General features: G+C 35.4%; 2 protein-coding genes and 1 non-coding gene across 3 annotated transcripts; all 3 read left to right on the forward strand.

Moving 5' to 3' along the window:
• Positions 1-9,474: 9,474 nt before the first annotated feature.
• Positions 9,475-9,612, forward strand: LOC126007978 (small nucleolar RNA SNORA51). The gene has a single exon (XR_007495437.1). It is a non-coding gene; the product is annotated as a small nucleolar RNA SNORA51 (small nucleolar RNA).
• Positions 9,613-15,897: 6,285 nt separating this feature from the next.
• On the forward strand, positions 15,898-21,373 carry FABP7 (fatty acid binding protein 7). The gene is made up of 4 exons (XM_049771154.1): positions 15,898-16,027; positions 16,669-16,841; positions 17,435-17,536; positions 21,228-21,373. Exons 1-4 carry the CDS (start codon positions 15,955-15,957, stop codon positions 21,276-21,278), a joined length of 399 nt encoding a protein of 132 aa, XP_049627111.1. The 5' UTR covers positions 15,898-15,954; the 3' UTR covers positions 21,279-21,373.
• Positions 21,374-28,036: 6,663 nt separating this feature from the next.
• On the forward strand, positions 28,037-49,956 carry SMPDL3A (sphingomyelin phosphodiesterase acid like 3A). The gene is made up of 8 exons (XM_049771162.1): positions 28,037-28,272; positions 35,154-35,367; positions 36,245-36,389; positions 41,287-41,383; positions 42,301-42,470; positions 43,100-43,280; positions 47,515-47,639; positions 49,583-49,956. Exons 1-8 carry the CDS (start codon positions 28,182-28,184, stop codon positions 49,898-49,900), a joined length of 1,341 nt encoding a protein of 446 aa, XP_049627119.1. The 5' UTR covers positions 28,037-28,181; the 3' UTR covers positions 49,901-49,956.
• Positions 49,957-72,089: the final 22,133 nt, after the last annotated feature.

A 72,089-nucleotide genomic window follows, 5' to 3' on the forward strand; every position in this document is an offset into this window, starting at 1 on the left:
GTCCCTGGAGCCTATCAGGAGCAATTTCTGAGTGCAGAGCTAGAAGTATCCCTGAGTGCCACTGGTGTGTCACAGAAAACCAAACAAACATACAAAATAAATAAAAAGGTCTTAGAGTCTGACTGATATACAGCAGGTAAGACACTTGCATTACAAGCAGCTGACCCAGGTTTACCTCATGGCACTACATATTATCTGTGCCATTAATAGGAATTTCTATATTTCTATGGGGAAGATGCACAGAAAGCCCTCTAGAGTGTCAAGTTCTTAGTGCTGATGGCTGTTTTGAATACTCCCAAGGATATTTCACCAAAAGTCCTGGTCGGAAGCTCCACCCTGTGTGGATAATTGGTAAATTCCTTAGAAATATTTTTGAGATTTGTGTTATTTTACTGACATCATACTTCCTTCCAACTAATATCCAATTGGCCTTTCTCCCTTCTGCTCTGCATATTACAGGTAGATATAGCCTTGATTAAATTTCCTCTACCTGTATAATTTCAGCACCAAATAAAGACACTTAGAAATGATTTTTTTCTCTGTGTCAGCTCAGAATTTATATCGCAAAGGCTTGGTCATGATGTAGCATTGGGCTGTCTAAAATTCTTACTAGGTATAAAATTTGCATTTCTTTCACCTACTCCTTAATCACAAAACGTCTTCCTGCAGAAATAAAGAGTAAATCTGTCAGGGAAACTTGATACCTTGATACCCCTCAAATATTTACATCTGAAACCAACTGGGAATTATCTACTTTGAGATGTTAAAATTAACCTTCTTTATAACTCAGGTGTCTTATTGCTCATACCCCTAGCCAAGTAAATTGTTATGTATATTGAACAGGGCTTCTGTTAATATCTCTGTATATCAGAAACTATGTTTTTTTCTTTTTATTTTTTGGTCAATATGAACATCCTTCTCATATCTGTTACTGGCAATCACCCCTTTAAAACTCCTAGTTTGGATATTAAATTTAGAATGGTGTTTCTCCCATAGATTCATTGTGCAGCCTCATTTTCTTCATATTTTGCAGCTCATGCATAAGCTCTCCTTGAGGAAACTCAAAGAAGTTCTTTAACTCTACCAGACCTAACAGCTTGTCCATGGCAGCCTATTGTTCTCCAATTCCTGCCCGAAGTGATCCGTGAGCACAGACCCAGAATCAAGCACTAAGCATCACTAGACATGACCAAATAAATAAAAAATGAGTCTTCACTGAGCTAATTTTCTTTTATGTTCAATGGATTATTTTGTTAGCTATAATATTTGAAATAAAATTGTGAGCTGATCATATGTCATTATAACACAGTTAAATATCTTGCCATTTCATAAATAATATATATTTCTTTATTAATTACTCATATTTTTAATAACACATTGAAGTTAAATTTATTAGATTCTCAGGTTAAATTTAGTTTTATTTACCCCAAAAGTAAAATATTATCATTTATTTTCTTCTCTTTCTCTCAAATAGATTCCACAAAACTATTTAAAATGTTTCTTTATACTAAAATAATACTGTTTTAAAATTGTTTTGCTTGCCTTGACTTGGAATTCTGAGTGTTTTGGGGGTAATTGCATCATAAAGCACATGGTCTAAGGCTGCCAAAAGAACTGTCAACAGACATAGGGCAAAGTTCTTTTAGCATTTCTCACAGGGTTTCTGTGAAAATAAATCAACATAATGTCAAAAAAACCTAAAGAGTTTTATGACATCAAAAAGAAAAGACAACCTTATTGGTAATCAATTTAGAATAGCAGTCACATTTTTAAACTATGGTTTAAGTATTAAGAAAAGGGATTAGGTGACTTGGCTAAGAATAAATACAAAGACAGCAATAGAAAAGGCCTGTTTTGAACCAGGCCTATAACCTTTTACTTTGGAGTGGGCAGGATACTGTGTAGTGTTCAGGGCATACTACTATCTCTCTACTCAGGGATCACTCCTGGTCATGCTCAGGGGATCATCTGGGGGTGCTAAGACTCAAATCCTAGTCAGCAGCAAGAAAGGCAAACTCTTTACTCCCTATACTATAGCTTTAGTCTCAGGCTTGTAGTCATTTAGAGTAAAAATGAACATCTTAGTATAATGTTTTAATATGAACAAAGCTAGGTGCAACAATTTATCTAAATACAGTACTTATAAACATTTTACATCAAAATAGACTGTCCTCTTAAAAAATATTTGTGCTTGCAGTACAGGTCTATCCTAAAAAGTAAAAGGATTGAGAACATATTTATACATTGTTATTGAAGTTAGCATCATTTTTGAATATGTGGAAATGTAATTTTAAAATCCCTATTCTGAAGTAGTATGTACTAATAGTTCATACTTTAGGAAAGAAGAAATTTTATTTTGGTTTTGTTTTGGGGTTGCACCTAGCAATATTAAGAGACTATTCTTGGGTCTGTATTCATTTCAGGGAATCAATATGATGCCAAGTATGCCAAGTGTTCTATCCAGAGTAGTTATTGCCAAATGAAAGGCAAGGTCTGGGGCCGGGCGGTGGCGCTAAAGGTAAGGTGCCTGCCTTACCTGCGCTAGCCTAGGACGGACCGCGGTTCGATCCCCCGGCGTCCCATATGGTCCCCCAAGCCAGGAGCGACTTCTGAGCGCATAGCCAGGAGTAACCCCTGAGCGTCACTGGGTGTGGCCCAAAAACCAAAAACCAAAAAAAAAAAAAAAAAAAAAAAAAAAGAAAGGCAAGGTCTTTGTTTTGTTTTACTTTTTGGGTCACACCCAACAGTGCTCAGGGGTTACTTCTGGCTCTGCACTCAGGAATCACTCTTTGTGGTGTTCAAGGCACTATAAGTAGTTCCAGAGATTGAGGATGACTGCATGTCAGGCAAGTGCCTTAAATGTTATACTATCACTCTGGCACCAAAGCAAGTTTTTTTTTAAAACTCCTGTAGCATCTTTTAGCCTAAGAGAATGATACTTTTAAAACCCAATTTAAAGTCTGTTAAAATTGAGTAAGGAAGTTCAGAGAGTTAGCCTCTTACAAGGAATTATTATTAAATCTTGAACAGAGATATATTTTCTTTTTTTTTTTTTGGTTTTTGGGCCACACCTGGTGACGCTCAGGGGTTACTCCTGGCTATGTGCTCAGAAGTCGCTCCTGGCTTGGGAGACCATACGGGATGCCGGGGGATCGAACCGCGGTCCGTCCTAGGCTAGAGCAGGCAAGGCAGGCACCTTACCTCTAGCGCCACCGCCCAGCCCCAGAGATATATTTTCAATCTCTTAGTGCTTCATCTTGTCTTTAATTATACCTATACTTTCTCATATTCCTCATATTCATTATTTTTTCACTATGTATTGCATACAGACACATACACACACTGTTTTTCCAATAATATTAAACCCATTGCCTTAAAATGATTTCACCAGAATTTAGCCTTAATCCTGAGGATTTTGAATCATGATTTGACAACAAACCTTTATAGTTTTCAGAGGTTGATGCAGTTCAATTAGGTTTTGAAGACTAATCTGTACAATGAAATTGTACATCAACACACAGAGAAATATAATTGTGTTGTAAACTGGATTCTCAAGTTCATTGCCTAATATATAGGTTCCCCACAAAGAAATAACATGAAAGCAATATGAGAATGCTGGTTGATTCTCAGAAAAAATCTGAGATAATATCTTTTTACATCCAATACAATAACCAAGTTATATCAAATAATAACATTTCTTTGAATTCACTGATATTTAAATTCTTCTATGAAAAAAGTTATTTAGTTAAAATTCTTAGGAATTTTGGGGCAGGAGTAATAGCATAGCAGGTAGGCCATTTGCCTTGCATGCAGCCAAACAGGGTTCAATCACCAGCATCTCATATGGTCCTCCAAGTCCCAAGAATTGCAAGAAGTGACCCCTGAGTGCAGAGCCAGAAGTAATTTCTGAGCACTGATAGGTGTGGCCCCCAAACAAAACAAACCCGAAGCAAACAACTCATTTGGGGGGGGGGGTTTAAGGGTTACTCCTGGCAGATTTGAGGGGACCATATGGGATGCTGGAGATCAAACCCAGGCCTGTCGTGGGTCAGCAAGGCAAATGGTTTCCTACGGTGCTATCACTCAAACCACCAAACAAACAATACTTAAGACATTTTAATCTGGGGCCCGCGTGGTGGCGCTAGAGGTAAGGTGCCTGCCTTACCAGCACTAGCCTTGGACAGACCGCGGTTCGATCCCCCGGCATCCCATATGGTCCCCCAAGCCAGGAGCGACTTCTGAGCGCATAGTCAGGAGCGTTACTGGGTGGCCCAAAACCAAAAAAAAAAAAAAAAAGAAAAAGAGTTGGGGCCTGTGAGTTGGTGCTAGAGGTAAGGTGTCTGCCTTGCAAGCGCTAGACCGCTGCTCGATCCCCTGCATCCCATATGGTCCCCCCAAGCCAGGGGCGATTTCTGAGCGCTTGGCCAGAAGTAACCCCTGAGCATGAAACAGGTGTGGCCCAAAAAACCAAAAAAAAAAATAAAAATACATTTTAATCTATCATTTTCTGTGGCTGTTTATAAAATTTTTACTTAATTTAATTAGTTTTAAATAATGAAGGTTATTATTTTATATAAGTAATTATGAATTATATCCTTTGATATAAACTGGGCTAACACTACTATAAACTATTGGGCTGTTGCTTAGCGGCAAGTGGCTATGTGTTTTTTTTTTATGCCTAACTTTTATTTGTACTATATTTAATGCTACTTTGTGGTAAAAAAAAAACTCTTAAAACAATATGCGTGTATTAATATCATCTTAGTTAAATTCATTTCTTCAATTTAGTTATAAATTTCAATTTTTCTTTTTTTTTTCTTTATTTTTTTGGTTTTTGGGCCACACCCGGTGATGCTCAGTGGTTATTCCTGGTCATTTGGTCAGAATTTGCTCCTGGTTTGGGAGACCATATGGGACACCAGGGGATCAAACCACAGTCTGTCCTAGGCTAATGCATGCAAGGCAGACACTTACTGCTTGCGCCACTGCTCCAGCCCCATATTTAGTTATTAATTTCTTATGATTTATGGAACTATGTGTTCCTTGTGTTTTTTCAGTCAACCTGGATCATTGTCGGAGGATATAATACTGCTATAATAGTGGATTACCTGGGCTACCCAGGCATTGCTCTTAGATCTCTAGGGCCATATTTGGTGGTACCTGAGAACCTTCAGTGCTACCCACCATGAAAAATCAAGAAGTGCCATGTATTAGATTGTATAAGTAAGGCACGCAACTTATTCTGTCCTATATCTCTGGCTTGGCCTTTAATTGAGTTGCTTAATATTAATAAAGCTTTTACATTTTAAGCACGTTTTTTGTTTTGTTTTGTTTTGTTTTGGGTCCACACCTGGTGATGCTCAGGTGTTACTCCTGGCTATGCACTCAGAAATCACTCTGGCTTGGGGAATCATATGAGATGCTGGGGATCAAACTGCGGTCCATCCTATGCTAGAGCGGGCAAGACAGACGCCTTACCACTAGCTCCACCATTCCAGCCCACTTTTTCTTTTTAGTTGGCTAATTGAAAAAATTAAATCTCTTGGGACTGGAGCAATAGTGCAGTGGTAGGGTATTTGCCTTGCATGTGGCCTATCCAGGATGGAACTGTGTTCAATTCCTGGCATCCCATATAGTCTCCCAAATCAGGAGTGATTTCTGAGCACATAGCCAGGAGTAATCCCTGAGCTTACGGGGTGTGGCCTAAAAAACAAAAAAAAAAATAATATCTTTTTTATCTTAATGCTCTTTCTTATGATTTATAGAAACCATTTGAATATATTGATAACAGATAGTTTTTGCTTTATTGTTTTGTTTTGATGAAATACTTTTTTGTAATATATTTTGATTCTTTATCTTCAGAACAATATTTTATGTTTTTATATAGATATACCAACAGATATACTTTATTAAAAATCAAATATAAAATTATAAGAGGCCTAAATATTGTATAGCAGGTTGGGTAATTGTCTTGCATACAATAAACACACGTGGAGAACATGCAGTAAACACATGTAGAGAACAATGTGTCCCCTGCACCACACGTACAGTCTGTTAAGCACTGTCAAGAGTGATACTTAAAAGCAACCAGGTGTAGTCTAATATTCCACAAAAGAAAATAATACAAGATGTACAAAAGAAAAGAAATACTATATCCTAGTTTGATAGTTTAATTTGACCTTTAGTTGTGTTCTTAGTAAATATTATAAGACAATTAAGCTAGAGGATAGATTTAAAATGCCACTAATTTTATGATATGATCATTTACATAGTCAAGTAATATATAAATCAATAAAATTATTAGGACAGCATAGCAAACAGGCAAGGAATTAGAAGCTTTCCAAAGTCAGATATATTTCACTATGGCAGTAGAAAAGTACTAGAAAATAAAATTGAGGTGAGAAATCTATTTTAAACAATCTCAAGAAGACTGAGTTATATAAAAATAGATCTATAAAATATGTATATTTCCTAGAGGGAAAATGATAAAACCCAATTAAAAATCAATATTAAAGACTATACATCTAAAGAGATCACTTTTTGAACAGGTAGAGAATACTATGAAGAAATACAATTTTTCATATATCTTATCTATGTTATCTATATAATAGCTGTCAATTATATGTATTTACATTTCATAATTTTAATTTCATTCATTTTATTATATACATATCATATGATAGAGAAAAACACATTTCACAAATATATAGTAAATATATCTGAAGTTCAGAACATAATAACTTACCATGATTTATTCAAAGAATTATTCATTTATGACTAAAATTGTATTTAATATATTCAAATGGGTATAAAATTAATATGGGAGACATAAAATTAAAAAATTAAGTCATGTTCCTAAAAATAACAAATGGAGAACACTCTACCAAATTCATGAGTACTAATTCTTGTACAATTACTTTTTCATGGTTATAGAAAACAAAAATCATATAATTATGATTTTAACTATTTTCTTAGTTTGAAAAGTGACTTTGAAATAAAAACTGTTAATTCCTTTTAATTTTATTCTGATTTTATATCATACAATAAAATATAGATTTAAGCTAGTGAGTAAAATAATATAAATATTAATGGGCAAATTATAAAAAGTTAGAGCTATAGTCACAGTATATAATACAGAGACAAAGTACAATGATTCAGGTTTGATAGAAGCACCTCATCTGGTGCCCAAAGTCTACCAGGAGTGATCCCTGAATGCAGAGCTGGGTGTGGCTTCCAAACTAACAAAAATTAAAAGTTGCTTATAAAAATTGTCTTGACAATTTTTTTTTAAATGCTTACATATGCATACATTCTGGGCACTATTTCCTTTGAGGTGCAGAAGCTTCTCAGCTTAATATAGTCCCATTTATTTATTTCTGCTTTCACTTGTTTGGAGAGTACCGTTTCTTCTTTAAAGATACCTTTAGTCTCAATGGCATGCAGTGTTTGACCTACATGTTGTTCTATATACTTTATGGTTTCAGGTCTAATATTTAGATCTTTAATCCATTTGGATTTTACCTTTGTGCATGATGTTAACTGGAGGTCTAAATTTGCTGTTTTACAAATGGCTAGCCAGTTGTGCCAACACCAATTGTTGAAGAAGCCTTCCCTGTTCCATTTAGGATTTCTTGCACCTTTATAAAAAATTAGGTGATGGTATATCTGGGGAACATTCTCTGAGTACTCAAGCCTGTTCCACTGATCTGAGGGTCTGTCTTTATTCCAATACCATGCTGTTTTAATAACTACTGCTTTGTAATACAGTTTAAAGTTAGGGTAAGTAATACCTTCCATATTCCTTTTCCCAAGTATTGCTTTAGCTATTCATGATTGTTTATTGTTTCAAATGTATTTCAAAAGTGTTTGATCCACTTCTTTGAAAAATGCCATGGGTGGGGCCGGGCGGTGGCGCTCGAGGTAAGGTGCCTGCCTTACCTGCGCTAGCCTAGGAGACGGACCGCGGTTCGATCCCCCGGCGCCCCATATGGTCCCCCAAGCCAGGAGCGACTTCTGAGCGCATAGCCAGGAGTAACCCCTGAGCGTCACCGGGTGTGGCCCAAAAACCAAAAAAAAAAAAAAAAAAAAAAAAAAAAAAAAAAAAAAAAAGAAAAATGCCATGGGTATCTTTAGAGGAATCACATTAAATCTGTACAAAGCTTTGGGGAGTATTGTCATTTTAATGACATTAATCCTGCCAATCCAAGAGCAGGGTGTGGATTTTCATTTCCGTGTGTCTTTTTGATTTCTTGTAACAGGGTTTTATAGTTTTCTTTGTATAGGTCTTTCACATCTTTAGTCAAGTAGACTCCAAGGTATTTGAGTTTATGTGAGACTAATGTGAATGGGGTTGTTTTCTTAATATCCATTTCTTCCCTATCATTATTCGTGTATTGACCCAGAATACAAGAGCAAGCCAACTGAGTGGGAGAAACTATTCACCCAATACTCATCAGATAAGGGGATAATATCCAAAATATACAAGGCACTGACAGAACTTTACAAGAAAAAAAAACATCTAACCCCGTCAAAAAGTAGGGAGAAGAAATGAACAGAAACTTTGACAAAAAAGAAATACAAATGGCTAAAAGGCACATGAAAAAAATGCTCCATATCACTAATCATCAGGGAGATGCAAATCAAAACAACTATGAGGTACCTTCTCACGCCACAGAGATTGGCACACATCAGAAAGAATGAGAACAAGCAGTGCTGGCGGGGATGTGGAAAGAAAGGAACTCTTATTCACTGCTGGTGGGAATGCCGTCTGGAAAGTGATATGGAGATTTCTCCAAAAGCTGGAAGTTGAGCTCCCATATGATCCAACTACACTACTCCTAGGGATATATCCTAGAAACACAAAAATACAATGCAAAAATCCCTTTCTCACACCTATTTTCATAGCAGCATTATTTACAATAACCAGACTCTGGAAACAGCTAGATGCCCCTCAATAGATGAATGGTTTAAGAAACATGGTACATATAAACAATAGTATATTATGCAGCCATCAGAAGAGATGAAGTCATGAAATTTTCCTATACATGGATGTATATAGAATCTATTATGCTGAGTGAAATGAGTCAGAGGGAGAGAGATAAACATAGAATGGTCTCCCTCATCTATGGGTTTTGAGAAAAATAAAAAACATTTGTGCAATGATTCTCAGAGACAAAATAGAGGAGGACTGGAGGGTCCAGCTCCCGACATGAAGCTCACCACAGGGATAGTCTAGTGCAGTCACAGAAATAATTACACTGAGAACTATCATAACAAAATGTGACTGAATTAGGGAAGTAGAAAGCCTGTCTAGAGTACAGGCAGTGTGGGGTGGGGAGGAAGGACACTTGGGATATTGGTCATGGGAAAGTTGCACTGGTGAAGGGTTTTGTATTTATATATATATATATTTATATATGTATATGTATATATGTATATATATTAAAATATCAAAAAGAAAAAAAGTAAAGATAAGGCCTCCCAATTCTTAAAGAACACAGGCTGTGTTCTTTACAATGACTGTATAGAAAAGAGGAGGTACAGTAAATGCAACCCATTTAAACCTCAACCCAGGACCTTTGCCTGGTCTGTATTGTGAATTGGGGGACAAAAAAGAATGAATACATGCACTTTTAAGAATTCTGCTTCTTCTATAACATGTCTTATATATTTCTTATTTTTTGAAGGTGCAGGTAGATTAGATTCTCTATTTGAACTAGACTTCCTCATATCCCCAGAAATGTCTCCATATAAATTAAAAGCTAATTAAAATTTATGAATCCCCAAAAGTTATGGTATTACTGAGAATAAAAAAAGTTGTTTATATTTCAGAGTTGTTTTCGCATATTTGATTGTTAGGATAGCTAGGTCATATTTCTTCTTTGCTGAGAGTGTTATATAATACATTACTTTTAACTTGGAGTTGTTCTTGATATAAGTCACATATCATTTCTGCAATGGTAATATAAAGAAAGCAGTATAATCACTGGTCTCTTAGTCTCACTTTGTATTTAGCTATAAAGAAATATTAGAATCTTAACTTATAAAAATGATTGCAAAAGATTAGAACATAATATTCTATGAATCATGTGTTCGTTGCATTATTTTATCAGCATACATAGGGATTCAACGTAATCTGCTGCTTTTTGGTATGTTTATTCTTACTCCACACTATCTATATGAAAATCTCTCTGGATAATATTGGATGTTTTCCCATTATTATCCCTCAGAGTGGTTCTAATAGTAATTAAGTTTTAGAAGGTAATTTGTTTTTTGTTTGTTTGTTTTTTAGGAGGTAATTTGTTGCCTCTTCCCAAAGCCAAATGCTAATCTTACCTGGATGGTCAGCACCTCCCACAGCTGGGAGGGGTCTGTGGTTGGTAATTAGAGTGGCCTGGGGGAGGGATGAGAGTGAAGCTCAGCGAGGAAGATGCAGCAGGTAGAGAGGAGATACAGGAGAGAAGCATGAATGTAGAGGAGCAAGAAAGAGGCTGGTTAGTTCAGAGGCCATGAGAGATATGCAATTGGCAGTTAGGGCCTTGTAAATAAAGTTGGATGTCCCCTAAACTTCATTTGACTGCTGTGGATCATTTCCTCACTGTTACCCCAGTACCTACAGAGCAGCCAGGCTGTAGGGGCTGCAGGCACAGGACTGGGCCAAGAAAGGCCTCTCCATCCATCCATCTATCCATCCACCACACTAGGACCATATAACTATTAATTAATACAAAATATTGGCGCCTGGTCATGGACTTTAACTCTAGGCCCTTGCAAGCAGCCAATCCAGGACCTAGGGTGGTTTTGTTCGAATCCCGGAGTCCCATGTGGTCAGGGACTATTTCTGAGCAGATAGCCAGAAGTATCCCCGGAGCACCGCTGGGTGTGACCCCAAAGCCAAAACAAAAGAAAACAAAAACCTTGATGATGGCGAGATTCCTGGTCTTGTGGTTAATCGTGGCTCTTTTCAGCTAGAGGGAGAGTGGAGAGCCCAAAAGATTGGATCATGTGGCTCCTGATCTAAACATGTCAGAGCATGCAGTTTTGAAAAGGGGATAGCTGAAAGCTTGGTGTAGCTTCCCAAAGGCCCAGGCACCAGACTTTTCTTCTCTAAAAAGTGCTTTTTCCGAAGACCTCAGCCTCCCAATTTTCAGAAACTTATATAGGTCACTGATTGGAAAAAGGCGAGAAAAAAGACTTTATTGATGGTGGACTGACATCTGGATGACGACCTATAGCCCCAAACACGATTTGGCTTTGGAACTAACGGATTTTCAGGCTAAGGCTATCTTAACTACTTTAAATTCACAGATAGCAAATAGCAAATAGCAAAGCAGTGAGAAGTGGCTGGAGAAGTGACTGACCGCTTCCTCCGAAAGCTACAACTGGAATGCTCCCTCCCTGTGGGCAAGCAAGTTGGAATCCTGTACCCTTAGGGCTCCGGGATCCATGGAGCGAAGCCATGGTTGAGCCCACACACCCTGGGGAGTAGCCATAGATTATCCGTGTCTGGACAACTTGGTGATGGTGATGGAAAAAAAGAAGAAAAAGGAGAAAAAGAACAGAAGCCAGACTAAAAGCTAATTTTTAAAAACTCCTGCATTTGAACTGTTTTAGATTATCTCTTCATTTTAGTTGTGCCATTGTCTTATTGGTTTAAATGTGTTTTATAATTAATATTTCCAATCGCATAGTGTTTTATTGGGTATCTTAATGTAGTAGCCTGTTTTCAAACTGTATTTTTTTGCAGAAATGTTCTTGTAATTTTGTTTAGGGAAATATGGAAAGGAACTAAGGATGTTCCAGTATAAAAATGCTTGGTTAAATCGCATTAAGAATTTTAAACTACAGATGTATTTTGAATAAAAGTTCTTTTTATGGAGAAGGCTTATATTTTAATTATACACTTTAAACATGGGAATTTAGGGTTCCTCCCTTTGATCAAATGTGGATGTCAGGAAAACAAAAACTAACCTTTCCTCTTTAAAAAAAAAAAAAAAAAAAAAAAAAAAAAACAAGAAATGGGGAGAAGTTACCCCTTCCCAAAGCCAAATGCTAATCTTACCTGGATGGTCAGAACCTCCCACAGCTGGGAGGGGTCTGTGATTGGTAATTAGAGTGGCCTGGGGAAGGGTTGAGAGAGAAACTCAGCAAGGAAGATGCAGCAAATAGAGAGGAGACGCAGGAGAGAGAGAGGCTGGATGCAGAGGAGCAAGAAAGAGGCAGGTTAGCTTAGAGGCCATGTGAGATATGCACATGGTCCTTAGGGCCTTGTAAATAATACTGGATGTCTCCTGAAACTTCATCTGACTTCTGTTGGTCATTTCCTCGTCCTTACCCTGATACCTACAGACCCGCCATGCCATAGGGGCTGCAGGCACTAGGCTGGGCCTAGAAAGGCCTCACTGTCTTCCATCCATCCATCCATCCTTCACCACTAGGACTTCATAATTAATAATTAATACAACAGTAATTTTTAAACATTACCAGAAAAAAGAATACAAATATCCATTTTTATTTTTTCTGAACAAATGCCTTGCAATATTTGAGTAGTGGTTGGGTATGCTAAGTTAAATTACCTGACTTCTACTCTTTCTGTTATCCTCTCCCCTTCACCAAGGCTGCAGAGAATAAAACATTTCCTGAACTACCATATACCTTCTCTTGATTCATTCCCTGCAGTCAGAATGTTTTTATCTCTAAAATAAAAATATATGAATTGTGAGATTACTCCACACACTGTATTTCTAAACACCACATGGACAGGTCTGAAGAAACAGGGTAGAAACAAAAAAATAATATACCAAGCCAGTCAGGAAAGGATGATCAAGGTGTCTGTGGCCTTTTGCCTCAGACTCTTTGCCTGAGCCAACCAGCCAGAACTCCTTTTTTTTTTTTTTTTTTTTTATTAAAAGAAATTCCTAATCCCAGGAGGGGAAAGCTCCAGAGAGTCAAAAATACATATCCAGTGGGCTTTTACATATTAAAGAAAATAGTTTAGGGAAGGAAGTTAGGGGGACACCTTTTTTGAGGTTGATAGCTGGGTGTCATCTTATCCTTATCTAAGACTTTAATTTAGAAAAGTCAGTTAAGAGACTGGAGCAATAGCACAGTGATAGTGTGTTTGCCTTGCACACGGCTAACCCAGAATGGATCTAGGTTCAATCCTTAGCATCCCACATGGTCCCCAAGCCAGGAATGATTTCTGACCAGGAGTAACCCCTGAGCATCACCGGATGTGTCCCAAAAACCAAACAGAAAAAAAATTCAGTTAAGTAGTGAGAGAGAATGTACTCAATACCATCATCTCTACTGATCTTTAGTTTATTTGGCATGTCTACAATTAATATTTCTGGGTGATTCTTTCCCATTCTTGAATGAGATTTGTAGTTTTCTAATCATAACCAAAAATGACTGATTTCATTAACAGTACAATTTTTGTGGTATTTTTCTGGAAGTAATTTTGGAGATTCAACTTGGCTTTAAACCTACTTTTTCACCTTTTCTAAGATGTCTTAAAATTAATGGAGTCCCTATAATTATTTTTCCTTGTTCCTATTAAAAATAGTTGAGTACATTTTTTAATTTTAAATTCCTCCCAGGCTAATGTCATTTTTTATAGTTGCCTGATAATTATTCAAAGTTTGACATTTCATGTACAAAGTAAATAAGGATCATACTAACACACACCTTTGGAAATAAAATTTAAAAAATTACAACTTATAATAATTTATAATAAGCAGGTCAGTGGATTCACTGGAAAACAATTTCAAAGTGTATGTTTGGCAAAGGGTTCTTATGGCACCATACAAAATTCTGTTATATTTACCTTTAAGAATACATTACACATTTATATGAAATGTACGAGAAAATACATATCATCAAAAAAGGCCTGGAGATAGCACAGTGGTAAGGCAAAGTAAGTTTGATTCTTAGCGCATGTTTTTGGGAGCATCACTGAGGGCGGCATTGGAAGCCCTCAGTACCAGTTGTTAGTTGGTTGACCAGATGTTCCTTTGCATTGCTAGAGTCTAAGCAACAATATGAGATATGGATCTTTTCATTATAAACAGCACTTAAGGGGGCCGGAGCAATAGTAGAGTGGGTAGGGCATTTGCCTTGCATTCATCAAAACTGGTTTGATCCCTGGCATCCCTTACTCTCCCCCAAGCCTGCCAGGAGTGATTTCGTAGTGCAGAGCCAGGAGTAACCCCTGAGTGCTACTTTGAATGGTCCAAATATGAGAGAGAGAGAGGCAGAGAGAGAGACAGACAGAGAGAGAGAGAGAGAGAGACAGAGACAGAGACAGAGACAGAGACAGAGAGACAGAGAAAGGAGAGAGAGAGGAGAAAGAGAGAGAGAGCTGAGCTTGACAGGATCTTGAGAATAAAGGGTTAGAAGTGATTATGCTTTCTCATTTTTGCAGCTGGATTTATGTTGACATCATTGCAAACTGAAAGCAAACTAGGTATGGAGAAGGATTGTATTTTTGTTCTATGGGCATCTTTATGTTAAATCAGCACTAAGCAGAATTTTGGATCTGGCAGTTGGAGTAACAATATGTTCTAAGCGCCCCCCCCCCTTAAAAAACAAAAATTTAAATACAATGGGAGGAAAGAGAGAAAAGAATTGTAATTGCTAAATTTGAGTCCCCTTGTTCTGTTGCCAGCAAAGGGAAGGAATTTACTTTTCATTGAATGTCTGTTCTAGTAAAGTAGGAAGAAACTCTGTGAAGTTGAGAGTCCTCTTTTGTTTCTAAATACTCAATCCTTGACACGTTTTGCCTTTCTTGAATTACTTCAGACCAGAACAAACAGAACAACAGTTTTTTTATTCACACTGTCTTTCCACTTCCTGCCTCTGCTACCAGAGGCTACCAATTTGTATATAGACTGTATTTATGTAATATATTTTTAGGAAACCAATGGTCATTTAAAATAATTTAATATCTTACTAAATGATCTTACTAGAAGATTTTAATTACAGATTACTTAAAATCTTACTAAACGCTTTTTTTAATATAATTATTTTGAACATAGTGGCTTACATAGCTAAACGTTTTATGTTTAGTTTTTTTTAACATGGATTCTATAATCCGTTGAAGGAAGAAAAAGAAAAGGGCATTCTTTACTTTTGTAACTCATTAGTAAATCCAAGCAATACTCCTCCTTATGTCCCTATTCCATCTCTGTTGAGTTCTCACGTTCTTAGAGAAAAGCAATGGGATTTATAGATTCACTGGTTTGTGCTGGGTTGAGTCCAAAATGAGTTATTTTTCCATTGATACTCTGCTGGTGTAGCCTTCACAGTACAATCTAGGAAAGGCAATTACACCATTTCCCCTCCTCCTTTCCTAGTTTGGGATATTCATGTCTTTGGCTCTCCCCAGTAACTATGCGAGGAAATAAAAAGACACTATTCATCCTCCTTTGTTTTTAAAGTCTGGTCTTTCAGGAGTTTTCTTTGAGGGGGGTCCTCATTTATAACCTGCTTTGGTTTAACGGAAATCCATCTCAATGTCCAATTATGCACCTTTTTTTCTTTCTTCACAGTCTGCCTTTGCCTTTGCCAACTTTTCAAACTGAACTTGAAAGACCCTCTCTCATTTCCGGTTCCCTGCCTCTAGCCCCATTGAATCCTTGCAATAGTTTTCTCAGGCAGTGTGAAGGCTGCAATGTGGGGGTGCAGCCCGGCCTGCTCTGCTAACCCAGTGGCCTGAGTCAATCGCAGAGAGGATTGGAACCTCATTCACCCCACGCCCCCATCTCCTCTAGCAACATTCTCCTGGAAAGAGGAACATTGGAGGGGTGTGTTTGCTATTCAAATCCTTGGCTCTGTGCCTACCTCTTTTCCAAATAAGAAGGCTGGAGCTGCTGTACGGTGTAAAGAGGTTCTCAGCACTGAAGATACTTACTCTTCACTCTTCTGTTTTTCAAGATAACAGGGTAGAGAGCAAAGATGGTCGAGGCTTTCTGTGCTACCTGGAAGCTGACAGATAGTAAGAATTTTGACGAGTATATGAAAGCCCTAGGTAAGAAAAGATAAAATACGCTGTTCTCTTCTTAACCTGTAGGTTCAGATACTTTCTGCCCATCAGATTAGCAAGAGACAAAACCAGATCATATTGTCATAATTGGATAATAGGCTGTGCATTTCCCACAGATTGGATTTTGAAGGAGACATAAGTCTGCTGTCTGCTTTTCTTGCTCAGGGCTAAGTACTGGCAAATTTCGTAGTTGTGCAAGGTGTGAAGCAAGGTGCGTTTTCATTTTCTCTTTAGCATTAGCTATTTCTGCATTCAAGTAACCATCTATTTATTGTTACAATGGAGTGGAGTTGTTATATTAAGCAATATTTTTGGGGGGGGCCACACCCAGCGTTGCTCAGGGGTTACTCCTGGCTGTCTGCTCAGAAATAGCTCCTGGCAGGCACGGGGGACCATATGGGACACCGGGATTCGAACCAACCACCTTTGGTCCTGGATCAGCTGCTTGCAAGGCAAACGCCGCTGTGCTATCTCTCCGGGCCCCATAAGCAATATTTTTATGTTAAGCATGCTCTGATAAAATTTATACTTAGGGTTATAGATATAGTCTAGGAAAGCAAGATTTCTGCTTTGTAAGCTATTCTTGAAGTTGCAGCTGACTATATTTTTTCCCTTTGCTATATTAGGAGTTGGTTTTGCCACTAGGCAGGTGGGCAATGTAACCAAACCAACAGTGATCATCAGTCAGGAGGGGGACAACGTGGTGATCAAAACTCAAAGCACTTTTAAAAACACAGAGATTAGTTTCCACCTGGGAGAAGAATTTGATGAAACCACTGCAGATGACAGAAATTGTAAGGTAAGACAGACGTTTTTTTTTGTTTTTTGTTTTTTCTGGTGGAAGTAGGGAGAAAAAGCGTATAAGAAAGAGATTCCTAATTCTCTCTTTTAAGATGGTGGAAATAAAGAATATTATCAGTAGTTCAATACAAAACAAAGGACACTAGAGTTAATCTTTCTGTTTTCATTGCATGTTATTAATATTATGTTCATTGCTGCTTGTTATATATAGCTCAAAGCGCCAATCTGTTTGACTCTTACCACATATTTTTCACAGTATACATGAAATCTGAATTTCAGAAAGTGTATAATAGTGTTGGTTTGAAGGAAAGATTGCATCTTATGGGATGTCTCTGGTAGTTTCAGATTGACAGATTGCTTCATTCTAAACACTTTAAAACATGTTTCTTAGTCAAAGTAATTTTTAGGGTACTATAGATGAAGAAATTTCAAATATTAGAAATTTCTGACTCTATATATTTATGCTAGATCAAATTATAAATGATTAAAGTTCACAAAACAACTCTAAAGCAACAGAGGATGTCACTTTTTTAACTCCTATATAAAAATTCTGACTTTATTGCTATGATCTGTGTTTTGTTTTTACCTCAGTCAGTTGTTAGCCTGGATGGAGACAAACTCATTCATGTACAAAAATGGGATGGCAAAGAAACAAACTTCATAAGAGAAATTAAAGATGGCAAAATGGTTATGGTAAGTAATGTCAAGTCTATAACTTCCTTGCTTTATACTCCCTATGCTCTATTTCCTTTCCTCTTTCGTCTGTCAAATCCCTTCCTCAGTTTTATATTCTTCCTGCTTCTCTCCCTCTTCTTTTTCCTTCTTTCTTTCTCCTCTTCCTTTCAACTTTCTCAATAACAGTAAGTCCGTAGCAAGGCTCTTTAGCCATGTGAAAAGCAGGAGGAAGAAACTATTTTAGTTAATGTTTTTCTCCACAGTTAAATTTAGTAAAACAATAAAATTCTATTCAGTGTAGTTTTAAATGGCTTTTATTGATTTAGCTAAAACTCTGTCAAAAGAAAATAATTTGTATAAGGATTTTGTACACTTAATCTTCATGGCAGATATAAAACCACTAAGCATAAAATGCATACATTGTTGACTACCATAAGAATATCAAGCTTCTGGCCTTCTAAAAACTACTTTATGGTCTTTCAATAAATAAGAGATCATTAAACATTTTAGATATTATTTTGTTTGCTTTGGGACCACAGCCAGTAGTTAGTTGCTCAGGGCTTACTCCTGGCTCTGTGCTCAGGAATCTGTGCCAGAAACCACTCCTGGCAGCTCAAGAGACCAATTGGGGTCAATAGGATTCAAATTGGATCATTTTCATGCAAGGCAAACACCCTACCTACTGTACTATGGCTGTGGCCCCACCATTTTATATTTTAATTGTGTATATATTAAATATATTAATATTATTAAATGTATAAAATATATATTTAATTTGTTTATATAATCTATATAAACTTACTACAGATAATTCTGACTATATCAGAAAAAATATAGCAAACTTATAAAGAGCTTCTCTAATTTCTGCTTAAGGCAACAGTTTAATATTGTATTCTTTTTTTTTTTTTTTGGTTTTTGGGCCACACCCGGCGGTGCTCAGGGGTTGCTCCTGGCTTTCTGCTCAGAAATAGCTCCTGGCAGGCACGGGGGACCATATGGGACACCGGGATTCGAACCAACCACCTTTGGTCCTGGATCTGCTGCTTGCAAGGCAAACACCATTGTGCTATCTCTCCGGGCCCTAATATTGTATTCTTTTGGTGTTTCCTTCTATATGTAAAATGAATTTTAAGTATATCTGTTTAAAATTGGGCAGTTATGAGCAGGGGCTGGAGTGGTGGCGCTAGAGGTAAGGTGTCTGCCTTGCAAGCTCTAGTGATGGATCCCCCAGCGACCCATATGATCCCCCAAGCCAGGAGCGACTTCTGAGCGCATAGTCAGGAGTAACCCCTGAGCATCAAACGGGTGTGGCCCATAAACCAAAAATGAATCAAAACGAAAACAAAACAAAAAAAAATAAAATAAAACTGGGAAATTATGAGCAAAATTATAAAGTATCATTTTAAAATGATTTTTTCTATTGTTGGCATAGCATTATAAACTAGAAAAAATATTATGCCTTAATCCAGTATCCCAGATATTTTTCAGTGCATGAGTAGTAGTATTTTAATGATAGTGACAAAATTAATGTGTCAATTAAACTGAGGGGAAGGTAGGTGAAAAACTGTTTTTCTATCCATCTATCTATCCTCTATCGATATATTTTCTATGCTAATAACAAAAATTTATTTCTTTTCAAAGAAATAGCAGATTTTTTTTTTTTAATTTTTAGGTCACACCCAGTGACACTCAGGGGTTAGTCCTGGCTATGCACTCAGAAATCGCTCCTGGTTTGGGGGACCATATAGCACGCTGGGAGATCAAACTGTGGTCTGTGGTCCTGGGTCAGCCACTTGCAAGGCAAACGCTCTACCAATGCACTATTGCTCTAGCCCAGAAATAGCAGATGTTTAAAGAATTAACTTGCTTCTTTCTCTGGCCTAAAATGAAAGCTGTTCTAGATAGAGGTTGACATTTTCATGTCACTACTTTTTACTTTTTGTAGATGAAAATGGAGAGTGAGTAGCAGAGGAAGGTCTTCCTTTTATATAAAAGGCTATTTCATGTGTTCTGTGATCATCATCAAAAAAAAAAAGGATTTTTAAAAGATTCCATCTGAAGTTCTGAACTGCTTCTTTTTTCCTTTAAGACAGAAAAAGTAGATTGCTCACCTATTTCAATATATGACTGTCAAGATTTTTAAAAAGAAGTGTAGAGGCAGATGGGAAGGGGAGGAAACGTGGAGGAAACTGGAGACATTGGGGCAGGAAATGTGTATTGTACTGTAAATCAGAGTCTTTTAAAGGGGAAAATAGGAATATAGAGAAGGAGAAAAAAAGAGAGTAATAAAGAGAAGAAAAATGTATGTCCAGAGACAGGAAGAGGAGAGGGTTAGAGGGAAGCTGGGGACACTGGTGGCAATAAATGTACACTAGTGAAGGTTGTTGTACATTGTATGATATAAATTATGAATAACTTTATATATGAAAAAATACCTGTATTATGAACAACATTGTAAGCACAAAATAAGAAAAAAATAGTATGGTAAAAAAATAAAAGGAAGCTGATGTAAAGGATGACAAGGGCAAAGCATACCAATGGAAATTAAACCAACATTTGAAAATAGTAAGCAATGAAAAAATAAGCATTGTTTTACATTTTAGAAAGTATCTTTACCTCCTTCCTTCCCTTGTGGTGTTATCCAAGGCATGCACATGGGCTTAATCTGCTCACACTTGTGTGTGCTATGTGTGGGACTCCTGGAGTGATGGTACCTGCACATACTCTGGCTCACTGGGTGTCACACTTTTAACCATCGTGTTCGTTCATCCTTACTTAACAATTTTGCTAGGATCAAATACTTTAGTTTTATTGCTCACATCACACACAACTTCAGCTATTATGAACAGAAAAGACATCTGACTGTATCCATTGCATGTTATCAGCACCTGAGACTAAACTCTTGACCACATGCTTGCTACTAAGATATTCTTGGGGCCTTTTTGTTTTGTTTTGTTTTGTTTGTTTTTTTTGGGTCACACCCGGCGGTGCTCAGGGGTTACTCCTGGCTGTCTTGTCTTCTCAGAAACAGCTCCTGGCAGGCACGGGGGACCATATGGGGCACCAGGATTCGAACCAACCACCTTTGGTCCTGGATCGGCTGCTTGCAAGGCAAACGCCGCTGTGCTATCTCTCCGGGCCCTCTCTGGGCCTTTTAAAGTGGCTTCAGAGCAACTCCTCAGTTGAATTTGACATGAATATACTTTACATATTATACTTAATTCCAAGGGTTCACTTAAAATATAGCTAAAGTCAAGAGAATATTTATAATGCTGGCCCTTTCTTGCTGATTTTGGAACAAGTCAGTCCAAATTCTATTTGCCCAAATGATGTCCTTTGTAAAACTCTGCTGAAATATTTTTAAGCCACAAATTGAAACTATTAAAGACACTTATTACACATTTTTAGCTTCAAAGCAAAGTGCTAATTTATGTCAATTACTCTGATAGTTTAAGGCAAAGGAATTATTTTGATATGAATCCAGATAGCTTATCTCAGTTTTCACATTATTTTCCTTTTGGACATATAAATTTATGTCTACTTGTTTTTACTTAATTTTTTTAAGAAATGGAGAGTTTACATATATTATTTAATGTCTACAAATGCCATCATTAATTTTTATAGCTCAATCATATATGTGATGATTTATAACAATTCAGTTTCTGTTAACTTCTATGTAAAAAAACTTGATTATTTTTTAATCTTACAGACTCTTACTTTTGGTGACGTGGTTGCTATTCGCCACTATGAAAAGGCATAGGAAGATACCTCATCTGCAGTTGAATATGGGATCTAATTTTTCTATTTACTCAAGTTGCAGTGCTATACTGTTATTCCAGTAGGCAACTGATCACCAGTTAGGCCATTTGCGTTTGCTGTGGAAATGGGAAAAGAAGACTAAAAATTTATTTCAATATGTGTTACTCCAAATAATTATCCAGTTTTGATGTGCTAAGGTATCATGTTTTATAAATTACATCAAGTTTTCAGAACCATTTTTAAATTATGTAAAATTACATAAAATTACATTATGGTATGTAATTTTAAGAATGTAAACTAAATTGGAATAAAGATTTTGTACCCATGAGTAATTTTGTTATTGTTTTTAAGATTACTAAATTTCTGGGAATTGAATATTAAAGAGGTTTTTAAATATAATGGGTTCTTATTGCTTCACATAAAACTGGAAAATTTTAAGGAACTAATTGAAAAAATAAGCAGAATCCTAGGGAAGTAGACAAAATGTCTCAATTTTTCTTAAAAATTTTTAGAGAATAGTGATAATTAACTTTATTTGTCCTGAATCTAAGTAATTCTTGTTATAGTAGAATGGTTGGACTATACACAAATGTATTCTTATTATTAGAAACTGATTCGTCTGAACAAAGAATATAAATACCTTTTTTGGTATGTAAGGGCATACCATGCTATGCTCAGGACTTATTCAGTACTCAGCATCATTCTTGGCTTCTTGGAAAGCTGCTCACAAAGCAAGTACCTTACTCACTGCTCTATTTCTCTAGCTTTAAAATAATAAAATTAAACTATTACATATAATTAAACTAGCATACAAATAAAATTTTCTCAATTTAAAATTTTAATTTTGGGGAGAGGACACACCCAGTGGTTCTCAGGGGTTACTCCTAGCTATGTGCAAAGAAAATACTCCTGGTGGGATAAGAGGACTATGTGGGATATGGGGGATTGAACCTGGGTCCGCTGAATGCAAGGCAAATATCCTACCAGCTGTGCTATCACTCGGGCCCCAAATTCAAAATTTTCTATTGAAATGTTAGTAAGGAATGTATATATTACTCAAGATAACAAAATATTATTTCCTAAATGTTAATGCTAAAATAAGTATGCATAGAATATGCGGTAAGGCCTCAAAATGTATGTGTTTGTATGTGTGTATGTGTTGGAACTGTGAACATAAATAGGCATTACTGGCTAGCTTTTATATTTATAGAGTACAAAATAGTATAAATAAATATTGTATTTTAATTGTTTATAAACTGTCTTTTGTAAACTTTCTAAATTTTACAATGTGAAAAAAACAATTTAAAAACAACAGATATTATTTTTACTTACCAATACAGAAATTGAAGATTAGATTAAAATTGTTTTTCTTTTCTTTCAAAACATATCAACTAAGTTTTCTTGTCAAACAAATAAGGTTTTTATTTTATTATTTTTTTATTTTGACAGGGCACACCCAAGTGCTCAGGGCTTACTCCTGACTTCTGGCTCTACGCTCAGAAATCAATCCTGGCAGGACTAAGGGGACCATAACTGGTACCAGAGCTTAACCACAGTTGCAAGACACTTAGTATTCTACTAGCTATACTATCTCTTCAGCCCCCATTTTAATCGTTCCTTGATCTTTCTTCATTTTTCCATTAGCCTCTGGGGGAAGGCACATCTTTTACAGGACAAATATAAATATTAATTTTTAATCAATCCAGTGATTTCAGTAAGTTTCTAATAGTTTAAGTCTCTCAGTTAAACGTTCTCCTAAAAGTATGAGGGAACATGACAATTTGTCAATATTATTGAAGCAGCTAGGTAGGAAGACAGTAAGTTCTTAGAATGTAACAAAATTTCTTGGGAAGTGATAAAATCAAGAAATGGAATTTATGGGGCCGGAGAGATAGCATGGAGGTAAGGCGTTTGCCTTTCATGCAGAAGATCATTGGTTTGAATCCCATATGGTCCCCTGAGCCTGCCAGGAGCAATTTCTGAGCGTGGAGCCAGGAGCCAGGAGTAAATCTTGAGCGCTGCCCGGTGTGGACCCCCACCCCCCCAAAAAAAATGGAATTTAAAGAACTTACTTGAGCCCTAAGTCTACCAGGACACACCTGATAAGAGCAGCTCCAGCAAGAACAAAAGCAAGGAAAGGAAGGTCAAAGAAGGTGAATTTATATTACCCCTTCCCCTTTCCTTACCCAAGACAACCACAGTAGGACAAAGCCCCAGGTGGGGCAGGTTTAGAAACCTAAGTAAGTCAACAAGGAGCAAAGAAGACCTGCATGTGCTCTTTGGACCTGTTGGGACCTGGGTTATGACACCATTTTGTAAAGGCCACATGGCTGGTTTCTTCTCAGGTTCTGAGCAGGGAGAGATGCCATTTTGTGAGAACTACATTGTATAAACCACAAGCTAGATCTTCACAAGCCTATTTCCATAGACACTGCCCCAAGCAACGTTACCTATTAGGGAAAGGCAAGGGAGCAGTAGGAAGGTAACCCTAGACCAGTGCTTCTCAATTATTTTCTGTCATGCCCCCCTAGGAAGAAGAAAACATTTTTTGCGCCACCCCTGTGCGACTGTAAATAGTATCTTTATTAAAAAAAAAACTTTAACCTGCAAAACAAAAATATATAAAATAATTTGAGCTGATTTTTTAATCAGAGGTGATTCTGGATTAATGGCTACAATGAGCATGTTTTGAAATGCATAGCTTTTCTAAGCGGGGTTTGAAGCAGGACACAGCTCCAGAGACAAACAGAGACATAAACACAAGGCTTAGCTTGTTATGACAGTGTTTGCCGAGGTCAAATGCACCCCTTTACGAACCTCGTGCCCCCCCCCCCGGGGGTGTGCCCCACTATTTGAGAAGCACTGCCCTAGACAATAGCCAATCATTTTAAAGATCATCAGAAAGCTGGAAAACTCCCTATGTCCCTTCCCTATATAATCTTCCTCATTTCCTTTGGGAGATGACCCTGAACAGCCAGGGTGGGGGCCTTTTTGGCAGACAGATTAAAGTATTAAACTTTATTTTAGCTGAGTGGTCTTGTCCTTCAAGTCTGGACTCTAGCAGACCCAAGCACTATGCCTGCAGGCACATGTTGCCTGTATCACCCCACACAAAAAGTAGACTTTTCTACTTTCACGCTAGATTGTGTACCAGGGCTTTCTCCACCTTTGGAGAAGCCCATGTTTTTTCTTGAGCTTGTTACTCTCTTCCTTTCTTATACTCTCTCCTCCCTTCCTCAGAATTTTCAAATAAAAACCTGCTTTTTACTTCACTGAATAACTCCTTCTGAAATTTTTTTCTGTGAGGGAGGAGAAGGACCTGAAAGGCCTGGGTAAGGGTTAGGACTGACTTACCTCATTCCAGCCTGAGTTCATTGCTTCAAAGGAATCATATTGCAGGGATCAACTTCCACCTGACCAAGGAGACCTCAGGTGTTGCTCAACAACCTAGTGGGGCTGTCAGGACTTGAGGTCCAAGCTGTGCTCATGGAAGGGGTTCATGGAAGACATTTTGGTCCCAGATTTCTCAACCATTCCAGGGCGGCTGAGGTAGAGAAAAGACTACAGATTGCCTTCTGGAAGGTTGCCACCTCTCTCCTCCCTACTCCAAATAATTCACCTGGGTACCTCCACCATCATCACTATTGTTGTGTATGCAAATATTATAAGGGACTATTATGCTACTGACCCTACCCTGATCGGTGATTGTGCCCTACCCTAGGGTGTGACCTGACATTCTGCCCCCACCCTAGGGTGGTACCTGATTCTGCTTCCACCATTGGGTGGTACCTGATCCCACCATTGGGTGGTACCTGATTCTGGGGGATAAAAACAAGGGTCTGTTTAAGGCGAGGGGCTTTTGGCAGGAACTGAGGCTGAGGGTTTGGACTTCAGTCTTGTCCACAGAATAAAGCTAATATTTCCACAAGCCTGACTGTCTGCGAGCTGTTTACCCACCGTTTCACCTCAGAACCATCTGCTAGACAGGGTGGCAGATGCGTGCTTCAAGCTGAAGGGGAAAGACCTCATCCTCCATCCCTCCATCAGTCAACCCCATCAAGGGTTGACTTGCAACAACTATTACCTAAAGATTGTATGTAATTACCATTAATTTAATTAATGAAGGTGAAAATATAAAATATAGAAGATTTTGCAATTGAACTATCACTGAATTTCCAGAGATGAGGCAAATTTACCAAATACACCAATTTTATCTTTATTCTGAAAGCATGAAATAGCATTGAAGATCAGTTTCTGTTTTTCTGATATCTGTTTATCTGGTAGATCAAATATGTTTAGAAACCTCTGAGGACTTCTTAATTCTCTACAAAAGATACCAGGCTAAGTATAGGAAGTCAGCATTGGCTCATTATAAATTAGACCAAAAATCACCCTGCTGGCATTAACTTTCATAACAACCATCTTTCTGGAAAACAATAAAGATTGAGAAGGAATGTGGAGGGGGGTTGTTTAAATGAATAACAAAGTTTACTAGGTTAAGAAGATAAGGGTTGTTGTGGTGACTAAATGAGTTTTCAGAGAAGATAATTAACATATTTGGGAAGTTACAAAGTATGTTTTTTCAAGTCTTATTCTATGTCAAAGAGTAATCTGCCAGTGTTAGTACTTTTCTGACCCCTCCCTATCTCCACCCGTCATGACACCCTTTAAAAAAACAAACATATAGTTAAAAGAAAAGAGAACAATTTCCACCTTTAAGATAAATTCCAATGGGCCTGCAATATTAGTTTTAAAAAGAGATGCCCAGGGTTGAGCTACACATCAGAAATGTTGAAGAATTTTGCTCTGTAGAGCATATCAAGGAAAGCAAAAGAGGATTTGAGAGAGGGTACATTGGGTAGGGCACTTGGCTTGCAAGTGGCCTACTCTGGCTCTATCCCCATTATATCTTCATATGAACCCCTGACCCCAGAGCCTGTGATAACTCTGAGCACTGCTATGTATGGTCCAAAGCAAATTGAAAGGAAAAAATAAAAGAAAGCATAAAGTCAGTGGTCCTCAAACTATGGCCTGCGGCCCACATATTGTATTTGTTCCTGTTTTATTTCTTCAGTTCAAAATAAGATATCTGCAGTGTGTGTAGGAATTTGTTTATAGTTTTTGTTTTTACTAAGTCTGGCCCTCCAATGGCCTAAGGGACATGAACTGGACCTTGTTTAAAAAAGTTTGAGGACCACTGGAAGGAGTGAGGTAGAGGGCTGTTTCTGTTCACTGGGTTTGCAAGCATTTCATTGGTTTCAAAATATGTATGTTATTATATTTAATTATCAAATATTTTACAACCACATTAATTTCTGGTTTATTGAAAATGGAGCAAAAATATAGATGCATAATTTGTCATTTTCTTTTTATTGTTTTTTTTTTGGGGGGGGGGGAGTCAGAGGTTATTCCTGGCTCAGCACTAAGAAATCTCTCCTGGCAGGCTCAGGGAACCATATGGGATGCTGGGGATTGAACCTAGATTAATCCCATTGACAGTGCACAAGGCAAATGTCTTACCACTGTACTATCATTCTAGCCTCAAAATTTATCATTTAAAATCCTTCTTGTCTAGGGGCTGGAGTGGTGGTGCAAGTGGTAAGGCATCTGCCTTGCACGTGATAGCCTAGGACTGACTGCGGTTCGATCCCCTTGCATCCCGTATGGTCCCAAGTCAGAATGATTTCTGAGCAAATAACCAGGAGTAACCCCTGAGCATGACAGGGTGTGGTCCAAAAACAAACAAACAAAAAAACCAAAAACAAACAAACAAAAAACAACCCAATCTTCCTGTCTAACTATTCAGACAAGTACCACACATGTTGTTTTGATGTCATCCTTAAAACTGTTCTCTCTCATCAGTGCTCTATTTTCTTTTCTTTTTTTTCCCTTCATTTTACTTCATGCTTGAGGTGATGGACTGAGGAACTTCAAAGACCATTCCTTTTATTTTTCCCAAATGGAAGGTACATGAATTTTCAGCAAGTCTTTTGAATGTCATCCTCAAACTTTGAACTGCCCTGGATGGACATGAAAAAGATTCTATCTCAAAGCTCCTTTCATAATACTTTCCATTAGGTTTCACACAATACAAAATCAGGTTTTCTTTGCAGGAAAATAAATATACCTTATTACCTCTTTGATGAGGTTATTAATTCTGGAGGATGCTTTTCTTTTTTTCTTCAGAAGATTTCCAGGCCCTTTCAATTTAAAGGATACTCATCTCTTCTTTATAAGTGGTAATAAAAGAATTTCAAAACCTAGCACAGTTTCAGAATATTCACTTCTTTGGCAAACTAGGTCTCTATTATTCTGCAAAAAAGTAAAATCAACAAGATCTACTGATGATTTTTCATGCATCATTGTAATGCATGAAACACCCCAGTTTTTTTTTTTTTTAAGCTAATACCTATTGTCTTTGATCACTATGGTTTTTAATCAAACCCTCACTTGGACAACATCTGGAGGACTTAATAAAAAAACACTGTGCTTCATTCCCACAATCTGTGATTCAGTTGTCTGTGGTGGAGCGTGAGACGTTTAATGCCTACCAAGACTTTCTCAATAGTGCGGACAGAGTTAGGTTTCCTCAACATGGTCTATTTTTTATTAGGTGACACTTAGGGCAGGGGACCGGTGCCAGGTGTGAGCCCAGGCACATTCTTTCCTAGCTCGTCATCATCCACGCTGAGAGGCTAAGGCACAGATCTCATCTCTAGACAGCTGCTGAAACGCCAGCCAAAAAAAAAAAAAAAAAAAACTTCCTCCACAATCTGCATTCACACGTGACCTCCCGGCGTCTACACTCCAGTTTTTTCCGTGTCTCCACCCCAGCCCCAGGCCTGACGGTAGGAGTTGGAACCGCGGGACAGCCAGTCTCCTAGCCCCGTGGCCATCCGTCGCGATGGCGCTGCGGAGCGCGCTCCTCTGCTGCCTCCTGGTCGCCTGGCACGGCCGACCCGGCCTGGGCTTTCGGAGTCCCGCTGCGGCGGTGGGTGAGTTGTCCAGGTCCCCGACCCTGCGGGTGGCTTGCCCTGGGAACGCTGGCGGAAGAGCGCACGGAGCCAGGAAGCTGGGTTGCGGGCTGCCAGGTTCAGCGAGCCCGGCAGGCGCTCAAAGCCCCATCTCCACAGCTGGGCTTCCCGGGGCTCTGGGCAAAGGCAGCCTAGGGACGAAAGGGCTTTTAAAGCCACCGGGCCTAGACACCCACTGTGTGTTGGCTGATCAAATGCACGCTCCACTTGGGGCGCTCCAAGGCTTCGGGATTCTGCCCGCCAAGCAGTTGTTTACTTTTGGCCTCCTGGTATTAAATCTGCTAGTCTCAAAGGAAGAAAGGAGACCCGGAGTTGGCACTTCCATCTGCTCCTAAACTGCCAAAAATCTAAGTGGAGGTGCCCTGTCTGCCCTCTCCCTGGGGTGTCCTTTTCAGTGGCACTGGAAAAACTCTTGCCCTGTTCAGTGATAGGTGGTGAAACTTTACAACTCCCTTAGCAAGAGCATTGCCAGCTCGTCTGTCTTACCTACCCTATAGAAACAAGGGGATTTACTTTTTATTTATTGATTTATTTTTAATTTTTATTTTGGTCAAAGTGGATTACAAATCTTTCACAGTAATTTTTTAGATATATAGTGACATTGGATCAGGGGCGTTCCCACCACCAATGTTGTCCTCCCTCCACCCCTATTCTCACCTATTCCACCCCCCCCCCCCCCTTTAACCTCCCGGGCTGTTAGTATATGTGGTCCCTTCTGTGTCTAGCATGTTGTAGATTGGGTGTCGATTCTGTTGTCGTTGACTTTGAATTTGGCATTTAAGTCTGATCATATTTTTATTTCTACTTAATGTTTATATGACTGTCTGGTCTTGGTACCCTCCATTATTTGGGTCACACCCGACAGTGCTCAGGTGCTCAGTAAGTAGGAATACTTACCTTTTCTTTACCTAGACCCCTGGGAGTAGGATTAAATTGGGGGGAAGGGGATACCTGGTTGTGCTTAGGCATCCTATCTATCCGATGTAGTGATGACACTCCCAACACTTTGTAGTGGCATAGTAGTGGTTCTCAACGTGCCATGTAAGACCTCAGTTTCTAAGATTGGTAGATAAAGAAGAATTTGAGACAACAACCTGTTCAGACAACTTTCCGGTTGAATCTGATATTAGAATTTGAGAACCTCTACTTCCTGTGGATGTGTGAGAGATTGTCTGATGATATCTGAGCTGATCTTTGTAACTACAAAGTTAACACAGTGTAAGGTTGAATCATCCAAGTGAAAAAGTCACAAAGATCAAGGTATGCTTTACCCTCCTGAATTCTATTAAAAATACTTGATCTTCTGTTTAGAAGGGGAAAATTCCATAGGTGAAGTTGTATTTTGTGGTTGGAGGCATAGGTGTCTCTGAAACTCAGTGACCCAGTTCCTTGTGTTGAAACTGCCTGAATGTTGTAGGTGCACACTGTTTCTCAGGACTTCAGAAATATTAGGGAGGGAGAAAAAATAACCTTCCCTTTGCAAGCCAAGTCCTTATGAATCAGCTGTTGGCAGTTGAAAGCATGAAGTGTAAATATGGTTTTTCTAATTGTGAATGATTATAGATGTTTGTTTCTAATTTTATCAAATCATAAGATGCACTTAAATGATGTGACTGTTTAGGATTTGAAAAATTGTCCCACTGTTGCCTGAGATTAACCAAGGTAAACAAATCTTATAGTTTTAGGGATCCAATTGCCTAAAGCAAATGAATGTCTCCTTCACAGCTCTCAGCTGTAGGTGTAGGTGTAGGAAGCTGTGTTTGTGTTGCTGACGTTATAAGGTTGAGTCATCCATCTAAGGGAAAAGAAACGGATAAGGCAAAGGGAATGTGGTAACAAAGTTATACTGCTGTAGTGAACACTCTGCAGTTTATTAGGTTATATGGTTTCTACATTGTAGCACATTCCCCTTTCTCCTCAACTTATCCCAAATGGTTGAACCATTTTCCAATATCAACCATGATTAGCACTTGCTTAATTGTATTGGCTGTTTGTGCACATTCACACACTTTCTATTCTTTGAAGGCCTGGTGATGAGAGCACACCACCACCAGGGAGCTTCGCGTGGATGTATTTGGCTATAACTATTTTGGTTTCATAGGCCAAGATAAACTATTTGGTATTTGGTAGCAACTGACATTGCAAACAATGAACATGCCTAAACAACAATCCTATGTTCAGACATTTGATGATCATTTACTGGGCTTTTAGAATACAGTATAACATTTTTAGATATATTATTTATTAGTTTATCTGAGCACATTGTTGTGGACATCTTTTCAAAAACTACCTGTAGAATAAAAAGCATTGCTGTGTAATATAAAGAACTTTGGACTGTAAACCAGAGGATCTGGTTTGTAGTGTGAGCTCTGCCATTGTCCAAACTTATGACCTTGATTACACCCCTGCTTCACTTGCCTTCCTTGCATTTTATAGGAGGCAGGACATAGGTTCCCAGGTAGTCATTGTTCATAAATTCCAGGTTAAAAATCTGTCAGATCTTTGTTCTTGTCTTTTCTTTTAAAGATAGGCATCAGGGCCGAAGGGAGAGGTGGCACTAGATGTAATATGTCTGCTTTGCAAGCGCTAGCCAATGATGGACCATGATTCAATCCCCCAGCGTCCCATATAGTCCCCCAAGCCAGGAGTGATTTTTGAGTGCATAGCCACGAGTAACCCCTGAGCCACCAGGTGTGGCCCAAAACATCAAAAAAAAAATAGGCTTTCGTGTAATTAAACAAATTCCCCCTACTTTACCTGTCTGACAATGCATTATAGTAAGTGGACCAGACTGTCTGGAGAGCTGATCTCAGCTCAGCTTTCATTATTTAGTTACTATGGAACTTTGAGAAAATGCTGAAATATGTTTTTACTTAATTAAAGGATGCTTGTTAAGGACAAGACAGACATATTTTAAATTTTTTGGATAGAAAAATCTATGTCCTAGATTTTTACGAGAGGAAACTATGTTAATGGTTTTCTAGTTTGGGTTTATAACAATTTAATATATTCATAACTTACATCTCCTTAGTCATTACAGTATCTGAAATTTATGTGGGCACAGTCTATTTTACATGAACCAAATGCAACAGAAGGCCATTTGAATGTGAGCACCCACACACAGTGTGTACATGGAGTCAGATTTCTTGAATTCCTATCTTGTCTGCTGCATATAACATATTCAGCTTGAACTTAATTTCTGTGTTTGATAGTTCCTTTTCTGTAAAGTGGAAATAATGATTAGTCAATATAAGCAAAAATTAAGAAACCCAGTACTAACTTTACAGTAGGTTCTAAATGAAATTTCTTTTACTTAGACATGAGGAAGTTATAATTACAAGTAGTGTTTAAAAACTAAAAAAAAATATACAACTTACTAGATGCTGGATACACCCTATTTTCTGGGCAATAATAATTTCCTGGGCAATTTAAAGAGGCTATTCCAAACTACAGTGCCAGGAATCCAACTTTGGCCTCTTGTACTCCACCCTTTGAATTACCACCCATTTTTCTCCTTTTTGATTATATACTTTTAAATAACTTTTGCTTGTTGGTTTGTTTTTTGGGTTTTGGATCACATGTGAAGGCACTCAGTGGTTACTCCTGGCTCAGCATTCAGAAAATACACCTGACAGGTTTGGGGGACCATATGGGATGCTGGGGATGAAACTCCGTTCAGTATATTTTCTTCCCATTGTGCTATCACTATGGTCCCTTTAAATAGTTTTTGAAGTAAAACTTTAATAGTTTGACTTAATCACTGAGCTCTCACCTACTTGGCATTATTATTATTTTCATCTTATAAATGCCAAGATCACATAGCTAGATTGGTAAATGTAACTTGGATTCAAAGTCAGTCTATTTCAATCTTAACCCCCCCAAAACTATATACTGTTTTGTTCATTGCAGCTTAACATTTTGCAATTAATAAAACATATGATTACTTATGCTTAAATATGTAATACAGACACAAACATATAAACACAGTATAGATAAACACACTTAACACAACAAACACACATAGTTATGACATACATATGTAATATAAACATTTTCTTACATAAAATATATGTTTATACATGTTTACATATGGTTTTTGTAAGATTTTTAACCTCAAAAAGGGCATTCTTTTGTTGTGTTATTTACTATGTCCATTTTTATGTACTGAATAAGTTTGTTCAAATTTATCCTCTAAAATATGGAATAAATGATGTAGGAAATCCTTAAAATTATGAGTAAATACCAAGTAATTGACCATAAAGTTGTTTCTTTTATTTCTTTTTTTAGAAATTTTGTTTTCCTCTCCTTATCTTTAAATTTAAGCAACTATAGGAATAATTCAACTTCATAAATAATTCAAATATAAATCACTATTTCCATCATAATAAGCTAACTTTTTAATTTTTTTATGTTGATATCAAAGCTTTAGGTAATGTTCAAATGTTTGCTCAATGATCAGAACTTTGATTATCACTATTTAGATGTTTAAATTCTATTTATTCAATTCTTCTGGCATATTTAATATTGCTGCAATTTTCTTCTGATGTGCTTCTCATATAACCTAGTTATAATCAGAAAGAGTTTAAGATTCATTGTGATTTTTTTTTTTTTTTGCTTGTTTATGGATCACATCTGGCGGTGCTCAGAGATTACTCTTGGCTATGAGTCAGAAATTGCTCCTGACGGACTCAGGGGACCATATGGGATGCTGGGAATCGAGCACCAGTCCATCCAGGGTTGGCCACATGCAAGGCAAGCGATGTACCATTGTGCTATGGCTCTGAGCCCTGTTTTTGTTTCTGTGCTTTTTGTGTTTTTGTTCTGCAGTGTTTCCGGGTTACTTCTGGCTTTGTTCTCAGGAATCATTCCTAGATCAGCTGCCTGCAAGGCAAATGCTCTACCCAGCGTGAAAATATTTTAATGCAATGTAACTTATTTGTTGCATTAAGAAGGCAGAAAGATGATATATGCAAATCATGTATTATAAATTTTGACGAACTTTCAAAAGGGGCGTTCAGTTTTTAACTCTACCATACATTAGATGTGTGGTAGAAATTTTCTATTTTATCTAAAATATGTATTTCAATTGTAAATTGAAAATGACCTCTACTTTAGAGAATTTTGAGAATGAAAGGACATAGTCTATTTAAATTGCTATCACAATCATTGTACATAGTAAATATTTAATAAAGAAGATACTGTAGTTAAACATTTCTTTTAGTGAACAAATCTCTTTCAAACAAGGATGTGAGCAAATGGGTTCTGATTTATTACTTGAAAGCCCAGTCAATGGAAGTATCATCTTTAACAAATATTTCTCTTAATGTTATTAACATTTTATGAAAATGTTTGAGAGAATTACATAAATTATGTAACACTTACTAACCTTTGGAAATTTCTTTTTATCCCAAATTTTCTTTGGCACTGTTAGCTACAGTACTATTATAAATGACTTTAGGCATATAGTGCTTCAACACTACACCCATTACTAGAAAAAATCCTCATCAAAAATAGTGAATTGAATCCAGTAATACATTAAAAAGATCATACATCACAACCATGTTGGATTTATCCCAAGAATGCAAGAATTATATATGAACCAATCAATGTAATGTGTTATATTAATATATGATATCATAAAATAAAAGATAAAAGTCACATGAAAATATTCATAGGCATTATTTTCTGATGACATATTATACTTTGAAAACCCTAAAAACTATAAGAATTCTAGAAATAAACTGTAAAGTGATAACCTACAAAATTAATAACAAAAATATAAATTTCTATATGCAAAGAATGAATATAGCAGAAATTTTTAGAAATCTCATTCAAAGCTGTGCTCTTTCAAAAATCAAGTATCTGAAAATCAACATGACAAAGTAGATTAAAGACATACAAATAAAACTGTATACCACTATTAATAGAAACAGAAGACATAACACAATGGTAATACACTCGCTATTTTGAACTTAAAACTAGAATGAAATGTTTTTTTTTTTCTTGACTTTTAGACCACACCTGGTGATGCTTAGGGGTTACTTCTGGCTCTGTACTCAGGAATTACTACTGGCAGTGATCCAGAACTATATGAGGTTGAACCCAATTTGTCAACTTAAATGGCATGCGCACGACCTCCTTCACTGTTTCCTGGCTTCCATAATTATGAGGCAAAGATTTTGCAAGTACTTAGTAGTTCCGGTATTAATTTCTGGTTCTGCTTCTGCAATTGATTTAGTTTGTAACCCTAATAATTATGACACATTTTCAAATCAATTTAATGGAACAAGAATCTAAATAAGTTTTAAAATGTTAGAGGCTTGCAAGGGTGGGGCCATGGTAATAAAACACAATTTGATATTACTATTGATTTCCCTGAAGGATGTCTCCATGCAATTTATTATGCAAATTCATGCTTGTTTTGTAGTCTTTGTTAGGTAGTCATGCCAGCACTTAGCTTATCTCTCCTGACATATGTCAAACAAAATTTTCCCTACTCTCCTTAGGATCCTATCTTCTAAGAGGGAAGAAATTTATTTTACTTCAGAGAAAATAACATTTTTTTTTGTTTTTCTTTGAACAATTATTTTGTTTGTTTGTGGGAGCAGTCACATGTTGGGGTGCTTGGGAGAATCATTTCTGGTAGTGCAGATTGAGTGAACTCATCCTCCATCTTGCAAAGCATGAACCATGTCTCCCACCCTTGTAATACATAAAGAGTTAAATTACTAACACTTTTCACCTTATAGGGAAGAATGATTGTCTCTAGTATTACTTTAAATCTTTGCATGGGAATTTCAAATGTGAAATTGGTGTAACTGTGTTTCTTTTTTATTCAATAGGACAGTTTTGGCATGTGACTGATTTACACCTAGACCCTACTTATCACCTCACAGATGACCTTAGACAAGTGTGTGTTACATCCAAAGGAGCCAAAGCTTCTAATCCTGGAGTTTTTGGAGATGTTCTGTGTGATTCTCCATATATGCTTATTTTATCTGCATTTAAGTTTATTAAAAATTTTGGACAAGATACATCTTTTATGATCTGGACAGGGTAAGTGATCATATAAATATTACTCAATATTTATGTACAGTGTACTGAGATTATTTAAAGTTCTGAGTCCCACCAGAAGTTTATGTTTTAAGATGTTTTAGGCTTAAAAGGTAATAGTCAAATTAATATTATTAGAGATAAGATTTTAGAATTCTACGTATATATGTTTAGCACACTCTGTAAATAAGTTGATGTTATGAGTCCATAAACAGTGTATATATATATATATATATATATATATATATATATATCAGTGTTCTTTCACATAAGTTTACTCATGTGAAAATAAGTAAAGTTTATTCACATGAAAATATTCTGAAAATGTAGTAATGGTATCAGTTAACTTGTGACAGCAATTGGTGATTACAGTAACTAATTCCATCCATATGATAGATAGAAATACTATATTTTCTGTACCTGAAATAATCACCTATTACAATTATAATAAGCACCTATTATAATTCAGTTACATATTATAATTAATTTAATCTTTATAATATATTATTATTATTATTATTCTCATTTTGTATATGAGAAAGTGAAGGTACTGAGCATCTAAAAAACTTGCTCAACCAAATATAGATAATAATGAATGTTACTGCATCTGAATCCAGGTATTTTGGGTTTTGATTCTGTGTTTTATAATTGTGATAAATTGTGATACTTTTTCACTTTTCAGAAATCTTTAGCTATGCCATGAAATAGCTGAGATTTCTAATTTTTCTTTTGTCTAACACAGTTTTATTTTTTGTAGGATCATCTATGAGAGTTATTTTAACTAACGTGAAGTCTGTAAAGTTTCATAAATAAAAACAATTAGTAGCTATTTACAGAAACTTATTTTGCTTTCTTCAATTTTGTTTCCCCCCCCCCCAAGGGACAGTCCACCTCATGTTCCAGTACGTCTTCTATCAACAGACATTGTTATAAATGTAATTGCTAACATGACGGCCATAATTCAGGATCTCTTTCCAAAGCTTCAGGTTTTCCCTGCACTTGGGAATCATGACTATTGGCCACAGGTAAATTCCATTTAATCTTCTGGAGAACCTTAAAGGATTTTTTCCATCAGTAATGTCAAAGTAATGACAACAATTAACTAAAAGTAGGGTTTAAATATAGGTACTTAGTAGGCATGATGAGTACTATTTATCATGGAGCAGACAAATATTTTATTTCATTTAAGTGACTTATTAATTCATTAAAAGTTATGTATATAGGGGATGGGAGGAGGACAAATTTGGTGGTGGGTATTCCCCTGATTCAATGTTAATATGTACCTAAAATACTACTGTGAAAGATATGTAAGCCAATATGATCAAAATAAAAATTAAAAAAATATTTTAAAACAATATTTTAGAAAAAAGTAATTGTAGAAGGAGTGATTTATCAAAATAAATACATTTTAGTAGACTCTAAGGCTTAGTACTTCTAAATAAATTAAGAAAAGTAGTCATCTTTTTGTGTGTGTGTGTGTGTGTGGTTTTTGGGTCACACCCGGCAGTGCTCAGGGGTTATTCCTGGCTCCAGGCTCAGAAATTGCTCCTGGCAGGCATGGGGGACCATATGGGGCGCCGGAATTCGAACCGATGACCTCCTGCATGAAAGGCAAACGCCTTACCTCCATGCTATTTCTCCGGCCCCAAGTAGTCATCTTTATATTAAATCATATGATAAAAATATGAAATAGAGGCCAGAGAGATAGCACAGAGGTAGGGTATTTGCCTCAAATGCAGCGAATCCAGGACAGATGGTTCAAATCTTTGCATCCCATATGGGCCCCTTTTCCTGCTAGGAGCGATTTCTGCAGAGCCAGGAGTAACGCTTGAAGAGCTACCGTGTGTGAGCAATAAACCAAAACAAAACAAAAAAAAATTAAATAAAGATATTCTTTGGACATTAATCCAAAGAAAATAAATTAAAGATAACCATATACAATCATCCAAATAATCTTGTTTAATCTGAAATAGGAAGTCAATCTATTGATTTATATGTGTAGAAATCTAATTCATTAAATTATAAAGTTTTTAATTAAAAACACATTCACTGGGGCCGGGTGGTGGCGCTAAAGGTAAGGTGCCTGCCTTGCCTGCGCTTGGACGGACCGCAGTTTGATCCCCCGGTGTCCCATATGGTCCCCCAAGCCAGGAGCAACTTCTGAGCACATAGCCAGGAGTAACCCCTGAGCATTACCGGGTGTGGCCTAAAAACCAAAAAAAAACAAACAAACACATTCACCAATATTTAAAGAGGCCAGTACTTATTTATCTTTTATGAACAAAAAGGGCAACATTGCTAAAACTTGTAAAACGTACAATAAAACATTATTTTTTAAAGATATACACACACAAAAAAAGTTATATAGCTAGTTTGGGGAAGAAAATTTACTTAGTTTATGGACTATTCCTGTTTTTCTACACAATATACTTCAATTTTTTTCCTTTGAATAATTTTATTGTTTATATTTCCATGCTAGCTTTGGTAAGAAAGTTCAGTATTATACATTTAATCTTTTTAGAATTTCTACTAGGCATACAAAAGCTGTTCATACTCTGATGCAAGCTCGATTTTTGTTAAAAACAAAATAGATTTTAAGACATAAGGAAGTAGGGCTGAGAAGATAGCACAGTGGCAGGGCGTTTGCCTTGCATACTGCTGAACCCAGGAGACAGGTTGGATTTCCAGCATCACATGTGGTCCCCCAGCCTGTTAGGGGCGAGAGTACAAACCAGGAGTGACCCCTGAGCGCTGTGGGTGTGGCCCAAAAACCAGCCAACCAATCGATCAATAAATAAATAAATAAATAAATAAATAAAGGGAAAATAAAAGAATTAAGGAGGTAAGTCCATGTTCAGGTCCAGTTTATTCAAGTAAGGTATGGTTCAATAATCTGTAGGAATATTTATTCTCTGCTATAGTTGAGTCTTCAATATAGCTGAGTGATTATTTAAGAAGCTTGTTGTGAACAAAGTCTGGGTAACAGACATGCTTTGAGGGTCAGCTATAGGAGTGAAACATCTTAAATTTGTGTAGATTCAAAAGATCTCAGAAATTCATGTTCACTTTAGCAAATAGAAATAAAACTATCATTAGTGGCCCAAATGCAATTATATTTTTGATCTAACCTGAAAATCATGATTTTGAAAAGGATGAACTTAAATGTCAAGTGGCTTCTTGGCACTAGTGTTTATTCTTGAGAAAAACAATCTCTGAGTCTTTATGAGTCAGTTTTCAACTATTTAACTTTTGTTGCTGTTGACATATTGCACCACACAGTGGAGAGGCTTCGGGAAGAATTGTCTCAGGAGCCAAAAATCACACACGTTGTTTTTGAATGCTTTAGGTGACTGGCAGATTTATGGGTTTAGAGTTATTGTCATAGAAGTTTGAATTCTTGCTATTGTATGCTTCCAATGGCTTTATAAACTTGGGTAATTCACTTCTTGTTCCTAATACAAAGGCCATTCATTTGTGTTATTGAATGAAAGGCCTCAGCCTCCTACCTGGCACACACTCATTCAATCAGAGAGACTCTATTAGGTGATTAAGCTCCCCTCTAGATATAATTTTACTAACTTCTTTGAGGACATTTTAAAATGTATTTGTACTTAAGTCTTCTTTTGGTGAAATCAAATTTTGTGAATTAAAAAATATAGTTACTATCCAACTTCTAAAGTATATTCCATTATATGTTCAATTATTAAGTATATCTTAACTATTAACATTTTCTGTTTAAAGTTTGAATTTTTATTTGAATAATTTCTATCATTGGACTGATATTTTCCCATTCCATTTCAGTAATGTGCAATGTGATGTAAAAATCCACCCAACCATTACCCTGGAGATTGATATTTAAGATAGAATTTTGGTATTAGCAGCAGATAAATATGGTATATCTTATTTCTCCATAAAAATCCCATATATTTGTTATAAATATAACCACATGAGCATACATAAGAGATATGTCCCCACCCATTACATCAGAAGTAGATATTAGTGTGGGCAGTAGAGATTCCTTCCATTTGCCAGGCAGAGAAGCATTCTGGGCTAGGGTCCTCATTTACTCCTACACTGTAAGACTTGTGCTACTAAAGTAATGGGTGGGTAATTTTCCTAACCATTGCACTTAATTTCCCACCATTTGTCACGACACAGACCAAAGAGGGATGGAACAATAGCATGGCGCAATAGATAATTACTCTAGTATCTAGTAATGGAAAGATCCAGATTTAGTTCTAGGACTAATCACCAGTTCCTGGATAAATAATATAACATCTGTGTGCTTTTATTTCTCAAATTTAAAGGGAAAATATAGAGGAAATTTATGTGATTTGAATATTCCTTATAAGCTGTCAGTATCTTGGCAACCATCCCAAATTATACAAATAAATGGATAAGACTTTGTTGTTTTTCATTATGATAATGATGATGATGATAATGCTTATGAGAAAATAGATTGTAAAGGCAAATATTTTATCACAATGTGATAAAATATGATACACAGATACTAAATGATAATATTATGTTTTAAATATAGTATAAAGATGAAATCTGATATAAGATTGGCAGAAGTGCCTTTCAGATAAAATTATATTGCTTCCATTACAATACCATGCTGTTTTAAATGACTATTGCTTTGTAATAGAATTTAAAGTTGGGAAAAAATGATCCCTCTCATCTTTTTAGTAAAGGTTGTTTTAGCTATACATAGGCATTTATTGTTCCAAATGAATTTCAGGAGTGTTTGATATACTTCTTTGAAGAATACCATTGGTATCTTTAGAGGGATTGCATTAAATCTGTACAATAATTTGGGGAGTATTGCCATTTTAATGATGTTAATCCTCCCAATCCTTTAATATATCTATTTCCTTGTGTCCTATTTTATTTCTGTAGCAATATTTTGTAATTTTCTTTGTCTAGATCCTTCACCTTTTTAGTTAAGTTGACTCCAAGGTATTTGGGTTTCTATGTTATTATTGTGAAGGAGGTTGTTTTTTTAATGTCTATTTTTCTCTATTGTTATTTGTATATTAGAAGGCCACTAATTTTTGTGTTAATTGTATAGCCTGCTACTTTCCTATACAAATCTTTTGTTTCTAGAAGCTTTTTGGTAGTCTTTAGGGTTTTTAAAAATAGTATCATACCCCCCAAAAAATAAAAAAGAAAGGGGCGGAAGTGGTGGCGCAGTGGTAGGGCTTGTGGCTGACCTAAAGATGGATCTCCGTTTGATCCGCAGGCATCCCATATGGTCCCCCAAACCTTATCCCTTCCGCCACCACTCTGGACCCTCTTTTGTGTCTTTTTAATGAACATTTTATCATATCATTTCTACATACTAAAAGAGGTGCTTTGTGTATAGCACTGCTGATAGAATAATTGTTTCGGGTCTGTTTATGGTGATTTCATGACTGGCTTTCTTTTGTTTGTATACTTTTTGAACCTCTGAGGTAGGACAAGTTCATTGTTTGATTTCTCACTGTCTCCCTAAGTGACAAATTCAAATTCTTTTGTTTTTGTTTTTGAGCCACACCCGTTGGTGCTCAGGGGTTACTCCTGGCACTGTGCTCAGAAATTAAATTACTTCTGGCAGGCTCGGTAGGCCATTTGGGATGCTGGGATCGAACCTGGCTCCTTCCTGGGTTGATGTATGCAAGCCAAATGCCCTACTATTGTGCTATCGCTCTGGTCCTATGTATGTATGTATGTATGTATGTATGTATGTATGTATGTATGTATGTATGTATGTATGCATATACATCAATTTCTTTTTTGGACAAATTCTTAATGTTTTAAATCTATCTAGTTTTCATCTTTGCATCTTGAGATTCCTAACATAGTGAGTACGCAAGTAATGTTTAAATAATTAATAAAAATTGCTTTAAAGTTTCACATGTGAATTACATTGTTTGTGATCAGGATCAGCTGCCTATTAACACCAGCAGGGTGTATGAAGCAGTAGCAAACTTCTGGAAACCATGGTTGAATGAAGATGCTATTGCTACTTTTACGAAAGGTATATGAAAAACTTACTCAGTTCCATTTTATCCTAATTTTTATTTATGTTGACTGAACTTACATCTTTACTGTTTGCTTGAGAAGCTAATTTTGAAGACCCTTTACACTGAATTTCTCTGTAGTCTATCAGTCATATATGAAATCCAGAATGGCATAATAGTAAGAGGGTAAAGGAACCAGGGCCATGAAAGTAAGGCCACCTCAGTGACTAGCTCTGAAAGTACTATTGCAGTAAACAAGTTTTTTTTTCCCCATCACTGCTTCCCAGGTGGAAAAATTCCTTTGAGCTTCTTCTGCATTGAATTTGTTATAGCCCTGGTTTAGCTACCAGATTTTCTTTTTTGTTCTGGTGGGGGAAGGATAATTTTTGTGGGGAGCACACACTTGATAGGCTCATCTTAAAGGTTCATCACTCTGTGTTTTGGCAGCCATATACAGAGCTGGGGGGGTTGAATCTGTGTTGATCACATGCAAGGCAATTTCCCTACCTGCTGTACTATTTCTCGAGCTTCAGCCATTAGTAGTCTCTGGCAAAGTCAAGTCTTTTCGCTATGGTTTATTATATTTCTCATTTTAACTTCACGATCAGACAAAAGTAGGAGATTGTATTATTGTTCCTTTACAAAACTCAATACTTTCTCACTTTGAGCTGAACATTTAATTATTTTTCTGTCTCATCAAATTATCACTGTTATTACCTCAATATATAAGGGAACCCAATTGTAGGTGGGCCATAGAATATTTTTCAATAGTTATGTATAAGAATCTGATCCCCATGTAATAACACCTATAATATCAGCGCAAATTCAACAGTGAGAAACAACCTTTGTAATTGACTGCAATGAAAAATGTATTTTCCCAGTGCCTGTATATCTGTATTTTTTAAAGAATATGTTTTGAATTTGTTTTTTATAGGTGGCTTTTACTCACAGAAAGTGGCTCCTGATCAGAACCTTAGGATCATCAGTCTAAACACAAATTTGTACTACAGCCCAAATACTGTGACTCGGAATATGACTGATCCAGCAAATCAACTTGAATGGCTCGAAAACACACTAAACATCTCTCAGCAAAATAATGAGAAGGTAGATCTTGTAGACCCAAATCATCAAGGGATAAGCAGAGGGCAAAGTAAGAGGATTTATTCAACTTGAAGGTGGCCAGGTATTAAGTAAATCTGGTAGAATTGAAGATATTTTACATAAAATATCTTACAATTGATCACTATCATTGATAGTTTTACTTTTGTTCTGCTTTGAATTATTTGAGGATTTATTAACATCTGTAGATATAAAGTATAATCTAAATGAATTTATATTGTTACTTTATATCACTAACAGTATAGTTCAAATGAGATAAAAACACATAAAGAATTAACAATTTCCAAATTTATTTTTATCTTTTGGTTTTTGGGTCATATTTGGTAGCATTCAGGTGTTACTTCTGACAGGCTCAAGAGATCATATGAATGCTGGGGATTGAACCTGTTTGGTTATGTGCAAGGTAAACATCTATCCACTGTGCTATGGCTCAAACACCAATATTAACAATTTTATAATTATTCCTATGTTAGTTAATAGAAGATAATGGTTTATTACATTTTAAATTTTAATTCCTTTGCTTTTCCCCTTGTACATTTAAATATGATTAGTTATGGTAAATGTGCAAAAGAGATTTTTTTTTATCAGTAGTTCTACTGTGTTTCTTTTTCTAGGTGTACATAATAGCCCATGTTCCAGTGGGGTATCTGCCCTATTCGAAGAGTACCACAGCAATGAGAGAATTCTATAATGAAAAGTTGATAGAGATTTTTAGAAAATACAGTGATGTCATTGCAGGACAATTTTATGGGCACACTCACAGAGATTCCATTATGATTCTTTCAGATAAGAAAGGTAACATGACTTTCTGATTGAATTTACTTTCTTTGCTTTAGCAAAGTCATGAATATTTAACTATTTTTACTTGCTCATTCAGTGAAAAGTGATCCTGCAGTGATAGCAGGCTACTGATTTCTAAATTACTTGCTATTGGTTGTATAGTATGTGTCCAAATCTGTTATTACTGTTTCCTTTAGCTAACCTCAAATTTAAAGAGATTTTATTGGTTGCTATTTACCTACTCTAGTCAGATTTCCTTAATATACCTTGTTTTGCTTCTCAGAATATATAAATATATAAATAAATATATGTATTTATATTATATTATTAGTATACATTTATATAACATATTTATTTTTATTAATATACATTTATTATGTATTATATTTATATATTTATGATTTATTTATTATATAGATACATACTTATATATAAGTAAATATAAATATATATATATATATAGGAAAGCACAATTTGCTGTTGGTTTTAATAAAATATATTGAATTATTTAAAATATCTTGCTGATATTGCCATTTATTCAGCATTAAAAGAAAGAATTGGAGATTTTGCCAGCATGGGTTTTGGCAAGCCTCCGCCATGCCAAAGGTCTTTATAACCAGGCCTAGGAGGGGTGAGGGGCTTGGGTCACCCCAGAACCCTTCCACCTCCATCCTCCAGAACTCCAGGGCTTCCCCTGGGCCACATGCCTGGGGAGTCAGTGAGGTGGGTCCTGACGAGGAGCTTAAAGGTTACCCCGGGTTTCCCTATTTCCCACCTGGCTCCGCAGTGAGGGTTTGGGTGGGAGCTTTGAAATTCCAGGCTTCCAGCTCTTTAAGGATCTCTTTCCTTCCTGGGAGCTGGGAGTTTTTAAGCATGGGGAATGGCAGCACAAGAGGTTCTGGCTTCAGGAAGTCACAGGCAACTTTCCTTACTAACCCTGTCCATTGTGAAAGCCCCCCCGTGGAATGTATAGACAAATATTTGGATACCATTGGGTTTAATCTGTTTGTCATATTCAGAACACCACCCAGAAGCTCATTTTATTCCTTTACTCCCTCACTCCCACCTCCTATTACCCCACATTTAACCATTTTATTTGTACTAGTGATTTTTGTTTTGGCCAAGGTGGATTGCATATATTTCACAGTAATGTTTTGGGGGGAGTCGGAAGCTTCAACAGGCAACACGGGACGACATGGCTCCATGTGGTAGGCATTTTGGCCAAGCTTAGGGGAAGATACAGCCTCGGCTGCCCCCCACAGCCTTCTTTCTCCTTCCTTCCAATCCCCAGGACTAACCCTGGCCACCTGCTCAGGGTCCCAGCAAGTGGATTCCGGCAAGGAGCAGTTTTAAAGGAGACCTTGGCTTTCTCGTTCCTGCAGAGGACAGGGAGGGGACTGGTGAACTTCCGGCTTCCAGCAATTAGGAAGCAAATGCCTCTAGGGGAGTTGGAAGCTTCAGCAGGCAATAAGGGATCGACATGGCTCCATGCTCTCCTCGCTCTTTATGAGGCAGATTATTATCCTCTCTCAAGCTAACTGCCAGCCAGCTCCCAATAGGAAAAAGATAGATTCTCTGCCTGAGAAGAAACCAAAACTCTGTTACTGTCAATCTATTATCAATGGACTCCTATCTTCCAACTCCCTTCTCTGGGTACCTGTGCTTGCTGCCATAATCAGTTTCCAAGACACCCCCAGTCAAAGACATTTCCTGATATGAGGTGCTGTGAGTTGTTTACAGACTCCAGATGGCCAAATAACAGACCAAAATAGTGTCTCGTAAACAACACCTTCCTCCTCGACTATTTCTAAAACATAAAAGGGACACGTGTATCTCCTTTGTATATCTCAGATGTATTCCTTTAACATCTATAACTCTCCTTTGAATATCCTCTATATAGTGACAGTTTTGCCCACTGTTTTTTTTTTTTTTATTTGATTGATTGTTTGCTTTTTCCCCTTTGAGATCTGTTTTATAAACAATACCGGTAGAAGAGTATCTCTGTATAAAATTCATGTTTGAACCAAGTTACGGAGAATGTTGGACTTGTTTCATTGGCCCCCAGATGCACCAACAATATCTTGTGGCATTGTTTCTCTTTTGCATAGGCACATTAAAATAGGAAAATAATACATATGCAAAAAAGTCCTTATCTAATAGAGATGGGAACATAAATTTGGTAATGCAGTTAGGCCTTATACCCTGAACATTATCATGATTTGGCTTAGGCATCAGAAGAATGGGCATTGCCCATACACTCCTGAACAATAGATACCATCTATGGAAACAACCACAATTGTCTATAACATTACCAGGATGCAAACCTTTACCATGGAAGACCTACTACTGCTCTGGCATTGACTTATTCCAAGGAGGGCTCTCAACACTCAGAAGATTCAGCAACAACCTGCTTGCAGGGCAGATTGCTTCGCATCTAATGGTGTGCTGAAACTAGAGGATGCTCCAAATCAGCCTGACTTCAATGAAAGAAATGCATAGAATCCAGAATCTTTAAATATAGGAACCAAATACTAACAACAGCTAAAGTGTGAAAAAGTTTCACCAGGACCATGGAGAATGATTTGGGTTAGACAGACTGGTATGCCTAGAGCCCAGAGTCGGTCTTTTTTTGTTTTTGTTTTTGTTTTTGTTTTTGGGCCGTACCCGGCAATGCTCAGGGGTTACTCCTGGCTGTCTGCTCAGAAATAGCTCCTGGCAGGCACAGGGTACCATATGGGACACCGGGATTCGAACCAACCACCTTTGGTCCTGGATCGGCTGCTTGCAAGGCAAACGCCGCTGTGCTATCTCTCCGGGCCCCAGAGTCGGTCTTATGCCAATAAACTTCTGGGGTAATTCCTTCTTGTAATCAGGCCAAGGTTTTTTTTTTTTTTTTTCCCATTTTTTCCATATTTTTCTGGGCCTATGCAAACAACGGTGGTTGCCACTGTCACAACTTTACTATTGTGTATATATATATTTTTTAACACTTTATCCTTTAAGAAAAAACAGTTTACTGAACTTAAAAACAAATAACTGTAGTAGAATGCCTGTCTCAAATACAGGGAGAGGATGGGAAGGGGGAGGGGGGCATTATGAGGGAGGAATGTTACAGTGGTGAAGGGGGATTTTCTGTTTGTGACTGTAACCCAAATATAATCATGTTTGTAATCATGGTGCTCAAATTAAAAAAAAAAGAAAGAATAAGAAAAACTTTAGCATAAAAATGATTATTTTATATTTTTGTAGGAGGTAAGACATAGTTGACTAACAAAATTTTGATTTTCTAATAGTCAACCAAGAAAAAAATTCTTTTCTTTCAGTAATTAAAGAAAAACTTAAAAACATAATTTACATTTTAATGTAGAATTGATTTAGTAAAATTGAACATTTCTAGTATTTGATTTATTTCTCAAAAAGAAATGCAACTTTGTAATAGATATGTAAAAAAGTAAAGGATATTTTATTAAAATCCTGATTACAATTCTTATATAAGTATTGAAATATTGTTTTATGGAGAGATATAAAACTTGTTTTATATTTTGAGAAAATACTTGTTATTATTTGAAACTTTTATTATGAACTATTCATTATTATGAATATATTTAAAATATATAATATATATAATATAATATATAAATATATAAAGTATATATATTTAAATATATATATATATATATATATATATATAAGCCCCCATGAGCCACCACTTATATTCACCATTTTGGTAAGATTCCCCCACATTTCCTTTACATGTTTATTCTTTTTTTTATGAAACATTTTAAGTGAATTTAAAATATTAGATCTTTCCATTCTATATGTTTGTTTTGCTCAAATATTTGGGTAACTAGATTAACCATCCAAGCATATATTTTGTTTTGTTTTGTTTTGTTTTGTTTTGTTTTGTTTTTTTGGTCCATACCTGGCAGTGCTCAGGGGTTACTCCTGGCTCTGCTCAGAGATCACTCCTGGCTCAGGGGATCATATAGGATGCGGGTATTCAACCTGTGTCTGTCCTAAGTTAGCTGTGTGAAAGGCAAATGCCCTACCGCTATGCTACCACTCTGGCCCCAATATCCAAGCATTTTTTATTAGTTTATAATAATAGTGTACTTGATTTATCAAAATTATAACTTTAAAGTTGTTTCAGATAAAGTTTGATCACACACCACTTAGCTGTAAAATCTGGGAGTTTGTAGTTGAATCAGTCTTTTAAAAATATAATGCATATGTTTATGTTTTTTTCTAGGAAATCCAGTAAATTCTTTATTTGTGGCTCCTGCTGTTACCCCAATGAAGAGTGTTTCAGAAAAACAAACTAATAATCCTGGTATCAGGCTATTTCAGTATGATCCTCATGATTATAAATTATTGGTAAGTTGTGGAATTTTAGGATTAATCCTACATTTATGCTCCTGCTTTTGTAATTTTCATCAGTTTAATTGAATGTTTCTTTTCTATGTAAGCTGAAACCTCGTGATATCTTCTCCTTTTTCTGTTTGGAATGTCAGCACTTTCAAAGTGGAAGCTCATTGAGCTCATGTTTAGAAAGTTGCTTCTGACCTAAATATTTAATTTATCTGGATGAGGGCTTTATTGTACAGTATTATTTGTTTGTGGAGCTGGGTGGATTTGGTTACATTGAGAATTTTCAGTTAGCGTATTTTTTAATAAATTATTCTTTAAGAGATAGCTGAAAAATAAAAGACTCTGAAACCATACTTATCTGTATAGTATTGCCAAGGCTTGTTCCAATTTATTTACTTGTATAATGAAAATAAATATGTTACTGATTTTACGTAGTTTCTGTGAGAATTTCATGATTAGATATAATTTAAATATATAAATATGGCTCTTAGAAAAATATTTGGCTCATTGCAATGAATGTTCTTTTAATTTTAGAAAAATATGTCGTAAGAAAATATTGAGTTGGATGATTAACTGAGAGAAAAAGGTTGTTGAAGTGTATATACAACTGGTGGGCTATGTCAGGCACACAAAATCATGTGCATTTCTCTTTTACTTGATGGGATATATATATGTTTCTAATCAGCTTTTCATAATTCTTCTGCTTGTTTTGTATGAACAACAGATTTCACAAAAGCTCTTAGTCCTGTCAGTCAATATTGAAAAGCTGACCATAGCTTATCATTCTTTGCAAAATATTTAATATCACAAGAGTTTTTCAATTGATGTCTTTATTGGTATAAGTTTTTTTCATAAACTTAATAGATGATAATTCTTATGATTTAGAACCTGACTTCATACATAAAATAGGGCAGGGAACTCTATTTTAATCCACAAATATTAGATTAAATGAGTGAATTTAACATTTGACTGTTAGCTAGTCCAAAAGATTTCTTTTGCAATTATTAGTTCCCTACTTTTTTGTTTGTTTTGTTTTTGGGCCACACTCAGTGACACTCAGGGGTGACTCCTTGCTATGTGCTCAGAAATTGCTCTTGGCTTGGGGGACCATATGGGATGCTGGGGGATCAAACTGCTGTCCATCTTAGGTTAGCTGCATGCAAGGCAAACACCCTACCAATGCACCACCGCTCTAGCCTCATTGCCTACTTTTGTATTAGAACCTCAAATATACAAGTATGGTATACGCATACATGTATATATAAATATATTATCATTGAAAGCTGTTCCTGATAAAGATCAAAGATTTAAAAAACAATTTTGAGCCAAATTCATTGTTCCTTAGGGTTTATCATTGGAGTTTGGGGGACCATATGTAGAGTCATGGATAGAATTTATGTTGACCTCATGTAAGTGCTTGACACATACTATCTCTAGGATATAATTGAAATTTTTTTAAGAGTTTGGGGCTGGCGAGGTGGCGCTAGAGGTAAGGTGTCCGCCTTGCAAGCACTAGTCAAGGAAGGACTGAGGTTCGATTCCCCGGCGTCCCATTTGGTTCCCCCAAGCCAGGGGCAATTTCTGGGCGCTTAGCCAGGAGTAACCCCTGAGCATCAAATGGGTGTGGCCCCAAAAATAAAAAAAGATTTTTTTAAGAGTGAAAACAGTTTGTCTAGTATGACTTTAGTTTTTGAAAAAACAAATCAAGATTGTTAATAGGTATATTATATATGCTATGTGTCTCATATTTACTAAAAGATAATAAATACATATCTTCTAAATATTTATCATTGTTTTGTACATAGAAGAGAAACACATTTACTACAGTATTAAAGAATACTTAATTGGTTCAGGGAAGTTTAAAAGTGCTTTAGAGACATTGTATGGGAGGCGCCTCTTTAGAAAAAAAGAGAGAAATGAATCTGTTTTGTTACTGTTTTTCACTATAGGATATGCTACAGTATTATTTGAACTTGACAGATGCTAATCTAAAGGGAGATGCAAACTGGAAGTTGGAGTATAATCTGACCAATACATATGGCATTGAAGATTTGCAGCCCAAAAGTTTGTATGGATTAGCTAAACAATTTGCAATCAAAAACAGTACACAGTTTATGAAGTACTACAATTATTTCTTTGTGAGTTTTGACAAAATTGGAATTTGTAAAGGCAAATGTAAAACCCTTCAAGTTTGTTCAATTATGAATCTTGATCATGCTTCTTACTTAGATTGTATCAAAAAACATTATATAAGGTACAATGCATAAAATTTTACCTTTTGTGTTAAAACAAATTGAATCATTGTTCAATTGCTGAGCTTAGTTTGTGGAAATTGTTACACAAATCTTGATGAATTATTGAATTCCTGTCTTTGTTTCATTTACATTATTTTTATAATGCTCTAACATAAATACATTTAATATCTTATCTTTTCATTTCATTTAATATATAGAAATAGTTTATTACTAGAATGGTATTTGGATATAAATATCCTATATTCTTCTTTATGCACCTAATTTCCTAATTTTGATTACTATTGAGATTGTAACTTATATAATAAAGAAAATTGCTTCTCCCTAAGTATTATTAGTTATTTTTAGTATTCTAAATTTTACTCTTTAATTTACTTATTAAAATTCATGTTTAAACTGCAGTGTGATTGTTTAAAGTTCAATTGTTTATAGATGTATTAACACTGTCTGTTGGCAGGCTGTCTACTATATACTCTTATTTAAACACCAGGGTTTACTTAGGAGTCTCTCTGAATCTCTGAGTATTAGGGACTACTTGTCTTCACAAGACTCTACTAATATGATTATGTCTAAAATATTTATAATCTTCTGGGACTAGACATGATGTACTTAAATGGGTGTATCATCTGTCTGGGTTCCTACTAGTGCTGCTGTAACCATTTTAGAGAAATTTTAAGGATATTTAAGAAAAAGGAAAAAATAGAAGTTAATTCAATTTTTAATCAAATATTCCTTTTTTGGAAATGGATTTATTCATGTTACATAGTCTTTTACGTGTGTTGCTTTATCTTGGAACAAGAACATAGCATAAATAACTATTTCATGGAATGTTATAAGAAATAATGGAAAGACATAAATCATATATATTTTCTGATATTTGTTTTTCAGATTATGCCTGAAGTTCTTGTTTTAACAAAATTACCATTAAATTATAGCTTGAAGGGGCTGGAGAGATAGCATAAAGGTATTAAATTATAGCTTGAAGGGGCTGGAGAGATAGCATAAAGGTAAGGCATTTGCCTTGCATGCAGAAGGTTAGTGGTTTGAATCCTGGTATCCCATATGGTCCCCTGAGCCTGTCAGGAGCGATTTCTGAGCATGGAGCCAGGAGTGACCCCTGAGCACTGCTGGGTGTGTCCCAAAAACCAATATATATATATATATATATATATATATATATATACATACATATATATGTATATGTATACATATATATGTATATGTATACATATGTATATATATGTATATATATATGTATATATATGTATATATATATGTATATATGTGTGTGTATGTTTCAACATCATCTGATTTATAGTACTCATGGAAATAAAATGAAAATAGAAAATAGCCAGCTTAGCTTCTTGGCATAGTATGAATCACATAAAGTTATCAACATTTTTTAACATAATTTTTTTTAATTGTAGTGGCTTACATATCATTCACAGTAATATTCCAGGTACATATTTACATTGAATCAGGGGAATTCCCACCACCGAATTGTCCGCCCACAACCACTCCCATCATGCCTCCTATATCCTCCACTCTTCCCCCCAGGGGCTGCTAGAATGCGTGGTCCCCTCTGTGTCTAATTAATTAACATTTTTTTATTAACATTTTACTATTATATTTACTTTTTTTTTTTTTTTGTGCCACAACTGGTGATGTTCAAGGGTTATTTCTGGTCTACCCTAAGGAATTTTTCCTGGCTGTGCTTGGAGGCCCCGTCATATGAGATACCAGGGACTGAACCAGATCAGCTATGTACAAATGAAATGCCCTATTTGTATATTTTTAATTCAGCTCCTTATTTAACATTTTTGGCAGATGCTCAAATGAGAAGAATGAATTTTATAAAATATATTCACTTATTGTATCTTAAAATTATAAGTGAATAAGTATATTTTAATTAGAAAGAATTTGTTTATTTTTGTATTTTATGGGTTTTTTTAGAAAATGTAGTTTAGGGGCCAGAGAGATAGCATGGAGGTAAGGCATTTGCTTTGCATTCAGAAGGTCGGTGGTTCAAATTTCAGCATCGGATATGGTCCCCCCAGCCTGCCAGGAGCGATTTCTGAGCATAGAGCTAGGAGTAGCCCCTGAGTGATGCCGGGTGTAAACCCAAAAACCAAACAAAAAAAAAAAAAAGAAGGGAAATGTAGTTTAGGTAACAACATTATATTATTTATGATTATGTGTTTACTCTTCTTTTTTAGGGGGTGGGTGGGGTGGGTGGATGGGGTGAGCCATAGCTAGTGGTGTTCAAGGCTTACTCCTGACTCTGTACTAAGTTCTATACTAAGGGATTATTCTTGTTGGGACTCCGGTGATCAAAACTATGCTATGTCATCCAAGGCAAGTGCCTTTCTTACCTATTGTTCTAACTCTTTGACCCTATCAGTTATAATATATATGTGCAAAGTTATTGCACCTCAATATCACAAAAGAGCCAAAAACCTCATTAACACTGACCTTAGTCCCCTCTATCCACATTTTCCTTATTTGCTCCTTAATTGCACTTCTTTCACTGCTTGGCAATCTCAGTTTGGTAATTAAAGGCCAAGGTTTTGCCATTGTTTATACTGTCTGTTCTTATTTCTCTATATTTTACAGGTCAAAGAGATTATCTAATGCTTTTCCTTCTCTCGGTGATACTAATCAGTTCTATCTGAATTTCAGCAAGTTAAAAATTTAATCTTGTTTTTTTTGAGCTAAAATATATACTGTATTGGATATACATTATATTTTTATCACATCAGTTTTAGATATATAGGTTCCTTTTATATTATATTATTGTACTAAATGCTACAAGGAACATTGGGATGCATATGTACATATCTAAATCAATGTTTTGGGGATGGATGAGATGTCAAGAAGTGGAATCAGTGGCTCATATGAAATCTTTATTCCTATTTTTTGAGAAATCTCCATACTGTGTCCTATAGAGGTTGACCCAGACAACATCCCCATAATAGCATATGATGGTTCCTCTTATATCCTAACCAACTGGCCATTTCCAGGTTTTTTTTCTAGATGCTATTCTTATTGATGTGAAATAATAGTTCACTGTTATTTTTATTTGCATTTTTCTGGAAGTAAGTGATGACAAATATATTTTTCATGACCTATTGACTGTCTATATATCCTCTTCAGGAAACTGTCTATCTCATCTCCCTACTTTGTGATGGAGTTATTAGTTTCTTTTTTCTTTTTTTTTCTTTTTTTTTTTTTGGTTTTTATGTCCCACCTGACAGTGCTCTGGGGCTACTCCTGTCTCTATGCTCAGAAATTGCTCCTGGCAGATTCAGGGACCATATGGGATGCTGGTATTGGAACCATCGTCCTTCTGCATGCAAGGTAAATGCCCTACCTCCATGCTATCTCTCTGGCCCTAGTTTCTTTATTTTTTTTTTTTTTTTGGGTCACACCCGGCATTGCTCAGGGATTACTCCTGGCTGTCTGCTCAGAAATAGCTCCTGGCAGGCACAGGGGACCATATGGGACACCGGGATTCGAACCAACCACCTTTGGTCCTGGATCGGCCGTTTGCAAGGCAAACGCCACTGTGCTATCTCTCCCGGCCCTAGTTTCTTTATTTTTGAATGTGTGAGTACTTTATATGTTCTGGATATTATGACTGTATCTGATTTATACTCCCTGAAAATGATGATTTTTTAACTTCTTTTTCAAATGTGATGCCTTTGATTTATTTTATTCTAACTTTATGCTCAATTTTTGTGGTGAAGGCTTCCAAAACTATATTTAACAATAAAGTAGAGAATGGACATACTGGTGTTATGCCTGATCTCAAGGAAATATTTTCAAGTTTAAAAGTAATTTATTCTAGGACTGGTGCGATAGCACAGAGGTAAGGCGTTTTTCTTGCACGCGGTCAACACAGTACAGACCCTGGTTCAAATCCTGGCATCCCATATGGTTCCTTGAGCCTGCCAGAAGTGATTTCTGAACACAGAGCCCCTGAGCATCATCAGGTGTGCCCCCCCCCAAAAAAAGAAGTGATTTATTTTAGACAATATGACTTTCTACTAATGGTAAGTTTTCATACATAAAATATCCTATCACCACATTCTTCACCAGTGTCTACTTCCTGTCACCATTGTCTTTGTGCCCTGTTCACTTTTATAATCTCAACTTTCTACAAAGGTAAATTTCTTACTGGTGAATAGTTCTCAGTTTCTGTTGCTCTTGAGTATTTCTTTATTATTTTTACTATGTTTCTTTATATCCTGCATCTGAGGAATATTGTTTCTGTCCCTTGTTTGGGGGGGAGGGATTATGGGTGGGTGCGGGTGGGTGTAGACAAAACCACATCTGATGCTCAGGGGTTATTCCTGAATTTGTACTCAAGACTTGCTTTTGGCAGTGCTTGGGAGACTATATGGAAAACCAGACATTGAATCTAAATATATGTTTAAATATTCACCTTTTTTTGGGGGCCGGAGAGATAGCATGGAGGTAAGGCATTTACCTTTCATGCAGAAGGTCATCAGTTCAAATCCCGGTGTCCCATATGGTCCCCTGTGCCTGCCAGGAGCGATTTCTGAGCACAGAGCCAGGAAAAACCCCTGAGCACTGCCGGGTGTGACCCAAAAACCACACACACACACACAAAAAAAATATTCACCTTTTTAAAATGAACTTTATTACCAAATTGCTAACTAATACTAACTGTGACTGTCATGTCAAAATGTGTCATGAACACTAATGACTATAGTTCAAAGGTGACCTGAGAAGTTTTTAATGTTTGAGAAAAATGATGAAAAGTTTTAAAGTGGTTGCTTTTTCAAAAATCTTTATGAGCAATAACTTGTTTATCACAATACAGAAATAAAACCAAATTTTTGTTAGTCTGAGAGGAAGCTTTTATTATTTGTGGGATAAATATTGAGGTATCTGATACATAATAAATCTCTTTATATACTTGCTTTAAAGGCATTTATTCGCAGATCCTCAGACAATAATGTAGTATTTGCAACAATGAATACATGAAGCCATTTTGCTTTAGTCTTCATTTGTCTTCTTTCCTGTGAAGACTGCAAATTGCTGCCAAGTGGTGTCAAAACACCATAGCAACAGCTCAAGGTAGTTTGCCTCAAACAATCTTTTCCTTAAAATGTAGCTAAAATCTTTAGCTGAAAATGTTGGCTTTTTATAATCTTGTTTTTGGGAGAGGGATGTTTGGTCACATTTATTTTGGGATATGTAAATTAAAAATATTTGGAAATAAAATGTTGCTTAAATTTATCTTAAATATAAATTAAAATAAGAAGTTAATAATTTATTGAGTATTATATTTAATGCTATGCTTGCTAGACCAGCAAGAATCAAAATGTTTCATTTAGAATACTTATATTTGAGAAGCATAAGATACTTTAATATATATATTTAAAAATGCTATTCACTTTTATTGAGAATTATATTCCAAGAACATTAAATTAGAACTCTCTTGTTTAGAGAGCACAATGCATTTAACTCACTCATCTGTTCAGTAACTATTTTGTGGGAAAGGGAATTGTGGATTCATTATTCATTAAAATTTTTTTTACTGCATATTATTTGAAGGGTCTGTGCTCAGTAAAGGCATATGATATAATTGAAAAGTGAAACAAAGGGAACACATACACAAATGGATAACTAGAAATTATTTACTCATCACAAAAAAGGCAATTTCATAATATGATAGAGGTGTTATTTCATGTTATGTGGGAATTTTCTCTTTGGGAAAAGGTTGGCCCAAACCCAGCAGTGCTTAGAGCTAACTCCTGACTTTGAACTCAAGGATCACTCCTGGCAGACCTCAGAGTTCCATATATGGTTCTTCAGATTGAGCCTGGGTTGCTCATATGCAAGGCAGGAGTCCTATTGACTATATTATTTCTCTAGTTCCTTAGTGTATATTATGGTTACAACCACTTACAATATATAAATGTATCAAATCAAAATATTTTAGACATAATAGATAGTCAATGCTACATATAGATTACATCTTTATAATGTTGAATAAAAGAACTATCAGTTCAAGGGAATTGAAATAAACAATTACATCAATCCTTGGAATTTATGTCACAAACTGCTGAGATGGAGACATCTTTCTGAGCTATTGATATTTTTGTGCCAATTAATGCTGCAATTTAATCTTAAGTGTACATGAAAAAGTTTAGAACAGAGAAAATAATAATAAAGAATTTAAAATTTATGTTTATCACAATAATAAAAAGTTTTCTCCTTAAAATAGCTAACGATAAATAATATTTTATTTACTTGTAATTATATCTTGCCTGGGCCTTTGCTATGAGTAATGAACTTGTGCTTTGGCATTTAATTGAACAATTTAACAAGGCTTCTAAATTTGTTTGTTTTGGTACTTGTAATGAATTATTTTAGAAATATTGTCCCTTTTATGGTGTCTTTAGTCTTAGTGTTTTCCTCATTTGGGATGTGTTAATTTTGTTTAATTTACAAGGTATTTTTATGTCCTGTATTTTCAAGTAAGATACACTTAATTTTTAATTTTATGCAAAGGGAAAGAACATTTGTGTATCTATAAGAGAAATAATAATGGTATTATGTACAGAAAACTTGTCAATCTCATTTTGTAAAACATGTAAACCATGTCTATACAAAGTAATTAAATAAAATTAAATATAAATTATACTTGATTTACTGTCTAAGTGTTGTAAGCTAGCTTAAATCAATTTATTCTTGATTTCCTTTTGTAAATGGCATCCACACCCAAGTTTAAGTCAAATTTAAACTAAATTATACTATATATATATATGTATATATATATTTATTAAGCAAGTAGTTACTAGTAATAAGATACAAAAACAAAACTATTTGAATTTTTAGGTATGTTCTCTATTATTTAGATAATTTGAAATTACCTCTAACAGCTGACAGCTGACTTGTTGAGCCAAATATTAAAATTCCAGAAATATATATAAGATTCTAGCAGCTATAGATACATAAAATCAGGGTAATGAAGTTCTGGCCTTTGATGCAAAAAATTTGAGGAGGTCCAAAAATATTAGTAATTATAAACAATAATATTTAAGTTTAAAAAGTCAAAATAAATGAACATTGTGTGACAAATAAGATATAAAATGTAAATTAATTGAATATTGTTTGATTTATGTTTCTGAATTACTGTGCAAAAAAAGTCATTTCCAAGAAGCTGATGGTTAATGAGTTGTCAGAAAAATTTATGAAGATTAAAAATAGAATGTGTAGAGCAACATAGGGTATTAGTATTAGGCTTTATACATGTTATCTTATACATAAAATCTTAATTTCTTAAATTTTATTTAAGCTATAAGACTACACTTTGTATACTGTATATGATGACACATTTTTAAGTCTTCTGAGTTCAGACTCCAATATGGCTGGATAGGACACTAGAGAAAATATCTACAAATTAGAATGGGTAAAGACCCCTAAGAAGACTACTTGTCTTTCTATCTTATTTTCATATATTAAAATGAGTTGGTGTTCCTAAAATACCACATACAAATAAATTTATATTTATGCCTGTCTCTTGTTTTTCAGCTCATTCCTTTTTAGATAATTTTTGTACTTTGTATATCTTGGATTTTGCTTTTGTTAAGTGGGGTGGTTTTAGGGACCACAACTGACAGTGTTTGAGAGTTAATACCGACTGCTCTGGGATCACTTCTAGGGTGATAAGGGGACCAAATAGCACCAAAATAAACCAAATCTGCAATCAAAGTTTGCAATCAAGTTAAACTATATCTCTGACCCTCTTTAATTTTATTTTTAGAGTTGATTTTCAACAGTAATGATGCAAGTCCTCAAGCCATTATTTCTACTACTGAAATCCAGTTTTGAGATTGTATACTAATCTGTTAGTTAAATAACAACTTCCTGATTAAAATTCACACTGAACATTCCTGGGCTTGTATTCTTGATATTTAATATCATTTAGTTTAACTAATTGACTCCCTCAATAGGTAAACTTTCAATTATATCAATAAAACATGTAGTGGAATCTTTAATTTGTACATAAAACAGTATCTTTTATGTGATATTTTAAATTAACTCACACATTATTAGTCAAAAAGCATTTAGATCTACAGTTGGATGCCATATTGCTATACATAGTCTAACAAGTATATGCCACACTTTTAGTGAATGAAGTTCTATTTAACTTAGGCAGTTATCTATTTTATTGAGTCTCTATGCTTGATTTGAGATACCAAAAGAGAATAATAATGTGAGAATTCATAATTTTTCACAAACTTAGGCATATCTACCTCTTTATGGGCATATAGTTTTATTAATGAGGACCATTTTTCAAAAGCCTATAAATATTTCTTCTCCATATTTCTTGATGACTTATTTCAGAGACAGTTTAATTAATTTTTAGTAGAAAAATCTATACTGAGAATATAGGACATGAAAATTTAGCTTGCAACACTTGACAAGAACAACATACCTCCAATTAGTATAATGTCTGTTTCTGAGCCAGAAGCTGAGTAGAAAAGAAAATGATTTTAAGTCAGGAGTTTTGTATTGCTTAATTACATATCATACTAGACAAAGAGTTGTTCTTAACATCTACTTATATATTCAGTTTTCAGTTCAGATTTTTCTAGAATCTGACAACAGTATAGACTTGAAGGGCCCTAGTTAATTCCTTCCTTCATCAAATAAATAAAAGTGTAAAAATAAATAAAGTGTATAACTACACTTTTATTCCAGGCATTGTTTTAGGTACAAGGAACACAGGAAAATAATTATGTATTTATAAAGCTTAAATTATTTTGTTAGTTTTTAGTTTTATTGTGTGTTTATGAAGTAGTTAGTATGATTAACTGCTTACTAATGACTTTTGACAATAAAATCTAACTTTGAACATACTAGAAATATCTACTCAGCATCTGTTTATGATTATGAATTTAATCTATGTAATATCGACAAAATTCTTATTAATAAAATTATAAACAATTTTTGTGCATTTTATATTAGACTTCAAAATAATAAATTACCCAGAACTTTGATGTATTAAAATAATATCAGAGTAAATGCCACTGTATTTAGGGGAAGTGTTGACTGAAAAGATTAAATAATTTGCTCAAGTGTTATGTCTAATTTAATCAACAATCAAATCAAAACCAAGCATCTAATTTTCAGTACTCCTTTTGTGATATTAGTCAAACTTGCAATCTCTAGAAATTTCTATATTGACATTCAATACATTAAGTTCACAGGGCAATAGATAATAAACTCTTCACTAAAACAATTTTTATTATTGTGTATCACAATTGAGGTAGACAGATTTTTTTTAAGTTTTCTATCATATTTCAAAATGTAGTGTTTATTCAATTTGCCTCTTGTTTCTTTGTCCTGTGAAAATTTGTCCATTTGGAGAGGTCAGACTGCTCTTTTAATGCCATGTTACTTATGAAGAAATACTCAAATGTTATTGATAGTTGAAAACACAGAGGCTATCTGGTGCTATATGGGGTTTTAATTTTTTCACTGAAATTAATATTCATTTTATATTTTGAGTTTATTTTTCTCTTGATTAAGATTAAACTTTGAATCATGCATAAAAGAGCTTATCCTTTTTACATTGCTTTAAAGCACATAAAATGTAACTTTTTATAGACTTTTTTCAGTCTTGATTATTACATATTTAATGGTTCATTACATTTAAATATGAGCTAGAATGCTTTATCTTTAACATTTAATAACCCATGATATATTTAATGGAGTAAGTCAATTATTAATTTAACATGGACTATTGGGCATCTGTTTTATGCAGTTTGAAATTAGAATAAAAGTAATTACTCCAGCTTAAAAATGCTTTTTAAAGTTTGTGGAAAGTTTCTATTCATCCAGTGATTCTGATAATTAAAGGAAAATTTGTTTTTTGACATCTATTCACCAATCTCTTAATTGACAGGGTAAAAGCCTTATAAATATACAAAAATAGGCTGCTTTTGAAAACATCTCACCAATATATAGTTTCATGATCTTGGAGCTTTCTTGAAAAGAAATGAATAATATTTGCTGTACATACATGTACTTACACACATTAAGATGTACTCATCAGATAAAAGGCTTTGTACTCAAAGTGAGAAAGAGATATCACTGCATGTATTAATAAGTCAATTAAACTTGACATGAGAACACATTGCAAACTTATAATTTTACATATAAATTAATTAAAACAAAATATTGGGGTAGGAAGATAGCTCAAAGGGTTAGTGAGCATACTTTGCCTTTGGGAGGCCCACTTTCAATCCCTGGCAATACATAATTGGTCAAAGAACCACCAGGAACAGTTTTTAAGAACAGAACTTGGAGGAGATCTTAAGCACTGCAGGTGTGGCTTCAAAACAAAATGAATAGGAGAAAAAAAATCTTTTTAGTGCCTAAATGAATATTTTTCAAAATATATTAAAATAATTTTTTGCCATCATAGTATTATTTCAAATAAGTGTATTTAATAGTGATAAATATATAAAAATTTGAAGAATACATATTATTTACATATGTATAATAAATTATAGATAAAAATAAAAAAATTTAAAGTAGAAAGTTCTAGCAAATGCTACATAGATTTAATATTCATAGTTATTTTATTAAAATCAACTATGAATGTACTAATATGCTTCTGCTTAGAAAACAAACATTTAAAGAAATATAATATGTAATATAAATATTACAAAATAAGAAAATCATATACAAATATTTAAGTCAAATATTTAAGGAATTTAATACAAATTTACATATTTTGCAATAAATTTATAATTTTCAAAAATATTAGTTATAAAAATAAAAGACAGGAATCATTTCAGATAAAAGAAGAATTAAAAATTTAAAAAGTGGGACAAAGTAATAGTACCATAGGTAGGGCTTTTGCTTTCCCTGTGGCTGACTTGCATTCAATCACTACTGGCATCTCATCTGGTATCCTGGGCACTGCTAGGAGTAATCCTAAACTACATCTGATGTAGCAAAAGCAAAAACAAACAAAATCTAAGAATAATGAAATATAATTAAATCTGAGTAATAAATATAAACATAATGAATATAATGAAAAATCCTAGATTGGACAATGTCATTAAAATATTAGGATATGTTTTGATATTAAAAATAAGTTACCAATTAATAATTACATTTTTGTATTTGATTATGAAAGGAACTCCTTGTTTTTGGAACACATGCTTATTATTTAGGAGTAAAGGTGTACATTATTTGTAACCAATTATCAAATAATTCAAAAACTAAAGTCAGTGCATATGTAAATAATGGTGTTAAAATATAATAAAGTGCAAAAATATTCAGTCACAAAACTTTTAAAGTGATAAAATCAATGAAACAAAGCAAAAAAGAAAGTATTGAAATAACACTGGTCATTCCTCCTCCTACTCTCTGACTTGAAAGACATAAAACCTCAGTTGTGAATACCAAGTGATAAGATTACAGACAAAATATGGAGATTAAAAAATGTACAGTATTGTTACTATGGTAAAATTTCTAAATGTCTTCTTTTCTTCTCTTGTGTCATTACAAATCCCCCCCACAGTTATAGAATATTATACTGAAAATATAATTTACTTTTTAACTCTTTCTCTCTCTTTTTATCCTAACCATTTAGTTATGCTGCTGTGTTAGTATAAAAACAAAGAACCATTGGATTTCCAACAGCACCATCATGGTGCCTTTAGCTATTCACACACTGCATGTTTAGCATTTCTTGGAATAAAGCTGCCTGAGCCATGGTAACCTCTTGGAACTTAGTAAACAAAGGAGAGATAGATCATTCTTTCTTGTGGCATGTTGTGAGGCAATTGGCTTTTATTACAAGCTTTTTGGTTGAGTTGATGGAGATTAAGCACACAATAAAATATATCTGCTCTTGTCAAAAGGCCACATTCAAATCTGTAGAAATCACTTTTCTTATTTTCCCACAGTAGTTTTTAATTTTTCACTGAACTTTTAAAACTTTTAACTTTCTTTGTGTGATTTTTCCATTTTAAACGTATCTTTCAGGTGTTTTCATCTCTATAAAAGTTCCTGAAGTAGATATTTCTTTCATATATTAAATAAACAACTAGTAGACAGAAACAATGTGACTATCAGCTACATTTTCCTGAGAAAAGGAAATAGCTTTTCTCAAAATTCCCTTTATAACACTGAATTGGAAGCTATAAAGATTTTATTTGCAACTTAGGGAAGGAAACTATAAAGCTTCTCTCTATGTGTGTGATTGTATCTGAAGTCACAAAGAATGAGAAAAATCGGTGCTGGCTGGGATGTGGAGAGAAAGGAACTCTTATCCACTGCTGGTGGGAATGCCGTCTAGTCCAACCTCTATGGAAAACAATATGAAAATTCCTCCCAAAACTGGAAATTGAGCTCCCAATCGACCCAGCTATTCCACTCCTAGGAATATACCCTAGGAACACAAGAATACAATACAAAAACCCCTTTCTCACACCTATATTTATTGCAGCACTATTCACAATAGCCAGGCTCTGGAAACAACCAAGATGCCCTTCAACAGACGAATGACTAAAGAAAATGTAGTACATATACACAATGGAATATTATGCAGCCTTCAGGAGAGATGAAGTCATGAAATTTTCCTATACATGGATGTACATGGAGTCTATCATGCTGAGTGAAATAAGTCAGAGGGAGAGAGAGACAGAATAGTCTCATTCATATATGGGTTTTAAGAAAAATAAAAGCCATCTTTGCAGCAATTCTCAGAGACAATAAGAGGAGGGCTGAACTTCCAGCTCACTTCATGAAGCTCACCACAAAGAGTGGTGAGTGCAGTTATAGAAATAGCTACACTGAGAACTACCATAATCATATAAATGAATGAGGGAATTGGAAAGCCTGTCTAGAGTACAGGTGGGGGTGGGGTGGGATGGAGGGAGATTTGGGACATTGGTGGTAGCAATGTTTCACTGGAGAAGGGGGATGTTCTTTACATGACTGAACCTAATCACAATCATATTTGTAATCAAGATATTTAAATAAAGAAAAAATGCAAAAAAATTAAATATACTAATTTATCAGTTTAAACATTTTTATTTGATTTTTGGTATGCACAATTATGCTCCGGGTTCTGCACTCAGGTATCACTTGTAACTAGGCTCAAGGACTAGGGTGTTCATGGTTTGAAACTTGCTTAGCTACTTGTAAGGCAAACACCTTATTAGCTGTACTGTATCACTCTGGGCCCTAAATACACTCATTTATACTTTAAATATCTTAATGTTTTTACTGATAAAAACTGATGAGTTATGTTGAAAGAACTCACCCTAATCTGCTAATAGGCATTATCATATCAGTGAACTGAATTGAGATTTTCTTAAAATTTTGTTGCTTCTTACTGCTAGTAGTCACTGTCACTGAGAAGAGTAAACTCCCCAGCAACAGAATTTTTTTTGCAACTGCTTTTGGATGCGATTTTAGGAGAGATTTACTTTCTCTCTCTCTCTCTTCCTCTCTCTCTTGCTCGCTCTCTCACTCTCTCTTTCACTCTCTCTCTCTCATGTTTTACTATCAGAGTAACTACATTTGGAAGCCAATTCATTTTAAAGCATCATGACTTTATAAGTAAATAGTTATGTCCCTTATTATATTAAAAGGAGAAGGGATTTGAAATTATATGTTTAAAGTAAAAATATTCTGGCATGAATAACCATGAAGTGATTTCCTTTTTTCATTTTAATTAGTTTACCCCTGATCCAAAAGCCCAAGAAGTGTAATTGATTTATGGGTATATATCATTTTTGTGTGAATATTTGAATATAGGCAAGATAACCTGATAAAATTTTTAAAGATCTATTCTAGCTTAAAAATCATGTTATTACATAATTTAAACTTTAAAACTTAGAGAAAATGGATTTATATACTCATATAATACATATAATACTGACAAAATTTTTTAGCCCCAAATTACTTTTGAACTTTATCCTGAAATGCTTCCTAAAATGTATTCATATAAATAATACTTATAGGAAAAAAGAACCAGCATGCTCTCTTTTTCCTTTGCACTGTCCATTCGCAACCATTTTTATTCAAGTTCACTAAAAAATTCAAGTTCACTAAAAGTAAAGGGAAAACCCCAAAATAAGGTTTAAAACCCTCAGAGAATCCTATATGAAGGTTGAGCACCATAACAAGAATGTTCTGCTTGCTCCTACCCTAAAAGCACATGTGCTAGCACAGAAACTATGGAATTGCAACTTTTAATAGCTACTTTGGACTAGTGTTCAAAAAGATCTTATATGCTTATCCATACAAACACCACACATCAATGTGTAAGCACCATCACCAAGCATATGTGTAATCACCTATCATTGCAACATAAACAGAAGGGAAGTGAGATTAAAACAATTATGAAATTTATTAATTTAGGAACTTAGTGAATGCTTCATAATCCCCTTATAAAAATTTCTCAAATGCAAAAATCAGGGACACTTAGAAATATAATGTTGAGAAAACATGCATGTAGAAATTGAATGCAGAACCTTTCATCAATCAGTTGGCTTCAAATTCATTTTTATCAACAATGTAATAGATCATTGATAATAATTTTTATTTATATTAATATTTAATTTTAATAATTAGTTTGGAAGAAAGGAAGTCAAAGAATGCGTTGTTTGCTTGCTAAAATCACTTTACTGAAAAAGTCCCAAGAAACTAAGGCAGACAGACAGATCCACAACAGGGTTCTCTTTGTGACTCAGAAGAGCCATTTTTCACCCCATGTCAGTGCACCTACACATTTCTTATCAATAAGACATATCACAACATAAACAAAAAAATACCGTCATATTGCAAAGGCCACAGTGGGAATGTAATGCAGAACCCTATCATGCTTAGTGTATGGAGATTGTAATTTTGAAGACCCAACTAATATCAGCCACCTTTATAGTCTTTGTGATAAGGACTTTAGAGAGGAAATAATGAGAATGTTCAAGGAACTCAAGGAAATCATGGAAAAGACAGTTGAAAATGAGAGAACTGAAAAACTTGATAGGTACAATAAAAAAAACTCACTAGAAGGCCTCACCAGAAGAGTAGCATCTGCTAAGAACAGAATCACTGAGTTCAAAGATGAGCTGCATTACACCCCAGTCAACAAAAGAATATGGAAATTCTTCTTAAAATAAATAAAATCCTCTGGATAAGCAAATGGATGACATTGGAACTTTGGGATAGATTCAACAGAAACACAAAAAAAATCATTGGGATTTCAGAGAGGCAGGAAGAAAACCTTTATGAAATAATGGTAGTAAAAGTCATCATTGTTGAGAAGTTCCCGGAACGGAAAGTGCATGTAACCACATCCTGAATGCTGAAAGATTATCAGTTAAAAGAAACCCAAATAAAAGCACTCTAAGCTACATACTAGTCACAATGATGACTACAGCTTGAGATAGAAACCGAAAGCAGCAAGATTAAAAGATAAAATCATATGCAAAGGAATATCCATAAGAGTTATAGCAGATCTATCACAAGCAATCTTTCAGGCCGAAAGGCAGTAGTGGAAAATGCTCAACAAAATGAACATTTCACAAAGAATACTTCACCCATTCTAACTTTCTTTCAGGTTTGAAGGAAAGAATAAATAGCTTTATGGATGAACAACAGCTCAGGAACCTTATAGATTCAAAACCAACTTTAAAATTACTTCCCCTCTTCTATTCATGTAAAATATTTATATATCTTTCTCAATGCTGAAAACCACAGGAAATTGTTTCAACATTTGTCATATTACAATAAGTAATAAGAGTTTTTACAATTTATGTTAATTTTAATGAAAAAGCATCATTTAATAAAAATAAACAACAACAACACAGAAATGGTGCTGTTAGTTTGTGTATGTGTTTATGTCTACACAAGCCTTTTGTTCATTTTAGGATACATTGGATATATGGATATATGAACATTGGAGCTTTTTTGTCAGTTCACAGAGGCAGCCTGAAAGGCTTCAGGCCAGGATGGGGCTTTAGGGAATTCTACCCCATTAATATACCAGGCCATCTCATAGAGTTTCTGCTAGCACTTCCTTGTCTGTAAAAATGCACATGGCCTAGGCTATGTTCTGTGGCTGGTTCATTTGCACATAATGGTTCCCTGCCACTTCCACACACTAAAACATCCATTTCAGGGTGGATCTCAACACGTTCATCATGAAGAGCAGAGGCTTCCTTGGTGGCTGTCATTCTCTCTTCTCAGTTTCATGTCATGAAAGCCCTGCATAGCTTTGATGAAGAGGATGTGGGCATGAAGTTTCCAGCAGATGAAGTAGAAGTTGTGCTCTAGCAGGGCAATCCTCAGCATATGGTGCTGTTGGACCTGGGTGGGTCCTCTTTGAAGGATGTTCTTTCCACTCTCCATTTTCAAGAGGTTATTAATCTTCAGAAACCCCTGTTCCTGTCTTCAGATTTGAGGCCTCCACTAGCAGCATGTCTTCCGTGACCTTGTGCTAATTCATTGGCAGCTTCTCCATCTCATTATTGTCAGGGTGAATGGGATGAAGTCCAGCAACATCAGCTTGTCCAACATTCTCCAGGAAGATACAGGAGGACTTTCTGCCCACAGTGCCACCAAAGCTGTTGTGTCCATGAGCTAGATGCAGCCTCACTTTAAGGAGGTCATATGCATTGGCCCTCAACTACAGAGTTTTGGTGTTAATATGGGAGACCTGGAATAATTATTGCCGGGAGCCCTTATAACAGGCAGAAAACTTAGCTAAAAAGCAGGGCCTTGTGACAGACACAGAACTTTGCTACAAGCAGGCCTCTGCAACAAGTAGAGAGCTATGCTAAAAGCAGGCAGCCTTGAGAAATAAATGTAAGCATTAAGATTTAAGGCTTGTACAGAAACAAAGAAGGCACAGGATTTTGGTCCTCGGGAAACAGAGTCTGATTTATCTGAGGTTCCTGTTATCTGTACATTCCGACCTGCTGAGATGGGTTCCATTATCAGTGCATCCTGGCCTGATGTGGATCTCATTATCTGTACATTCCATCCCACTTGCTGATGGGTCCTGTTATCTGAACATTCGGACCTGTTCAATGTATTTATCCCCTATCAACATGTTATGTGCAAAACTGTCCCCGCAAAAAGTATGTAAGCCAGGCCTTGAGTTTCAAAAAATGGATTTGGATCTGGAATCGTTTTCACACTCTTGTCTATCTATGTCTGTCTTTGTGTCTTTGTGTTTGCGCAATCTCCCTCTGAGAAAGAAATAACCACATCTTAATTGGTGTCCCTGCAGGCAGGGGCACCCACAAATTATAATGGCTTATAGAAAATTTCCAATAAGCTTATCATCCCTGAAAATCCATATACACATAATAGAGTCGTTCAGAATTAATGGGATGAGTCTTTCAAAAGAGTTGGCATTGTCCAGCCCAATCAAATAGGCAGAGAATTGGGGGGCTTTGCTGGAAGCTGCAGGCCTCAAAGTGATGAGGCTCCAAAACAGAGCAATTTAGTTCTAAGAATAGACCTTAGTAGAAAACCTCTCCTTGGCTTGTTCATTTCAGTTCATGGACTTCTTTCTGCATTTCTTCATTTTCTACCCCTCTCAAAGTAAGGTTTCAGGTGTGACCTCACTGCTTTACCTTCATTTTTTGGGCACCTCTTATCTCATAATGAATTAGCTGAATATTGGCTCCTGCAGGTGCCAAATAGGAGAACAGCAGAAGTTGTCACTTTCTTTTTAGGTGAGGGACACTAGACTTCTTTGTAAAATGAAATAAAATATTTAAATATTTCCTTATAAAATAAAAAATTACATTATTTGTAATAATTCTTCAACCTTTTGCTCTTTTTGTCTGAAATAGAAAGTTCTTCCTACAAGAGTGTATTTTTCCCAATCCTATTCTATTGCCTTGATTTTGTCATTTGGTTTGATTAATAGAAATAGATAAAGACATTATTTTGAAGCTAAGCCCTACAAAGTTTTCTGTTCTTTCTAGGGGTCAAACATACTCATGGGGATAGGGTCATCTTAGACAGCTAGCCCTTGAAAAGGATATGAGGCAGATTAACCTAAATTAGCCTAGATAATCTGTCCCAGCCAATTAACAACCTAGAATAAAGCAAACTTTCAACTGATTCACAGATACATAACCTAGAAAAAAAATTATTGGCTTAATTGGGCAAGAGGTGGTCAGCAGCAGACTAAATTACTAAAACATAGTGAAAAACTAAAGTTTATCGATATGAGTCACAAATTGATTTTACTGCTCCTTATATATTTATTTAGTTGATATGCTGAACTTTTTTGCTCAGAAGATTAACTACCAAAAATTTTCTTAAAGATATGATAAAGTGACTGGGGATAGTTTAAAAGGCTGTGGAGCTGAAGCGGTGGCACAAAGGGGTAAGGCGTCTGCCTTGACAGAGCTAGCCTATGACAGACCGTGGTTTGATCCCCCGGAGACCCATATGGCCCCCAAGCCAGGAGTGATTTTGAGCGAATAGCCAGGAGTAACCCCTGAGCGTCACTGGGTGTGGCCAAAAAACAAAAACAAAAGGCTAGACTGCATACCTGGAGAGTGCAGGGCCCTTGGTTTGATTCTTATTTCTGCATGATCTCCTTAGCACTGCCATATACGATGCCAACTAAGGGAGCCCACCAAAGAAGCGACTGATGGAAAATTTTCAAGGTACTTTAACATAAAATCGTATAGCAGAGAAGAGCTCACTTTTTAATTTGGATAACTAAAATTTACGCTGCATCTCCACTAGTAGAGAGTACAAAGTACTATTTGCCTCAAGCTTCTTAGTTACAGAATATGATCGTTAATGGCATTTATGTCACAAATGGTTGTATGTAATAAAACAGTTCAAACTTACTAAGTGCTTAAATAGTATCTGAAAGATGTAGCACTTAAATTAGTATAATTAAATAAATTAGATGAATTATGCCCACATGTGAATTAATCAGTTTCTCTTTAATTTATATATTTTTTTATAGTTTTTAAGGTTTTTTGTTTGTTTGTTTGTTTGTTTTTGGACCCCAACCAGCGAAGCTCAGGGTTTAGTCCTGGCTCTACACTCAGATATTACTCCTCCAAGCTCAGAGAGGATTATATGGGATGCTGGGGAAATGAACCCAGTGTTGACCGCATGCAAGGCTATTGCTCTGGTCCCTTAGTTTTGGGGTCACACTTGATGATGCTCAGAAGTTACTCCAGCTGTTTGCTCAGGAATCATGTCTGGTGAGCCTTAGGAACCATATGGGATGCTGGGTTGGCAACATAAGGGATAGAACTTGGGTAGGCAGCATGTAAATCAAACACTCTACAGGCTGTACTATCTCTCCGGCCCCTAATTTTATTTATATTTCTAAAATGTTATAGATCTCACATTTATCTTATTTCACCTTCAATATTAATTAGATAAATACTTTTTATTATTTTGCTTAAAATAAATTACAAGAAAATTATCATTTGTTGCTATTAACTTATATTAAGCAAATTTCTCTCTGAATATTATCAAATATTTATGTGAAAGATTCAGACTTGGTATTGTTGACTTTTTTTTAGAAGAGGGAAGCTATGACAAAGAGTTAAATGCTGCCACACTATAGCTAAGCTGCCCGACAAATGTTACATTCATAGAAAGAAAGGCAAATAGAAAATGTAGGTAGTTAAGGGATCCATTATCCAGTAAAGTGAAGTAATTTAGCTCCCAGAGCAAGATAAAGGGAGAATTCGCATATTTCTTTTTGTAGAAACCACTTCTTAGATCACCAATGATTTTATTATTGTTTTACATACTTAACAATGTCTTCTAAGGTGATTTATTATTCAGCTACACTGTGTTTCAAATTGCAGTTAATTAAAACATTTTATTTTTATTTTCTTTGATCAGAGTAACATTTTTGGAAAGCATTTCTAACAGAACATTTCATTTTCAAAAAATAAGTCTCTTCATAATGCTCACACTAGAAAGTAAATGGCATGTGAGACTTTTGTAAATCACAAAACTTTTGCTGCTGAATAATTAATTTCATAAAAAATGTAACAGACACCATAAATACCAGTGTTACCATATGGCATGGTATTTCTCTTTTTTATTTAATTAATTTTATTTAAAAGCCCTTTTATTTATGTATAAAATATGTATTATATTAAAAACACTTACTTCTTTGTATCTTGGCACTTGCATTCCTGAATTTATATTTGAAGCTTCTTCCCGATGTGAACATCAAATTGTGTTCCATCGGCTATTTTTTTGTCTGCAGTTCACATGAATCTCACAGTGGGCCTTAATTCTGGAAGACTCCCTGTGGTTGTCTGGCTTCTCCTTTTCTTTCATGTTTTTAGGGGCTTTGTCAGCAGTTGACTTGTACTTATGGACACAGTTGATGCTGAGATATTACTTTTCTGCAAGCTGTTGATGATCTAGTAGAAATTGATCAACCTGCTATATTAGCATTCCAATATGAGGAACCCAGAACACCAGTCTCTTCTTGTCGCACTTCTTTTAAAAGAAGAAAACCTGGGAAAAAGAGTAAGAGGTGCTTGCCTTTCTTAAGACTCACTGAATACTATTAATTACCACAATAAATGTTTTCTAAAAAGTGAAGTTTTCTAATGGAAGGGGAATGTCAAGAGCTAAAAAAAGAGGAGGAAAAATAATTAAAGATCTCATGAGAGGGGACAAGTATAGCAGCTTCACTCTTTTTGTGCTTTATTCATTATCTCCAAACTTCCTTCTGCTTCCACCCCCCACTATGTCAATATTTTTTTTAATTTCTAAATTTGGTTGTTCATCAATAGATGAGAAAGAAATAAAACACATTTCTTTTCATTTTCTTCTAATTAGGTAAAATCTCCATTCAGTTTTCTTATGTCCTGGGTATTTTCTTTTCAGATTTTGTATTACATTGGTTTTAACAAATTATTTAGTGACAAGTAGTCAGCCCCCAAACTACAAATTTGTATCATATCTCATCAATGTCACATACCAGTAGCAAATAAGGTTTCATTGATAAGTCATCTGAAGTTTATAGCACGTGTGACCTCTTTTCTAAACAGGAGGGACAATAATATGCCTATCCTGAAGCACTTCTAGTCAATATTGAATTTCTATACCTATGTCTGATTTTACAGAAATTGATGATGTTCAGGGCTGAATTTGAACACCCCCCAAAAGAAGAAACATTCTGCTGAGGTCTATTAATATCCTCATAAAATGAACCAAATCCCTGAAAATGCTTCTTCCTGAGAGAACAGTAATTCTTTCACTTTGACTTGGGGTTAACCATCCTATGTCCACTGACAGTATTGCTATTATAAATACAAAAGGAAGGAAGCATCTATTAAAACTAATAAGTGTGCTTCCTATACTTCTAGGAAGACCGATTACTATTTCTCATAAAACTTGTTGCAGTTAATGAAGCACAAAATCAATGACCTTAAATCTTTCTGTCACTTTTTATAAAGCTCATTTATAGTACTACTTTATGTCTATCTTTCATCTCTTGGCAAAGGAACTTCTAAACTTATCACTAATTTCATTAGCAATAATAAATCTATGTGTTAGTTAATCATTTTTGTTTAACCTATTATATAATCAAATAACCTTTTTATTGCAAAAATAAAAACAAAACTTGGCTTCTGATGTAAACTATCAGGGTTTTATAAATGAGGTTTGAGTGTTCTGTGTCAGGCAACATGCGTGCATGCAAGCACACACACACAGACACACACACCACAGAAAAATTAAGGATAAAAATGTTCTACCATAGTACACACTGTAGGGTATCTGTTTTGTAAAACTCTATGATTAAAATAACTACTGAAACAACTTTGTAAATCATAATTTTTATTTAATTATTTATTTTTTCTTTTTTCTTTTTTTTTTTTTATTTAAACACCTTGGTTACATACATGATTGTGTTTGGGTTTCAGTCATGTAAAGAACACCACCCATCACCAGTGCAACATTCCTATCACCAATGTCCCAAGTCTCCCTCCTCCCCACCCGACCCCCGCCTGTACTCTAAACAGGCTCTCCATTTCCCTCATACATTCTCATTATTAGGAAAGTTCAAAATGTAGTTATTTCTCTAACTAAACTCATCACTCTTTGTGGTGAGCTTCCTGTTGTGAGCTGGAACTTCCAATATTTATTTTTTCTTATTCAACTTTGTTTTAATTGT

This window comes from Suncus etruscus, chromosome 4, assembly GCF_024139225.1.
Source record: "Suncus etruscus isolate mSunEtr1 chromosome 4, mSunEtr1.pri.cur, whole genome shotgun sequence".
NCBI lineage: Eukaryota > Metazoa > Chordata > Mammalia > Eulipotyphla > Soricidae > Suncus > Suncus etruscus.

Bases quoted from the DNA above. Each gene is read 5' to 3' on its own strand.
- SMPDL3A (XM_049771162.1), top strand. From the start codon at position 28,182: ATGGCGCTGCGGAGCGCGCTCCTCTGCTGCCTCCTGGTCGCCTGGCAC. The intron at 35,368-36,244 runs GTAAGTGATCAT...CCCCCCCCCAAG, and splicing joins TCTTTTATGATCTGGACAGG to GGACAGTCCACCTCATGTTC. The intron at 47,640-49,582 runs GTAAGTTGTGGA...TTTTCACTATAG, and splicing joins CTCATGATTATAAATTATTG to GATATGCTACAGTATTATTT.
- FABP7 (XM_049771154.1), top strand. From the start codon at position 15,955: ATGGTCGAGGCTTTCTGTGCTACCTGGAAGCTGACAGATAGTAAGAAT. The intron at 16,842-17,434 runs GTAAGACAGACG...TTTTTACCTCAG, and splicing joins CAGATGACAGAAATTGTAAG to TCAGTTGTTAGCCTGGATGG. The intron at 17,537-21,227 runs GTAAGTAATGTC...TTAATCTTACAG, and splicing joins AAGATGGCAAAATGGTTATG to ACTCTTACTTTTGGTGACGT.